This window comes from Amblyomma americanum, chromosome 1 (genome assembly GCF_052857255.1).
Source record: "Amblyomma americanum isolate KBUSLIRL-KWMA chromosome 1, ASM5285725v1, whole genome shotgun sequence".
In the NCBI taxonomy this organism is placed as follows: Eukaryota; Metazoa; Arthropoda; class Arachnida; order Ixodida; family Ixodidae; genus Amblyomma; species Amblyomma americanum.
In genome coordinates, this window is record NC_135497.1 from 379,217,991 (window position 1) to 379,290,079 (window position 72,089).

General features: G+C 47.0%; 1 protein-coding gene and 1 long non-coding RNA gene across 2 annotated transcripts in view; both read left to right on the plus strand.

Moving 5' to 3' along the window:
• The first annotated feature begins 2,787 nt into the window (after positions 1-2,787).
• LOC144101446 (uncharacterized) lies at positions 2,788-60,692 on the plus strand. The gene is made up of 3 exons (XR_013308005.1): positions 2,788-2,888; positions 56,946-57,127; positions 60,443-60,692. It is a non-coding gene; the product is annotated as an uncharacterized LOC144101446 (long non-coding RNA).
• An 8,689-nt stretch (positions 60,693-69,381) lies between these two features.
• Positions 69,382-72,089, plus strand: part of LOC144101452 (uncharacterized) — a 3,161-nt gene continuing 453 nt past the window's right edge. Inside the window, exons 1-2 of the mRNA XM_077634635.1 lie at positions 69,382-71,087; positions 72,012-72,089. The exon at positions 72,012-72,089 is cut by the window's right edge and continues 453 nt beyond it. Coding sequence (XP_077490761.1) covers positions 69,459-71,087; positions 72,012-72,089 — 1,707 coding nt within the window. The 5' untranslated portion in view covers positions 69,382-69,458. The remainder of the gene's footprint in view (positions 71,088-72,011) is intronic.

Sequence of the window (72,089 nt, forward strand, 5' to 3'; positions counted from 1 at the left end):
TTGTCAAAATAAAGCCTTCCTGTTTCTAAGAAAATTTCATTGAATCGAAGGTCTTCTGGCGATGATTCGGGCCACTTAATACGTTCCTCCGAGGCTATGTATATTCCGGAGAGAGCGTTCAATCCGTAAAACGCCCCCCCCCCCCCCCCCCCCCCCCCTAAATTCAACTTTGCCGTCCTAACAATTCTTTTGAGCTTACACTTGATTTTTTTCGATTTCTGGCTGTGCATTGCACCTAATTTTATTGAAAGGAGCAGAGGTGCATTTCCTGATGTGGAACCGTAGATACAGTTTGCTGCGCGCTTATCAGCGGCCGTATACTTAGCAGCTACCTTCTCATGCAATACTACAGTACAATATTGTGCCTTGTCATCTTTTGTTGCAAGATGGACACGATTTCACCCCGACACAAATATTAGTGTCGGCTAATGCCACTGAAGAAGCTTGGAAATGTAGGAATCTGTTTTGAAATAGCCGCGAATAAGGACTACAGAAGTAAAAGGCTGCAAAACTTGCAGTAAAAGAGAACGTTGAATTGATAATGTTTTCAGGCTGAAATAAAATACGCACAGTGATTTATGGCATTCAGAGTATAGCAATTGAAACCGCCCACTCGTCCGCTTTAGGCTGTTGAAGGGCCCTCAGATCGCAAAGAAAAGTGAAGCCTAGAAGTGCAGGCGGAAGTGAAACAAATTGTCGCAAACTACACGGCCTCCTTAATGACGATCAGGGTTTCTCAGGTCGAATGACCACAATGAGTTATAAGTATCGAATGAACATGCGGCACCGTGTGAAGGCGTGGCTGCACGCAAGACGAAAACTTATAGGAAGCAACCTACGTCAAGCAGAAGTTGCGCTGGGAAGAAATTGTTGCAATACGTGCAAAACTTTTTGAATGCATTACTGTTGTCACTGGAGCGTGTACCTGAATGCAGGAACTCCTCAGCATAATAAGCAAGGTGCTTATGTAGACAGATTGCTGGAATTCGAAGTAAATCTATGGTGCTTCATTCAGTTTCTCTCTTCTGAACTCAGTTCCTTACACTTAGGATTGCCACCAATGAGCGTTATAAATGTCATACTGTCCGATAATTTTGGCCGCCTTTATAAAGAAATAATGAGGACAAGTAAACCTTCACCGATAAATCACCTCAGTCTAACGACAAAGAGGCTACTTGCGCTGATAACGAAGCGTTGTCAAGTAAAAAATGCTAAAAAAAAGAAATTAAATTCAGGTATCGCCATCAGAGCTCAATTTCGCAAAACAACCACTTTGCCTCGACATTCGTTGGTCGCGGATTACATGGGCTAGGATACAGCACCATTCACTTCTAAACGGGTACCAAAAGCTACTTGAACTTACCAAGGTGATGACTCATGCGTATCATATAATGGCAATGAAACCCTTTCAAAGCGCATTTTTGGCGGGAAAATCGGAAAAAATAAATACGCCCTCATTGTAGACAGCAGAGCAGGCAACCTATATAGTATTGCATTTTCTTTTTTAAGAGTGTGGTTAAGAAGGCCCTCAAGTTTTTGCTGTAGATGTTACGAGGTTGATCTGAATAGCGCGAAAATTTTTAAACCCAGTTTTGTCAGCAAATAATTCGTTGTTTTGCTTTTAGACAAACGTCAACATAACCAGAATAACTAATAAAATCGAATTTACCACGAACAAAAGTTACACAAGTAGTTGTCTTCATTGTCTCTTTAAACATTATACGGCCTCAATATCTTTTTGTCTGAATTAGTGTTTTTTGAGGAAAGGAAATGGCGCAGCAACTGTCTCACATATCTCGGTGGACACCCGAACCACGCCGTAAGGAACGGATAAAGGAAAGAGGGAAAGAAGAAAGCGGCTTATATTTTTAGGACCTTGTAACGGATGGTTACAAAGCAAACAGACCGCGTTTGAAAACAAAATTTACTGAGGCTAGATCTATTATATTTTATCAGGCATTCCGCAGCTCAGTAGTTCGCTTCCAAATTTTTAGTAAAAATTCCTCTGACCGCTTTTAAATGCCAACACTCGAAAAGTACACCGAACCGTATTGTGTGCACTTCTGACGCCAGTTGTATGCAAGAATTTGTACGGGATATTCGGCCTTGCATTTCAACAGCTTCGTTTCTCTTAAAATTGCATGAGAGCGTCCAGAGCGTTAAGATGACAACGTTTTTCACCATTTTGCCCCAAATTGATTACTCCTTTGTTGCTCTGCTGCTGAGGAGCGACGTAATTCATAAGAAGTCAAGCATGCTTCACTCTCAGCAAGTGTCCAGTCTGGACATGCTCTTCAGGCGGACTTCGCCATGGCAGACTAGGGAGGAGGTCTTCGCTTTCACATTATCGTATTTCCTCTACACATGCCGGTCAGAGAGATTCTTATGTCACTACAAGACAGAAGAAAGAATAGAAGACGGTGCATTCCATGAAGCTGCGAACTCGGGTAACAAAGGGAACCGAGAAAGCTGCCTCATGCTCCGGCGCCGGAAGCGTCCCAGACACATTCCCGCGACAAGAACGCCGGCGGTGCCCTCTTACGATCAGCGTTGCTGCCCCGCACGCCGACTTCCTTTGCACACGCGGCTAGGCTGTCACGTGATCAGTGAAAAAAGAGCGCAGCCTGTACTGGCGTCGGCAGGAAGCGCAATGAACAATGGAATTGTAGGAAAATCTCCAGAAAGCGTTGATTGGCCGGACCTAGAAGACCACATGATCCTGCCTGGAGACACTGGTCGCGCGTGAGAACGAAACGGCTGTCTACGCAGTCGCACTCGACAGTCAGATGCGCCGCTGCGCGCAGTAAGCCACTCCGGTCCGCACCCAAGCTTCTGGACGCAAGTCATCATGCCTCAGGCATCAGTCTAGCCGGCGGTGCGCCCGAAAGGTAAGGTTTGCCACTGTTACATTCAAGCACGGATTTAAGTAACACAAGAGGCTACTGCCTGTGCACAACGTGCTTGCTTCCGCTTACTATTAGACCCGAGCAGCCGTGACCAGTGACGGCAGTCGTTGTCTGTGGAATTTGTGCGCAAGCCGTCGCTTAGGTATGTAAGAAAAGCCTGTTTCAGAGGATAGGATCGCGCTCGGATCAAAGAAATCTAGCAGTAGTTAAAGAATGAATCAGCATAGGGAAATGGAGCTCGTAGGCTATGCAGAGCTTGCGATCTTGTTGCATGGTATAGTTCACAGGAAAGTTCTTGAGGTTTGGTGTAGTTTATGGGGGTATAACGTCCCAAAGCGACTCAGGCTATGAGAGACACCGTAGCGAAGTGCTCAGGAAATTTAGACCACCTGGGGTTCTTTAACGTGCACTGACATCGCACAGTACACGGACCTCCGGAATTTCGCCTCTATCAAAATTCGACCGCCGCGGCCGGGATCGAGCCCGCGTCTTTCGGGCCAGCAGCCGAGCCCCATAACCACTCGGCCACCGCGGCTGGCTGATTCTTGAGGTTTGTACAATCACATAACCACCGCGGAATCAAACTTTGGAAGGAGTGCGTCAAAAGGTGCTGTTATTCCTACCTTCCTGTTGCATGTTTTGTTGAGAAATGCATGAAAAATTCTGTCATTTTGCTTCCCATTGCGGTAACTGTAATTCAATGATGCCGTGACTAGACATCAGCTTTCGTGATGGCACTAACGGCAAGATTCTCAACCAACCACACACACACATACAGTGATGGTGTCAGTGACGCAACGCTCATTGGAAATTGAGAGGACGGAACAGGAGTATACCTAAGCTAGATGCATGACTTGTGAATGCTTGCGTCTTTGGAGAGTGAAACGATTCCAGCCCTCTGCTCATACTTTCACAAAGCGAAGCGAGGCAGGAAGTCTTTCCTTCCTTCCTTGCTTTTACTTCATTTACTCACCTAATTTACGCACTTACTTTACTCACTTACCTTACTTTAGTTACTCAAACAATTTACTTTACTTTCTCACTTACTTTACTTACTTACTTTACTCACTTACTCACTTATTTTACTCACTTTACATTACTTACTTTACTCATTTACATACTTACTTACTTTACTCACTTACATTACTTATTCACTTACTTTACTTACTTACTCACTTTACTTACCTACTTTACATGTTTGCTTGCTTGCTTACTTGCTTGCTTACTGGCTTGCTTGCTTACTTACTTGCTTGATTGCTTCCTTACATCCTTACTTACTTGCTTACCTGCTTGCTTGCTTACTTTCTTGCTTACTTACTCACTTGCTTACTTACTTGCTTGCTTGCTTACTTACTTGCTTACTTACTTGCTTGCTTGCTTACTTGCTTGCTTGCTTGCTTACTTACTTACTTACTTGCTTACTTGCTTGCCTACTTATTTGCTTGCCTTCTTGCTTACTTACTCACTTGCTTACTTTCTTGCTTGCTTTCTTACTTGCTTTCTTGCTTACTTACTTGCTTACTTTCTTCTTGCTTACTTATTTGATTGCTACCTTGCTTACTTGCTGGCTAACTTTTTTACTTACTTGCTTACTTTCTTGCTTGCTTGCTTACTAGCTTTCTTACTTGCTTACTTCCTTGCTTACTTGCTTACTTGCTTGCTTACTTACATACTTACCTGCTTGCTTGCTTGCTTGCTTGCTCGCTCACTCACTCAATCAATCACTAACTCACTCACTCACTTTCTTACTTCCTTCCTCTACGTCTACATTGCTTCTTCTTCTTCTTCTCCTCAAGTAATATTTCGTGAACCTCTTTTTCTTTTTCGTCCTACCTCTGCCTCCCTGCTCCCCTCCAATGGTCTTTTTTCTTTTTTAGTTTCCTTCTATCTCCTCTTTCTTTTCATTCCCTTTAATTTTCCTTCCTCTTCCCTTCCTTTTCCTTCCTTCAGCTTCATTTTTTTTTCCTTTTCTTTGATCTAGCTTTCTGTTCTGTCGTTTTCCTTTTCGTTGCCCTTCCTTTTATTTATAATTTTTGTGCCTTCCTCCTTATCATTCCTCTTCATTTCCTGTCTGTTTCTTTTTCACTCCTTCACCTTCCTCTTCAGCTACCTTCATATTCCTTTGTTTTCCTTTTCCTCCGCTTTCCCATCTTTGCCTCTTTATCTCCCTTCCTCTTCCCTCCCCTGTGTTTTCCTTCGCTCCCTTTTCTGTTGCTTCCCTTTCGCCTTTCTCCATCTTCCTCTTCCTCCTTTTCCTTTTCGTCTCTCATCCTTCCAGGCCCAGGCAATCTGCGCAGGCACTTCTAGTTTTCACTGATGCCGCCATGTATTCATATTCGCTACATTCATATTCAGTGCGGTAACTCCGGGTCTTCGGTACATGCCTTTGATTTTCTGTGGCCGCCAGAAATAGATGATGTAAGGGCTGAAAATATTTTTCTGGTCAGATTTTACAGCGATGGGGGAGACTCGGCCATAAAATCACCGCGCTGATGCGTTTACGCCGGGTTCGCTACTGGCAGCCAACAGATGACGCTTCTTGAAGATGTCAGGGAAGCTGAGCATGATTCCTATTCAACCTTCGTGCTCTCTCTCTTTTAAAGCGAAAGATTCACTACTCCAGCCAGCGAGCCAGTTCGGCTCGTCGCGCAAGTCAGCCATATGCGCGGGCTCATGAACAACCTTGAGCCGCCGTTGCCTAGCAACGTCGCTGCCCCGCTCCAACAGATGGCACCGCCGTCGACGCCACTGCCGTCGCCGCTCGCTCCACCAGATGTGCTCCACTGGGGGGAGGGAGAGGAGGTGCCTCCTCGCGGGATATATATATATATATATATATATATATATATATATATATATATATATATATATATATATATATATATATATATATATATATATATATATATATATATATATAGAGAGAGAGAGAGAGAGAGAGAGAGCTGTGAAAACATGAGGTACTTGACTGCTTAAAATAATATACATCGAAGTATACGCTTCATTTAAGGAAACATTTTTATTTGACTCGACGTTTCGATCGGAGGCCCGATCTTTTTCAAGAGTGACCATACAGTGCATGGGCGCGTGTTCTTATAGCATGGGACTTGACACACAGAAGGCTTAAAAAGAAAAGAAATAAAGAAAAGTAAAGAGAAGAAAAAAGGGGGAGGGGGCGGCCGGGAGAACGGAACACAACTGACATGTGTGTGTGTGTGTGTGTGTGTGTGTGTGTGTGTGTGTGTGTGTGTGTGTGTGTGTGTGTGTGTGTGTGTGTGTGTGTGTGTGTGTGTGTGTGTGTGTGTGTGTGTGTGTGTGTGTGTGTGTGTGTGTGTGTGTGTGTGTGTGTGTGTGTGTGTGTGTGTGTGTGCAGTGAGTTCACCGGTACGCGACGCGCCACCTTTGCTTCCCTAATATGCCATCGGTGTCAGTTGTGTTCCGTTCTCCCGGCCGCCCCCTCCCCCTTTTTTCTTTTCTTTACTTTTCTTTATTTCTTCTCTTTTTGAGCCTTCTGTGTGTCAAGTCCCATGCTATAAGAACACGCGCCCATGCACTGTATGGTCACTCTTGAAAAAGATCGGTCCTCCGATCAAAACGTTGAGTCAAGTAAAAATGTTTCCTTAAATAAAGTTTATACTCCGATATATATATATATATATATATATATATATATATATATATATATATATATATATATATATATATATATATATATATATATATATATATATATATATATATATATATATGCGCGCTTTGATTGCCTCAGTGTATTGTAGTCGTTATGGAGAGCGCGAAAGAGTCGCAACGACGACAGAACGAAGCGAGGAAGAGACAACGCGCTCGAGAGACGCCAGAAGAGCGCGCCGCACGGCTCTAGAAGCGTCGTAACGAAGATGCGGCTAAAAGTTATGCCACGTCCTGGAGTGACTCTTCAACTGCGGAAAAGACCGGTTTGAGTTCTCGAGAGCGTCGGAATTAGACACTGCGTAGACGACGTGCCGAGGAAACGAAGCTTTCGCAATTCAACTAGGGTTAACCAGAGCTTAACCACAGCCAATTATTTCTTCCTTCACCTTCCTTTTCTTTCCCTTTTATCCTCCTTCCCGTCCTAGAGCATACTTTTCTTTCCTCTGTCTTTTTGTTTTTTCAATTTCCTTCCTCTATCTGCTTTCCAATTCTTTTCTTTAATCTTTCTCTTCCTTTTGCTCTCTCTTCCTATTCTTTCTTTTTCCTTGCTTTACCTTCCTGTTGCTCCTCTTTCCCATTAATTCCTCTGTGCTCATCCTCTCCTTTCCTGTCCTTACTTTCTTATTTCATTCCTTTCTTTTTTTTACTTCTTCCGCTTTCGGCGAAAAACTGCGGACTGCGTTTCTCTGTGAAGCCTCCACCCCCCAGCCCCTCTAGCAGACCGGAGCACAACAGAGCTCCTTCCATCAACTCTTCGGGCATCTCCCAGCTACGAGCCTCCACTCGCCAGCATACACCCACCTCCAGTCTCCAGTAGATCCTTCCGACAAAAGCCCCCGCAGCGGCGGAATAAAAAAAAGGACGGCGAACGGGACACCCAGTACAGCTAACGCAGATTTGTCGCATCACATCGTATGATCGTCTGCGAATTTTTTCTGCAATCTTTCGTTCTTTTTCGTTCCCTTTCATTTCATCTTTTCCTTCCCTTTCTTCTCTTTTCTCTTCCTTTTTCACTTTATTCTGCCGTCTACCTTCCTTTTCCTTCCAATTTTGTCTCGGCATATGACGTGGCGAGGGTGACGCCCTCAAAGCCAGTGCCTCCCTTCTTTGTATGTCATTGCTACCGACGTGTACAATAAACTTTCAGCGGCCCACCGCGGTGACTTAGTTGATTTGGTGCTCGGTTGCTCATTGAATGGCGGCGGGTTAGATCCCTTCCGCGGAGGCCGAATTTATGTTAAGACGAAATACAAAAAGCTCAGACGAAATACAAAAAGCTCCCTAGTGCTATGCGATGTTACCGCATATTACAGAACTACAGATAGCGTAAATTGATCCTGAGCCCTCCAGTACGCCGTCCCTCGTAGACCATGGGACGCTTTGGGAGGTTAAACACCACATCACAAAAAAAATTCATGTTTTAGCCGGTGCTTAAACCATTCCTTCATTTACGTGTTCCTATATCTGTGAATTTTGATAGCAAAATAACAATGAATGCAGGCAAAAAATGCGGAGATTTTAGATTTTAGAGTTTTTTTACTTCACGAACACAAGAGCAGCAATAATCAATTTAACGAACAGACAATTATGTTGGGCACGTGATTCATGTCGAGGTTGAATAGCTACAGCGTGCGCCCGCAAGAAACAATCAAGAGAAGAACCCAAAGCGTCGAAGACGTGCGCTAACTCGGAGTGAATTTGTCAGAAGAAATCCGCGCACTTAAATCCACAAATGTTATAAAGGCACCAAGAAAATCCGCCTATCGGATGCTGTTGAATCGCACGCGGCAGCTTCTGTTGATGAAATCGACGCCAAATTTGAAGACGACGATTCTAGTGAAGCACACCGCTTTACCACCTGAAACTATTTTCGAATGCCTTGTTAAGTTCATTCGAATGCCCTGGTAATATGAGTAGAAGTAATGAATAATAATAATAATTGGTTTTTGTGGAAAGGAAAATGGTGCAGTATCTGTCTCATATATCGTTGGACACCTGAACCGCGCCGTAAGGGAAGGGATAAGGGAGGGAGTGAAAGAAGAAAGGAAGAAGGGGGTGCCGTAGTGGAGGGCTCCGGAATAATTTCGACCACCTGGGGATCTTTACCGTGCACTGACATCGCACAGCACACGAGCGCTTTAGCGTTTTTCCTTCATAAAAACGCAGCCGCCGCGGTCGGGTTCGAACCCGGAAACTCCGGATCAGTAGTCGAGCGCCCTGACCACTTAGCCACCTCGGCGGGTGTAGAAGTAATGAGGAAGTTCTTTTCGGAACATGGTATTGCAAGGCGGGTTTCTGTATTTAATTTTTTCATCCTCTGTCAACTTTAATCACTCTAGGCACAAAATAGGTAGCTCTGGTATCCACTGACCTTTTTTTTGTTTTCATGTTGACAAAGCTACCTAGATAAGTTGGGCATCGCTGAAAAGTACTTTTTTTTACAGCGAGAACTGCTAGGTCAAGCTACAGTCAGCGGACTGCGCATCGGTCTGTTCTGCAACCTTTCTTCTCTTCCTTTTAGCCCCTCTCCCTAGTCTTTCTCTTACCAGCTCCCTCTTATGATAACGGTCACGCCAGCGCTGCGAGTACACTGTACAGCCGAGCGGGCATCGAGGGACCGTCCCCTCCCAAATTCCAGCGTGCATTGCACGCGCGAGATGCTGAGATCATCACCTCTCTCTCGCAGCGCCTGACAGCTTGCCCTGTGCCTTCTAGCAGGCCTGCCGCCGGTGAGTAGGCGAAAGCTTGCGCGCAGAACTCACAGCGCTGGCGCGCTCTCAATCATAGCAAATGTCACGAGAAGCCCCAAGAAGCTACACAGCGCGCACATACAGCACAGCTCTCGCTGAGTTTGGCGCAAATGTTGCCAACTGATAAGTTGATCATTATATTGTTTTTGTTTAAATGAATGGCGAAGGATACATCCAGAGGACGTTTTAATTTTTTTCCTCAAAGTGGATCGGCGGTTATTAAGGACGGACCTGTTCTTGCTAGTCATCCACCGTGTACAGATGCGCATAGCCACGAGTGGTTTCGCGCCGCGCCTGTCTGGGTGCGCTGTACGCTACATGGGTTAGCGAAGTTCGCGATGTATGGCGCTGTTTCGCTCGTATAGTAAGCGCATTGATTATGTAATAACGGATCCTTCGTGCCGCGCGCTTGCTTCTCTGACCCCGTGGTCGAAATGGCGCATGTAAGATCGGTGCGGAGCCTCGGAAAAAGAAGGGAGAGATTAGCGATGGGATGTTCACACTGCGCGGTCGTCGCACGCACCACATGATCACATGGCGTGACGTGTGCGGATGGCGATTCTCGGCCAGAAGAAAAGTTTCGAGAGTCATGGTGTAGATGGCGTTGCCCCACGGTATACGAACTTGGTATACCCTCTAGCTATAAAATGGGTGAACTGTTAAGAAGTCGTTTCTCGGGGCTGATTAATGCCGATGCTAGCGTTCTTCTAGCAGACAAATGGGAAGACCATCAAGGTTTGGCGGATATTTGCGGACAGGAGACGGAGGTTCTATGGCTGAGATAGAAGGCATAAATATGTACTATTTTTGCTATAATAATTACATTTTAAAAATTTGGAGCTATCTACAGTAAAGGAGTACCGCTGTCTTAATGTGTGGATAAAGGATAGCGGAGACTACCTACGAGACAAGAGGGGTGAAGAAAGCGAAAGGAAATGCAGTCAATAATCATAAGCCTCTCTGGAGACATAAGAAATATAAAGTGATTTAGGGAGCCTGGAAAGGCGCCATGATACCAGGCTTTAAGGGTGAAAACGCTGTGAGAACGCTTGAAAAAAAGAAGGGGACAGTCGGCAGGCTGCCCTTGGGTACACATGGTACGGTAACTGATAAAGCAGTCCAAGGTAATTTGCAGTTGTCTACGTTCGAAGCGCGTGAGGCAAAAAGTAACGCTCATTTTGAGAAGTGGTGGGTGGCAAAATTTTTCAGGCACTTAAAGCGCCGCAGTATCGATAGTACAAATAAGTGCAAATAATAAAAAAGTACAGAGGTCAAAGGAAAAAAAAACTTAGCTAACCATGCAACCAAAACTAAGAACCTCAGAAAATGCTCACTGCAAAAACAAAATGCTGGATAATGAAAGTTTAGAGCGCTATAGGGCGCCTGAAACTTATATTAAAAGAAAAAAATCTTCGATAATCCGAAATGAAGCACTTAATATATCGATGCTAGGGCTGGGTGATTGAGAACAAAGTGCTACCGGCAAAGACTTGACACGACGGGTGAAATTTTCTGTCGCCGCTTTCGGGACAAAGAGGCGGTCGAGCATATCGTTATCCAGGGTTAGGCCCTCCAGCCCTCAGTTCAGAAAGCCACCATAGAGATTCGAGATGCACTGGGGTTTAGGGACCGCCAGGTCATGCTCAACTTTCGAAACGTAGAAGAAAGTAAGAGGCGATAAGAGGATTGGTGGTAAAGGGCTACAGAGCAGTGTAGATTAGAGAGGAAAATAAGTTGACAGTTTATTCCCCCTCCCCATAAATTTTAATGCTAGGAATTAATAGCTATGTGACAATTATCACCACCGAGCTACAAAAGGGACACTATACGAATCATCTACCTCTCTCTGTCTCCATAGCACCACTGCATAGTCGACCGAAGCATCTTCGCCGGTGTGTGATCTGTCGTATCGAAAACAGGAAACACAATATCCTACCTACATTAGGTTGTACTGGCGACCAGCGCGAGAGTGACAGCGCGAAACGCGTGTGATCGCAGGCCCGCCGCTGCAGCTGCCACCTGAGCCTTCCTCTTTCTGCTGCGGCCGCCTCGCCCTTCTCTGCGTTTCCCAAGCAGAGCGAAAGACAGAACCCCCAAGTACGCTGTGCGCTTTCTCCTCGCCACTGGCAGCGGTGGCGTAGGGTCTGTTTTTATATTCCTTACCGTGCGTAACACGAGCTGCCAGAAACATCACGGCGTATTCAAAATCGACGCTCCGAGAGGGCGCAGTTCTTTGTAAGACACGTTCCGCTTATTTACTGTGACGACCCCCCCATAATGCGCAGGTCCACACGGGACGGAGAGGCAAAGAGACACCGTATGGCTCAGTTTAAACAAACAGATATATTCAATAATTATACATGATTATGATTATACATCAGAGGCTGAGGTGTCCGAGCTTACGTGCCGACGACTTCATGGGGACGATCGAGGGGCTCCGGAGTTGAGCTCGAACGGTTGCTGCCAGAAGCTGCACGCCGTCGGGCTTCGGCGCTGACGGCCCCCTTGGCGAACGATGTCGTCCTGAGAGTCCTTTCTTCTGTACTCCTTGTCGATTTTTATATCCTTCTTATTCCCCACATCCCCTAGGTTGAGGACGCCCACGCCGGAGTGGGAGGGGCCTAGGGCTTTCACTTGGGCGCACAAACACACCACCGCACTTATGGTCTCGCCCCGTCACGTGTTGAGTCCGAGGGAAAGAAGGTTATCGTCGAGGTAGCGTCGGCTGTGGTAGACGGTCTCTGGCCCGCTGACGGTTCCCGCGGGTCACCGACCTCCGTTCTCCATCAAATGACACTCGCCACTCAAGGCCGGAACGCGAGGTCACTAAAAGGCCGGGAAGAGAGAGAGAGAATGAAGGAAACGCAGGGAGGTTAACCAGATGTGAGTCTCCGGTTTGCTACCCTACACTGGGGATGGGGGATAGGGGTTAGAAAGATGACAGAGAGGAAAACGCAAAAAAAGGAACGTGCACACATGGAGACACACACACACAAGGCGTTCCAATTAAAGTCTTTCACACAGGCCGGTAGACTGTAAGAAGCGCAAAAGCGCTTGCAGAGCCTTCTTCTGCGACGGTAGGTCCTTTCGACGTTGGAGAATTCTTTTTTCGGATAGCGGTTGGTCGTCCAGTTGGTCAAGTTCGTGGCTAAGGCATGCCCTCTGTGGACTGTAATGCGGGCAGGAGCACAATATATGGCCAATTGATTCTTCATGGCCGCAGTGGTCACAGGTTGGGGTGTCGATCATCCCTATGCGGAAGGCATAGGCTTTAGTAAAGGCAACACCCAACCAAAGTCGATATAAAAGCGTGGCGTCTCTACGGCGAAGCTGTGATGGCGCTCGAAGACTTAATGTTGGATCAAGTGAGTACAGTCGTGTATTTCTGAAATATGGCTCATTCCATTGCGACTCGGTGCACTAACGAGCAAGTAGGCGGAGCTTTCGTGCCGCGTCAGTTCTAGAAAGAGGAATTGGGACGTGGCGCTCCTCAGTATGGGCTGAGCGGGCAGCGTGATCCGCCCGTTCATTGCCGATAATCCCGCAGTGACTGGGAAGCCACTGGAACGTTATTTCATGGCCGGCATCACTTATATGGTGTAACGTCTCTGTAATATGGAAGATTAGTTGCTCGTGCGGTCCGCGTCGTAGAGGTGACAGTAGAGACTGCAGTGCCGGCTTCGAGTCGCAGTATATTGTCCATTTGTGTGGCGGTTCATCACCAATGTGATGAAGGGCAGTTAAGAGCGCTGCGAGCTCTGCTGCCGTCGATGTTGTCGCGTGGGTCGTCTTAAATTTGATTGTTGTAGCTTTCGCTGGAATGACTATTGCCGCCGCGGAGCTGCTTGGAAGGACAGATCCATCAGTGTAAATATGCGTTGAGTCACGGTAGTTTTCGTACAAATGTAGTAGCGTGAGCTGTCTAAGGGCTGGTGATGACAGATCAGCCTTTTTCGAGATACCAGGTATTGCGAGGTTGATTTTTGGCTGAGCGAGGCACCAAGGAGGGATCGAAGGTCTCGCAGCCGGAGTGAAACAAGCTGGCAATGATTCTTCATATGCAGTTATCGTTTGGCTGAAAGATGTGTGTGGCCTGTCCGCTGGTAGAGAGGCTAAATGGTGACGAGGATTCCTGGCTAGATGCCTTATATGGGTCCTGAGTACTTCAATTTCAATGTGGGTCTTGATAAGGTGGTCTCTAGCGATTGCTATCGTAGCCACTGTTGAAGCACCCTCAGGCAGGCCTAGACAGATCCGGAGCACTTGACCCTGGAGACTTTGTATTGTGCGTAGATTCGTTTTGCCTGTGTTGATTATTGCTGGCAAGCTGTATCGCAGAAATCCTAGAAAAAGCACCCTGTACAGTTGTAACATGGCACTAGGCGACATTCCCCAGGTCTTGCCAGCGAAAAACTTGAACAGGTGGCAGATGCCTGTCAACCGTTTTTTCACGTATGATATGTGTGGGCTCCATGACAAGTCCCTGTCGATTATGACACCTAGAAACTTGTACGATCGGACCCATCGTATTATTTGGCCATTTATCATTACACTGTAGTTTGCCATGGGTTTGCGCGTAAATGGCACTAGTGCGCATTTCTCGGAGGAAATTTCCAGGCCTCGATTACGGAGGTAGATAACAGTTTGTGTGGCGGCTCTCTGAATTCTCGCTCGCAACTGTAGGCGTGTTACTGCAGATGTCCATATGCAGATGTGATCCGCGTACATTGATAGCCTGACTGTGGTTGGCACGTGCTCAAGGAGAGCAATTAGTGTTAGATTAAATAACACGGGGCTAAGTACACCGCCCTGGGGGACGCCGCGGTAGCTACAGTGGAGAGAAGTATGGCCTTCGTCAGTGCTTAGAAAGAAGGATTGCATAGATAGATAGCTCCGTATCCATTGAAACATCCGACCACCCACTCCTACCTCTGCGAGAGCAGAGAGGATGGCTTCATGCATAACGTTGTCATACGCCCCTTTAACGTCGACGAATAAGGATGCGCAGAGACGCTTACGGCTTTTCTCATGTTGAATGTAGGTCACCAGGTCGACGACGTTATCGATGGATGATAGACCGCGTCGGAAGCCCGCCATGGCATCTGGGTAGGTGTTGTGGTACTCCAAGTACCACTCCAGGCGTCCTAGGACCATCCTGTCCATTACTTTGCCCACACAGCTCACCAAAGCGATCGGGCGATATGATGAGAGCTCCAACGGCGACTTGCCAGGCTTCAGCAGAGGAACAAGGCGACTTGTCTTCCAGGTTGTTGGTAGCGTGCCATTTCTCCAAGATTCATTGTACACCTCAAGAAGAACTCCTCTCGCTCGCTCCCCCAGGTGACACAGAGCTCGGTAGGAAATTCCGTCAGGTCCTGGCGCTGATGTGCGGCTACACAAAGCTAATGCTGCCTTAAGTTCGTGGATCGAGAATGGTAGATCCAACCGGAAATCACGTGGTGGCGGGCAGCTGCTCGAAGGCGATGGAATGTTGGTAGCTGTGAGTTGGCCGGATAATCTGGCGCAGAAATCCTCTGCCACGTCAATCTCCGATCTCTTTTGAGAGAGGGCAAGCGCCTTGAATGGGAATCGCTGTACGGGAAGTGTCCGCAGCCCGCGCACCGTTCTTCATAGTTGCGATAAAGGCTTGCGTGGATCTAGCGACTCACAGAAGGCAGCCCAACGTTGCGTTTCGAGCTTGTCTAACCGGCGCTGTATCTTCTTTTGCGTGCGCCTGGCGGTCCGTAGACCGTCCATTGTTTTCGTACGTCGGTACCTTCGTTCAGCACATCGTCGGATTGCTCGTAGTCGTTCTAGTTCCACATCAAAATCATTAAGTTTCGAGGAGCATGTTAGAGTACACATAGTGTCTTGCACCACGCTCTTGATTGCCTCTTCCAAGTCGAAAGATGAATTAGCGTCGCACTTTGCTTCCATAATAGACTGAAATTTAGGCCAGTCCACTCTTTGGATCGTATTCTGTGTTTTGAAAGCGGTCAATCCTCAGATCTTCATGTACGTGGGGATATGGTCGCTTCCGTGCGTCTCTATGTCCGCAAACCACCCTGCACGTCTGACTAGGCTTCTTGAGACGAAAGCCAAGTCAAGACAGCTGCTGTACGTGGAGCCACGTAAGAACGTAGGACTTCCATCATTCAGCAGCCAAAGTTTATTACTGGAGGCGAAAGATACCAGAGCTCTGCCTCTTGCGTTGATGATCCGACTTCCCCAGAGGGTATGATGGGAGTTGAAATCTCCAATAATGACCCAGGGATTGGAAGTTGAGGAAAGTATGTCTTGTAGTCTTTTGTAATCAAATCGACTTGACGGAGATAGGTAGGCGCCTACAAAAATAAAGGCCAGATTCTTTTTCCTTACGTTTAGGCATATATATTGATTACTGTCATTAGGTGGTACAGGCTGATGAGTGTAGGTGAGGTCACGGCGAATAAACACCAAAACCTTACTGTTTTCATAAACAGCTGACGACATAAATGACTCATATCCAGAAAGCCTGATTTTGTTCGATAAGTTCGGCTCGCAAATGACTATAATGGGAAACATACTGGCGTACACGAAGCGACGGAAATCCGAAAGGCGCGCTTTGAGTCCGCGGGCATTCCACTGAAAAATAGCTGCTTGTCGGACCTCTTCCCTAAAAGACCAAGGCTGTGGGGCCATGATCTACTCAAGGGTTGCAAGCACAGGACTCAGAGCGTCCAGTACTTGAAGCGCACTTCTGGCAGACGGTGTGTGCATGTTGCTTAGCACCACGCGAATGGCATTGATTAAAGGCCTAATAAGTGCTATCACTTGCTCATCTGTATTCCGCGACTCCTCGGATACAGCACCTTGCTCTACTGGGGGCGGCTTCTTCTGCGGCTCTTCTGGCGGTCGTGTACGCGGAAGTGGCGGCGATTCCTTTGTGGAAAGAGATCTGGCAGTTTTCACCCTTCCAACATCGGTGTTCGGAGAGCTGGAAACGTCCGCTGATGATGATGCTTGACGAGGTGACTTTTCCTGAAAGCTTGATGTTTTCCGCCGTGAAGACCTTCGTCGGTGACGTCGTCTTCGCCGTACTTTCACAGAGGCCTCTTTGTGGGTAGAGTTGTCTAGATATTTCATTGTCAATGTCATATATGACTCCTGTTATTGTGGCACCATTCGTTGGCACGATGGATCGGACCTTGATGTTTCCCAGCTGCGTTACATGTTGTAGCATGGTCAGTGCGCTCGGGTTCATCACATCGATTGCCAGGATGTTTCGCCTAGTGTTTATCCTAACATCCTTGATCTCATTTGGCACGGTGTTTTCCAGATACACAGAGAGTTCTTGCCTGTTGAGGACGCGCAGGTTGTCGGTAGCGTTCTGTGGCACAAACAGGATGGAGTGAGGCCATCGCTGAGGAACTGTTTTCACAGTGTCCGAGCTGGACGCCGAAGATGAGCTGATAATTCTTCGTTTGGCCTTGCGGTACTGTACAAGTCGAAAGCTGTCTTCCGAGGACTCGTCACCTGATGCGCAGTACAGCTCTGTGTCCTCCCTACCACTCGACGTATTTCCTCGCTTCCCCGAACCTATGTCCGCGGGTGAACGGGAACCGGGAGGATCCTCGGGGTGTTGTACATCCATCACCGCGATGTAGGGGGCGGTAGACCCCACAGGTGCAGTAAGAAGTCCAGAAAAACACAGAGACGGGCGAGATGTGTGCTCGGGAGTGTTGGTGATGATGCCCTCCGTCTTGTCACGGGGCCAGGCCCGCCGAAACGAGGCCCTTTGTCCCCGGCACGGTCACGGCAATTGGGGAAGATAACGCCCGTCTCCCCGCGGCGGCGGCGGCGGCGTTCGACACGTGCCGACACTATGGAAAGGGGGTCCGGTTGTGCTTAAACCCCTTCGTTTTGGTTGTTCACTCTCAACGAGTATAACTCGGTAATTGGACGCAGCTGTCACCTGGGTCTTCTCCGTGCGGTCCATGGCGGCAGGCCCGAAAGCAATCCCACTCAAGTTGCTTGCAGCCATATACAGTAGAAACATGTGTGCTGGCTGCTTCCAAAACGAGACCGGCTGTCGCCGATCTCCTCTCTTCCAGCTGAATTGCTTTCCCTTGAGTGCTTTTGCCGCCACTGGGGGCTCCGTCTACGCCGCGCCGTCGAACGTGGACCCTCGTAGCACACACAAGGAACGTCACATTACTTTCTCTTCAGAACGATGCTATTCGAGAAGCTGACTGCGTGAACCCTTCTGACATAGTACTTCTCGATAAGCATATTCTTTCAACGGAGTGTGGGCTGCAGTCCCACGAAGTGAGAACAATTAGCGTGATTTCTTATTCATCAGCTGTGTACTAACAATCACTGCTCGTAGTTAGCTGTTCTAGTCCCTTTTTAGTGCACCCATATGTTATGGCAGACTCAGGCTTGCTTTTGTTTTCAGGTCAGTGTTTCACATTGCCAGACACTGTTATTTCGCATTGGCATTTTTTTCTTTCGCCTCATCGAACATTACAAAAAAGGATTGAACTACGAGCGACACTTACATACTTTCAGGAATGTTTAATGCAGAAGATATTTAATGCATGCTCGCCGAGATCTTCTGCCTGGAGATATTGAGCAAAATTTGCCTGGATGATTCTTCTTATTAATACGTTTATCCAGCGCAGCTGTTTTATGCTTTTGCTATTTGTATTCTTGCGATCAGTGAATTTACGATTGCTACTTGTCTTCTCCTTTTGGAGGCATATATGCTCGCGGTGACGTCAAGGAGCGGGGTCACGTGGCCTACTGGTTGGGCTCTGCGTCAGGTTTGCAGTGAGGCGCAAAAACACCCGTGTTCTGTGCGATGTCGGTGCATGTTGAAATGCACGAGGCGGTGAGAAATAATTAGGAACCGTCCAGTCACGCATCTCTGATAGCTTTTGTGCAACCTTGGAGCGTTAAACCCTACAGGCCACATACCACCCCATTTGCTGAGTACGCATCGCCTGCTTTTCGAATGGTTATTTTTGGTCATTTGTGAAAAATTAAAGGCTTAAATATGCGCACTAATAAGAGTTTTACTTACAGGACGTATGTCCTATACGTGCTGTGCAGCCCCCACGTTCGTGACCTCGTTATATTTTGGTGCGGGCTGCTGTGGCCGTCGCACTAAAATTTCAGTTGGGACGCTTGCTAGGTCCTAGGTTCTAATGATTTAGAAAAAAAAATGGACATACTCTGAGATGGTCTCATGCGACCAACTGGGTAGGCATAATGCGCGTCCAGGATTATGTTTTTTCCTTTTGCCGCATCACACGGCATGGAAATTGCACCAATGAATTTCGCTTTACTCTGGCTGGCTTTTATGGCTCGCTGATGAGTTTATGCTTTACATTTGGTTCATTTACAGATTGCTTTACTTTCGCAGGCTTAACTGCTCACTAATGGTTTTCTCGTGCTTTTACATTTCTTGCATTATATACACTCGCCCTACATGGCGCGCACCGACGGTCCCCAATTTGAAGAGGTTTGCAATATTAAGCAATAAAAAGCAATAAAAAGGGTTGGCTGCTGTACGGGCCTAAAATGAAAACGTTATCTTCCTAAATGCATTATTTATCCAATGGCCACTAAGTTATAAGTGCATAATACTATTTACCTAAATGCGCTAGTGCTACAGGCAATGTCCACTGCGTTTGTAAAGGAGCAAAATATACAGTCACGTTGTGAGAAGTGTCGAAAGCACTCTTAACAGCGAAAGGCCCGATGCAAGGCAGCCAGAAGATGAATCACTGTTGCAGTTCATTTAATCTCTGGTCACCAGAGCTTCGCACCTTCACCACCGTCCCTATAAAATGATGCAAAGCGAAGAAAGTAAATAAAAATAAAACTGAAATTTTAAAGCTAGCAAGGTGTGTGTAGTAAAAAATTCCACACACTTGCCGCAGCGGTGGCATAGTGGTTGGAGTATCCGCCTCGCATGCGGAAGATGCGGGGTTCGATCCCCAGTGCCTCAGGGTACCCAGCGGTGATACAATTGGTACAAGCTCTAGCTTTCTTCTGCCTCGTTCTCAGCTTCTTTAGGGTGAACTTCTTGGGAATTGGGTCTTTGACCCCACTTTGAGAAGTCGCAAATACCTTGTGCCTTTGCGCCCTTTGGCCATAGATGCCTTTGCGGCGTAAAAGTCGGTAATCATCATCATCACCCCCAATTTCGACACATTAATTTTATCCTGTGCGTGTGTATGCGCGTTAACAAGAAAACGTGAAGTCTCCGAAGGCGATTCCAATTTCAGAATGTTAATTAAAGATCCATTCCGTATACCTAATAGTCTTGAAGGACTTATACGAACACGGCGATTCACTCGCAGGATAAGTTCATTTCATTGTCAAAAGAGGAAGATAGGAGAAAAACTTTGCCAAAGCCAGGGGTTGAAGCTTCTTTTTGGCGCTGGCTTGAGCAGGCATGACTGCCCTGCGCGGTCGGTCGGCGTCTATGGCCCTGCTCGTCGTTCCAGGGATGAGGACGCGACCCTGTCTTTTGTCGCCCACGCAAGTAAAGCATCGATATTTCTGTACTCCTCGTCCTCTCCGCAGGAGGCCGACAAGCCGATGTCGGTTCTGTGACCACACCCGCGGCCACCTTTACTACAAGCGGCTACTATTCTTGCGCGAGAGTGTCGCCTGTCGCTATCAGCGGCGGCAGGATTCGGATCGGCTTGTAGTCTTGGATGGCCAGCCTACTTCCTTGAGCTCCACGCCTGAAAGCACTTCGTGCACGGTAGATAGCGAGGAGCCTACGTGCATCTCTCTAGCTTGATCTCACATTTCCAGCAGTATTAGGCAATGGGGAAAGATATAAAGAGTGAGGTCTTTAATGATAAGAGAGTTGGAGAGGTCAGATACAAGAAGGCGGCTCTGGCCTGCTACTCCATACTGGGCGCAAGGGGAAGGGAAGGTGAGAGTGCCGATAAGAGGTAATCATGTCATGATACAATGACCTGCACGCAATGTCCGACATGGGGCACATATTTACGCACACAAATGTTACCAACCTTGTCTTTCAAGCAGCGTTACAACTTTATACCGGAAGGTCTTTAGGCTCATCCGAAGAGTTATGGTGAAGGTGAGGTCGCAAATCTGATGCTCCTTCGAATTTCATTTTCGGTATCCAGAACTATTAGCAGGTGCATGAGTACCCCCTCCTCTCTGGTGTCAGCCCCTTTTGACGCAGAGCTGATTGGAAAACAGGTCGGAAGATGCCAGTATATTCCGCCATGACATCGAGATCTGCGGCACGCTCTCCAGTCAAAGGAAGCCGTATAGGCTGTTTCACCAAGACTGTTAGAAATTTTTAAGAACAGATTTTTTTTGCTGAATAGTTATTTTCGCTAAATTTTTGTCACCGTTGGTTGCGTCCAGAGAACACTTTATACATTCAATTACCAAGTTCACTCACTAAAATCTAATAATTATTTTCTAGGCCCTAATTTATCTAGAGATCTGTAGCTAGATACCGCTGATCTCTACATAACTTTTTAATTTTTCGAAAACGCCAATCTTGTTGGAGCTACAGAGCAAAAAGTATGGGCCGCTTTCAAGCGCAGAACTGAAACCCAGAAGAAGAGCAGCGCAAACAGCGCACGTCAGTCGGCAGATAACGCGTCATGTGCTCCCTTCGCGCAGACGCTTCAGCGTCCGCCCAAATTTGATACACATTCCGAAAGCTACCAGAGCACTCTGAAGCTTGTTAAAAAAGCCTGGCTTATCAAAGGCAGCGAACAGTGGGAAGAAAAGCTCTCCCCATTATCCAGAAATTTGCAAAACTAAACATGCTATTAGCCGAGCAATAGAGTGCCAAGAACGAAATCGCGCCGGCCTGATATCAAATGATTGATATTGTACAAAGTATACTTGCAGCCGTCGCCGCTACGCAAGTAATGCGTGTGGTGGCTTCTTTTCTGCCCTTCTCCATTCCCTAAAATTTAACTCTCTTCATGTGCAGCACAATATGACCTTTTGATTTGGTGGATTAATACTTTGAAAATTTAAATGCCTTCCAACCATGTATGTATGCCTCGATTAAGTATGCTGTATGTTGGGGTCTAGTACAACAGGCGTATGTAAGATTGCTTTACTAATTCACATGGAGGGCGATGTCAGATTTGAAAAACTAGAAACCGATTAGCTTACTCTGCACCACCTACATTCCATTTTAATGGGTGATTTTTTTCTAAAGCAATTAGAGCAGCACTTCAGTTAAGAAAGGGGACAAGTTTCGTAGGAGGTGCTGCGGCTCTATGTAAGGCAGCGAATACCACTTAACTGGGAATTTGCGCCGTTTATGTAGTATTGAATGCGAAAAATCTTTGAGAATTTTAAATGCTGTCCTCAAGATTTCTTCTCTTCAGCGGTCTGCTAACCACCTCTTCCTTTCATCGTACTGAATTGTGGTACTCTGAAAAGCAATACTGTGTTCCTGATTACATAGATTTCTCTGCGTCATCCTACAACCGACCTGTGTTTTCTTTCGCCCTTAACAATGCAGCGTGTTACTCTAAAAAAGAAAACTGTGATCAGAATTAAATAATGCTCCTCTGCAACGTCCTACTATCGATTTTTTTTCTTCTCTCACGCTGAATCATGATCCTCTGCAAACAAAACTGTAAATGGGGTTAAATCGTTTCATTTATTTTGGTAGGAGTTTTTCTTTTAGTTCACAATGAGTGCACAACAGCGACATAGATTCCTGTGTCTACATACAACACCGAAACAGCAAAATATCCATTCTTTAGAGTTCAACTTATTCTGTGAAATACGCTCCGAGTTTCAAACCAATTTTATCACATAAAAAATTCAGGTTAAATCACAATTGCGTCCTAAAAGTTAAAGTACAAGTAGGAAGTGAGCATGAAATTGACGTATATAACGGAGGAAAAATAAAACAATGCGGACAGGCAATGTCATGCAGAGCAAATATTTCCCAGAGTGCGTAAGAATTGAAATAGGGTAAAAAATCCCACTACGCATACAGCATTGTGCGTTATTATCGTTGAGACTTTCAAAAGTTTCCCCGCCTCAACCGCTGGCTCATCTGCAATGAAACTGCACACAGAGCTTGCGCATTATGACAAACCACTTTTGTATCGTAGCAAGTTTGACAACGGTACTTACTTAGTTGAGGCGTGCATGATGCGAAAACATAATCGTCTACGTAGAGATAGGTGAATAATAATAATAATAATAATAATAATAATAATAATAATAATAATAATAATAATAATAAAAACCCGCAGAAGTCGTTTTTTCGCTGCATGGCGGCAGTGGCGCCATCTGTTTTCGGCAGTCGAAAGCGTCGCGACAATGCCGCCGAGGCGAGCGTTAATAACTGGTTTTTGGGGGAAAGAAAACGGCGCAGTATCTGTCTCATATATCGTTGGACACCTGAACCGCGCCGTAAGGGAGGTGATAAAGGAGGGAGTGAAAGAAGAAAGGAAAAAGAGGTGCCGTAGTGGAGGGCTCCGGAATAATTTCGACCACCTGGGGATCTTTAACGTGCACTGACATCGCACAGCACACGGGCGCCTTAGCGTTTTTCCTCCATAAAAACGCAGCCGCCGCGGTCGGGTTCGAACCCGGGAACTCCGGATCAGTAGTCGAGCGCCCTAACCACTGAGCCACCGCGGCGGGTGGAATAGATATGTTCAAAGATATGTTCAAGAAGCCCTTTGAATATGCCGTTCCAGTCGTTTCGTCTGCTTCAACTGACGCGCTTACAACATTTTGGGCTAAATGAGCGGAAAAAATATCAGAACAACTGATTTAACGAGGCTTTACCTTTCAAAGAATTTTGTTTGAAACGCTCGTCTCGGTGGTCCTGACGCTTTCCACTGCCGAAAACAGATGGCGCCACTCCCGCCCATCAGCAAATAAACGAAGTCTGCGGGTTTTGGTTAGCCGATCTCTACGTAGGCGATTACGTTTTTGCATCATGCACGGCTTAACTAAGTAAGTACTGTTGTCAAACTTGATATGATACAAAAGTTACTATAATACGCAAGCTCCTTGTGCAGGTTCACCGCAAATGAGCCAGCGGTTGAGGCGGGGAAATTCTTGAAAGTCTTCACGATAAAAACGCATAATACTGTATGTACGTGATACTCACGCAAACGCTCAAGAATTAGAGAGGAACGTATAGAGTAGACTACTGTAAGGCCAAAATAAATGTAATCAAGACAATATAATAGAGGGACGATTTAAGTGCAGGCAACGTGCACCCAGCTGTAGTGCACTTCTAGCAATCCTTAATGAATAGAGGACGTAGCAAATGGCGAGCGCGTCACAGGGCTGAGAGAGGGCAGCAAAAAAAAGCCCATCCACCTGAATGCCGGGCCGAGTTTTTTTTTTGAACGACACCGAAAAGAGCAGCGTTTTTTGAAATCTGCAGTGCTGTGCGATGTCGGTGCACGTTAAAGATCCCCAGGTGGTCGAAATTATTCCGGAGCCCTCCACTACAGCACCTCTCACTTCCTTTCTTCTTTCACTCCCTCCTTTCTCCCTTCCCGTACTGCGCGGTTCAGGTGTCCAACGATATACGCGACATATACTGCGCCATTTCCTTTCCCCAAAAACCAATTATTATTATTCAGTTGTGTGAGGACATTACGAACGCCCTGCTGCACATCTTCAGTTACAAAGTGGCATTCAGCTGTAATTTTAGAAAGTAAACTTGGAGGATTCAGTTGCGCAGATTACAAATAACATGTTTAAGTTAGCGTCCACTATCGTTGACTGTGTTATGCAGAAAAAGCACTTCACACGAAAAAGTATATAATACAACGACAGTTTCATAGACATTTTTTTCAATGGGCAATGGGTCACACGCCTCCACTGAGAACTGACGCGTTGGATGGCGGGCAAATGAACTGAGCGAAACAGTCAACCTGACACACAAGGCACATGTGTGTGTGTGGGGGGGGCAAAGTGTGGTTGATTTCGAAAGCGTGGTCATGGGAACCAACTGTAACTGGGAGCAGGCGCACGCAGGGGATCTCATCGATGCAGCTACCGTTGTATTGTTTTGGAGGGTGAGAATTGCTTTTCTTGTAATATGTAGGAATGCCTTTTATATGTGCAACTTCCGAGCAGGTTGAAGCGTCCAGTCTTTGGAGACAACCCGCCGTGTAGAATGCAGATGTTTCATGCGGCACCATGGGTATTCTTTGAAAGGCTCACGAACATAATCCATGCTCACCATGCTCAATCCCCAGGTATTGGAGAAGGCGTTGATGGTAGGTAACCAGAAAATGTTTAAATGCTGTTTTCTTTTCGGAGGTGTCTATGAGAGCTTTGAAGCTATGAGTGACAGATTACTTTACAAAAGGGTTTCGGTGTTAACTAGTTGTCTTGCTTACTACTGCTCGGGCTGCTTGGACGTTAGGGCAAGACGAAAACAAAGCCATGCAATGAGACACTTGCAGTGTGTTCTGTGGGGTTTTCTTCACTTTCACAGTTTGTGCATTTAAGCTGGCCCTAGTAATAATAAGGCGTTTCTGGCTGAGCCGCTGAGCAGAAGGAAAGTTTTTGCCCACGCTCCCGGCAAAGGTAACGAAAGCGAGAAAGAAAATTAACTGCTCAGCGAGAATAAACAATGTTGGACGTTGTGCAGTGAAACTGATTATTCCGGAGTTTGGTGGAAACAGAAGAGAAGCCCTGATGTTAACGTTAAGGACTGGGATTGGGCTGTAGGTCTTTGCCGAAACTTCTGTTGCTTGCGGTCACGCAGTACGCTGATATCACCCGAACATAATTATGTCGTCATGCACACCATTCGCATAAATGGCTTGGCGCGAAAAGGTACCATTTCAATCGAGAAGGGGTTTGAGAATATAAATTTTTATTTAAAGCAGACATTTTTTGCATAAAAAGGGTGCCAGACAGAAAAAGACGACAGGTTTAGGTTGCTAAGAGTAAACCATACTGGTCGCGGCATATGCTGATGCACGCCTCATATATACATAAAACACATGAATGAAGACTCCTGCCAAGCTTTAAAAGTACTTGTGTATGAATAATAGAAGGGGCTAAATGCGAGGAAAGACAACACATGGGAGATGAAGAACTGAGGAATTTGGCGGCACACTGCCTATCTGTTGACTCTGTGATGCAAACTGTGTTTTGAGGTTACACGGCGGCAAAGCCGAGACGCGAGGGTGGTGCGCAGTACATACGGCGAAGAAACAAATGCTGCAAGGGTGTGAGCCGCATCCAGCCGGAGTAAATAAAGAGCAGTGGTGAACAAAAAAAGCTGACCTAGAATGAAGCACCACTACCATATCGTGATCTCTACTGCGTAATCCCTAGAATCTGTTTCCTTTGCTTAAAAACTCAAGAGACGCTTAGCGAACGCATTGAGTGGCCACCTTGCCGAAATGCTCATCTTCTGGTCACTGCCGATTACATTGGCTGCTGTGTATTGTGTCGATAGACTGGTCAGGAAATACCAGATCGCAACAGCATGCTCGATAAGGCCACGCCGCATGCGCGTGCTCAGGCTGCTTAAGCGTACTGAGTTCTGTTAGTCACGTATCAGAGCGCCTGGATGTCTGGCCAGACGATTTTGTAAAACTCTAGATGAAAATGTGTTAAGATGCATGCTCAGAAGCACTTTCTGTCACATTCTTGCATGAACCCAGTGGTTTTACCCCTGGCTATTCGACCACATTTGCACAGTCAGCCATATGCCGCTTATTTTAACTGTAGTTCAAAAAAATAAATGCCAAGAGTGCTTTCACCTCCTCTATGCCTTGTAGAATCATATATGCGGTACGGTAATCTTTTCTCCTATTTTGCAAGCCAGACGAGAGATCATTTCGGCTTGCTGGTAAGACATGATCGTGAAGGAAATAGCGCAGAGACACAGTGTTGGAGGCTAAGAAAGCGTTCGTTTTGTTCCTTTCTTTGCCTCCGTCCCTGTGTCTCTGCGAATCTTCCTTTACGCTCACCAGCCACCTCAACTAACCGCCTGTTAACGTGAGATAAGTTATAGATATATTAGGCAGCACTGAATTGCGAAATAAATAGCGGTTAATAATTATAACACTAATTTAGTACCCGCCGGCTGTTATTACTTACTATTATTAGGGTATCACTAATAAACACTCATCGATTATTATTACTGAGCACTAGAATAACTTACTGTTAAGCAGTTACATCAAATCACGACCGAGTTTAACCTTTTCGGCACTTTGTTTACGATTGTTCACGCGAGTTTTCAAAATATTTTTCGAAGCGCCTAGCGCTGTTTTCCTGAAGTGAATGATTCCTACTGCATTTGAAATTTCAGCTGCACTGAATAGCAGGGCAACTTTGAGTCTAGAAAAAAGAATGACTTTTACAAAGCAAAAATAACAGTAGATGTCGCAAAGTTCTACGGAGCACCCAGGAAGTGTTGCGTGATGCTGTCACTTGTTGCTTCTCTGATGTGGTGGAATGTTTTGCAAAAGGACACGTAGCTGAGTTTTTTTCTGCGTAAACAGACATGAATGATAACCTTATAATTGGATATAAATGTGTTTGATGGACGAATAAAACGCTGCAGTTCTGCGACCATGGAGGTGCGCGGCTTGTGTGCATTCCTAAACCATTTGAGCCACCACCACCCAATGATGCATTCATGCTGTTAGAAAGCCGCAGGCGTATGTATATTCTTTGTTCTGAGAAAATTATTTATTATAGTTTCATTTACTTCGTTCATATTAGCCGAATCAGGGTACCGCCTTTCTGGAGACGCGGTCGTCGAAGCAGTATTTTTTTTTATTCGAGAAGTGTGCCATGAGGCATAAGTTGAAAAAGGAAAGGGGGGGAAGGAATGCACGGGATTGAAAGTTAAAAGAAGGAGTGAAGAACCGATGCGCTAAGGTAGTCGCAGAGGTTGTTAATGAAACGGTTGTCCATTGTCCACTTCGCGAAGTCACTTTCGCGGTTCCACCGCAGGCCCACCTCCCTGAGGAGCCGTTTTCTGATAGCATCCGTCGCTGGGCACGTCCACAACAAGTGCCGCACATCACATATGTCCGGTGCAGCGCTACAGTGAGGGCACCTGTCAGGTAGTGGCAGATCTTTGGCACGCCACCGATGACGGACAGATGGTGTCAGAGCCGCCCCTGCCCGAATCCGGCGCACGGATACCTCCTCCTGCCGAGTAAGACTACGGGGGAGAGGGTGCGAACACGGAGGAATTAGAGCGCGTGTTCGCTGGCGCAGAACTTCGGAATCGGAAACGTGGGACAGGAACGGATCTGGGGGAAGAGGGGAAGGTGGCGGATCGTCTAATGTATGAAGATGAGTCATAGCATCCGCTTGAATGTTATGTGGATCCTGGGCATGGCCGCGAATCCAGTGTATGCGCACAGGACATGGATAATTTGCGCAGAGCACATGAATAGATTGTGAAATCTGGAACGTTCATCGAACAGCCTTAAGCTGTTTAAGGGCGGCGCGGGAGTCGGTGTAAATGTGAACTGTATTGAATGTTGGAACGAGCGGAAGGGAAGCAATGGCATTGTAAATGGCTTGAAGTTCCAATGCAAGGGGAGCGCACGTATCCGCAGTATACGTCGCGCGAGAGTTGAGATGCGGATGAGATGGACTATACACAGCAGTAACTCCCCTCTCTGCAGAATGAGATACATCCGCGTATAATATGCACCCTTCAGGCAGATACGCTGCTGATACCGACGGGGAAACAGTGGGGCGATTGTCAGTGAGCTGGCAATAGGCCCACGGTGGAAGTGTCTTTAAACGATGAAGTTTGAGAGACTGTTTTCGAGCTCTATTTGCCACCCGTTGGTCGATGATTTCACTGAGTGTATTAAGTTGGGCGAACTCCTGTAGCACAGGTATGGGTGTTAAACGAGGCCGATATGTTAAGACGCGCATAGCCTCACGATTGATAGCTTCAAGGGAGTCCCACTGTCTGCGGGTGAGACGTTGAAATTGAGCCTGATATACAATCCGTGGCTGAAGGATAGAGCGCACAAGCTGGCGGGCCGTATGAGCACGTGCGCCACCAGAGCGCATAGCTATGCGACGAATCAGACCTAGAGTAGCGTGAGCCGATTTACGGGTAGCTGTCAGCCACGGGGTGCCAGTCCCAGATGTATGGAGGAGAAGACCAAGAATACGAACAGTTTCTACCTGAGGAATCAGATAATTATGTACCGTAAAATTTAAAGGGGGAGCTTTCCGTAAGGCGGCTTTATTTCCAATTCGAATGAAACATGATTTAGTAGGAGAGAGTGTTAGACCCAGAGTTGGGAGGCGAGATGTCAATACATCCAGCACGTGTTAAAGGACCGACTGATGAATAGACGCATCTGGATGACAGCACCACAAGGCGATATCATCGGCATATGCAAGCACGCGGATAGAAGGGATGGTCTCTAGGGCTCGATCAAGAGGAATGAAAGCCACATTTATTAATGTGGGGGCGAAAGCGGAGCCCTGCGGCACTCCTCTATTGGAAGTGAAATTACCAAAGGGCTTTCCGTGGACACGCACGCTGAGGGTTCGATTTGCTAAAAAGGCGTGAATGGAGAGGAGGAACCGGTGAGGGAGACCAAGAGTTTGAAGGGAGGCAAGAATGGCAGAGTGAAGGATGTTATCATATGCCTTTGTTATGTCTGTAGCGATTACGGTTCGTACAAGGTGACTCTGTAGAGAGTGGTCAAGCACGTCAGCAGCCAAAGTAGCAAGGCCGTCCTCCGTTACAATTTGTGGGCGGAAACCAATTTGGGAATCTGGGTAACAATCATTGGATTCCAGCCACCATGATAAGCGTGCGGCTAGAATGTTTTCATAAAGCTTGCAGATGGTAGGGGTAAAGGAAATTGGACGAAGAGCCGAGAGAGATACTGGAGGCTGACCTGACTTGGGTATTGGAACCACAATAGAATGCTTCCAGTCTCCCGGCATGACACCAGAAAGCCACACTTCGTTAAAAGTATCAAGTAGGTTTCCAAAGCCCTCCCTTCCAAGTTACGGAATAAGGAGTTAGGTATGCCGTCGTGCCCGGGAGTAGTAGTAGTTTTTAAACGGTCAATGGAGGCCAGCAGCTCTGCCATGGTGAGGTCAGAAGTAATCCCATCGGGGGGCTCTGTTACCGATAAGTCAGGTGGAGACGTAGCGGTGCAGTCATGGTTTGGAAAAAAATTGACGGGCCGCTTGTTGTGCAAATGTGTTCTCATCCACATTGAGCGCGAGGCGAATGCTCTCTGTGTAATCTGCAACCTGAGAAGGGCGCTCCATGGCGTGAAACACTCTCCAAAGATGTCGATTGCCCTGCGTAGAGGACAGGCGGGCACACCATTCAGCCCAGCGTTGCCTGCCTAGCCGCTTTGCATAGCGCCGCGCCCGTGCGGTAGCGCGGTGAAGAGTAGGAAGAGCCGAAGGGTCATTGGGGTGACGAGTAGCGTAAAGATCCGCCTGGCGACGAAGAGCCCACAGATTCAAGAGATGTATGTCCGGGTTTGGGTCGTCTTCATTTACAGTAGTGGTAATAGTGTGAGTAGCGAGAACAGCAGATAGAGTAGACAATGCTGAAGAGGGGTTGAATGTAGATAAATGATTGTCTGCGCGTACAGAGTCCCATGATGCTATTCGTACAGTGCGGCGTATTTTCCGTAGACGCGTAGGCGTGAGGGAGATAAAAATAGGGCTGTGATCGCTACCCCAAGTACCAGAATCAACATCCCAACGAGGGTTACCGGGGCCTAACCACCAAGTCAAATCAGGTGAATACGGGCCACCTCGTGGGCGGGTAGAAGTATTCGGGTGGTTTAAAAGTTGAAAGGAATGTTCAGAAAAGCTCCCTTGGATGTGTGAACCCCTAGAGGAATCCGATGGGTAACCCCACGCAGTGTGTGCGCCGTTGAAGTCACTACCAACTAGAATAGGGATACCAGAGTTGGTAGAACGTAGAAAACGAACCCATCCCAGATTGGGAGATGCGGAGCCAGGACGACTATAAAAAGAAACTAGAATAAGGGGTGTGCGTGCAGGTTTTACGAGAAGGGCGACAACCTCTTGACGTGTGTTGCACCACCGTGAAAGGTCGAGCGGTGTGTGCGGAATTGATTTGTGAATATAAATTGCAGATTTACCTGGGCTCAGGGAGGAGGCGGTGCAATGGCGATCAGGGATAGATGGTGAATGGTATGCGCAGAAACCTGAAAGGCGTGGGAGTGCATTATGCTCTTGCAGTAGGAACGCCCATGCCCTCAGCTTTCCGTCGCGAAGGCGGATGTTCACTTCAGAGGCCTTATTAGCGAATCCTCGACAGTTCCACTGCACCACCACCGATGATGATGCGCTATCCATGACGAGGCCGAAGAGCTTCCACGATGAGGGATGTCACCTGCTTCATCAGCGCTAATATCTTATCCACTGTCGGGGTAGTCACGGCTAACAGGTGGTCGGCACCTGATTGTGGGCCAGTGCTTACCCTAGGTGATTCCTCTGATGATTGCTCCCGAGTTATGAGAATTCTTCGAGAGGATTGATAACGACGCTGTTCCCGGCGCTGGGTGAGTTCGTCTAGTCGGCGGCGAGCCTCCGCGATTGCATTGTCTAAAGCTGTGTCTTCATCTGTGGTATCCACATGTGATGGATGCACTGGACGTTTTGGCGTACCATTTGATCCGGGAAGGTGAGCCGCTTGTGCATATGTACGCTGGCGAGGAGACGTATGGTGAGCAGCAGGCTCAGATAAAGGAAGTTCAGGGAAGTCGTTGTCGTCACATGCGAGAGCTGCAAAGCGATTACTTGTAGGAACATCTATTTTTTGCAGGCGACTTGTGAAACTTCTTCGCTTGCTTCTTCTTTGGACAAGCGGGGGAGCGAATGTCATGGTCCGGCGATTTGCACAGGGCACAATGAGCTGTTGGTTCATTCATGTCGACCACAGCTGCTGGATTAGGGCAGGTATTTTGCATATGTCCTTCTTTGTGGCAGTGATAGCGAAAAATACGACGAGGTCGGAAGGGCTGTGTTTTGACGATCGCACCGTAGTAGGTAAGGTACTTCGGGAGAGTCAACGGGCCTTGCAGGATGAGCATTGATGAGCCCCGGCGACCCATAGGCCTTGCTTACAGTACAACATGAGTTGAGCAGCGAATATTTGCGCGCACCTCCTCGGGAGGGCTCGTGTTGTCGACATGATAAACCATGCAGCGGAGTGTGTCAGGACCAGATGCAAAATATATTTGCACCGGGACATGCTTGCTGTCATCTAGGCGGATCCGCGTAACTGCGCAAAGTTTCTGGGCGTCCATCAAGGATGACAAGTTTACCGTGATGGTGATCGATGGACGATGGACGACAAACCCGCAGTAGTTCGAAGAGCCGAGGGCATGGTCAATTGTGGCTTGAACATTCCGGGCAGGGATGGCAGTCATCTCAAAGCGCAATGTAGGCTTGATGGTAACGCGGAACGAGTTCGCAGCAGGCGGAAGAGAGCCTTGACTCACGGGAGGCATCTGTGGAGGAGGCTCAGACGCTGGTGACGGCCCTTGGTGGGAATACTGAACTGGCGCAACGGGCACAGTTTTTTGAGGGAGTGCCACGGGCACGGAGGCGGTAGAGCAGTCCATGTCACAGGCCAAAGTCGTAGCATCGGAAGACGGCGCAGGCTGGAGGCCCAGAGGCGCTGACGATTGCGTGGACGTGGAGGCTGCGTCAGGTGGCAACACAGCGGGTATCCGCGTAGCCGTCGTCGACAACGCAGAATCCATGCAGACGCGTAGCGCGGCCTCGCTCGGCAGCGCCGAGCTAAGCTTAGCTTGCCCCTGAGGGTTCCGGTTGGGTTTTCTCACTTGAGAATGCGCCCGCCGTGCCGGGAATTTCTCTGCAGGGGCGTTGTCAGCATTCGGTCTCACGGAGGGCACGGTCCGACCCATGCCACACGCGAGAAGACAGCGAAGAGCGAAAACACAGACCTAGAAGCATACACGTAGCCACCCACTAGGTCTTCGTCTTCTTCTCTCGAAGCAGTAAACAGGAAAACGCAATGCTCTAGCGAAAGGGATTGCGAAAGGCTTCAGTTCAAAAGGTACTCAGATTCGAAAAGCTGCGGGCGCCTTATTCGCAGTGAAAGCTAAGCCCTGAACCACACCAAAGTTACTGGAAAAGGTCATTAACGAAGAAGGGAACAAAAAAGTGGTCACCAATGGCAACTCGTTATGCAGAGTGTTAGTTTAAATTTACACTCTGGATTCTGAGCTGCCTTCGGAGGCTTCACGCACTCATCGAGCCATCGAACAGGGCATCTTTTAGCAGGAGAATAAGTTGAACGCCTCCGCGAAGTGCAAATTGAGGCTTCTTGTGGTGGGAGGCTATGGTCGGTGTATACTGGTTCATCTGCACCGGTTGACGCCTGTTGGCTGGTCCGACGGCACATCTTGTCAGCTCTTTGCTTCGTTTAATTACGGCTGATAGCATGATCCGAAGCAGCACCTCAATGCATGTCAATACCGGAAACCGCTTTCACAAGGGTGTCGTATATGTCTCATTAGCCGAGTAGTGTACCTGTTGCAGGTGCCAAACTTGGCGTGCGCATGTAGCCTCTAGCGCGATAGTAAAGTATATAAATATAGTGTCGAGGGAAAGAAATGAACTCCTGTTTAGAGGAGGCGAAAATTCTTCGCGCTGGTGAACAGCATAGGTGGGCAGGAAGGTAAAAACATTCAATTCCCGTAGAAAAATTTCTAAAATAAGGCGTTAGCGATGGAGCAGGATCTGGCAATATAAACGGGCTACATTTGGAGCTCGTTACAGGAAAGTCGAAGGACTCGTTATAACTTCGCGATTTCGGCCACACCTTTTACATGCCAAGTGGATTACCTTCTCTCGTCAGCACTGAAGGAAACATAGATGGAGTTTAGTCTACCGCCATTTGTGTGTGACGTCATTGGTGGCCAGTGTAATTGTGCGTTCACAACAGGCGCTCCATCCAAGCCATTCAAAACGGGTACTCGAGAAAAATTCGCTACTATGTGCAGGCTTGACCGTATCAGCCTCAGCTACGTGAAGACGGTGCTTAAAATTGGGAAAATGTGGTTGCCTGTTCACATTGCTCCTGTATGAAAATATTGGATACGCGCACAGAGCGCTTTGGTGTGACTGAATATGGGCACACAAAGTCAATTTATCTGCCTCGTCAAAGCGTATATGTTTCTTCCACAGCCCGCATAGGCTTCAACGCCTCGAAAACGGGCCTTGGAGGGCCAATTTAGAAGACGGGGCACACTACTATGGATATTTCTTGGTGCTAAAGGCGGTACGGATGGTGTTAAAAGCGGGCGTGTGATCGCAATTCCGTCGCGATTACCCGTTTTGGTTAGTTCTCTCGCATGACGCATGAGAGCAGTGGTCAAAACAGGGCCACTGCGCGGTTGCACTGCGTGATAGTATTAGAGAGTATTAGCGCCATTATTCAGCAAATACAGTAATTTAAGCGCATGGTAAATGCGGACATGCAAGCACGACAATGGTAGCAACGACAATCGTAACCGCATTGGCTGTATGACTGTCCGGCTTTGCTAGAACTCGACTGCTTCATGGCGCAGGGTGGATACGTCAAACCAAAGTCTATGAGAGCTTTGATGCCGCCTTTTGGTCAAAGAAAATTGTTTTTCACTTTGATTTTTCCCGCCTTCACTCATCTCGCCACTGTGAAACTAGCTGGACATTGATGTATTTAGGCACACCAAACGCGTTTTTGAACTAAACGTAAACTGCACACGGCACCTAAAACGGCAACGCGGTGTGGTTAGTGAGAAATCTGTCGAACGGAAAAACCCCACTGACATTCACAACTCTGTCGAGATGCAGCGGGCCGCAAGCGTCCATGCTTTGTGACATCGCTCAGCGGGCCGCGTGGTCGACTTTCGACGAAGAGGGGCGCGCCGACGTCGAAGGTTTGCAGTGCTGAGGCTAATGATTAGTCCTGAAAACGCTCCATGCGGGCCTCGCTTCAGGCGGCAAAAAGTTTTGCGCCTGTTCTGAGCGTTGCTCGACAGGGCAAGTTATGCGCGGTAATTTTTTTTACCGAATCGATTGGCTAGGGATTTGTTGCGCATCATGATTACAAACAGGTGCACTCAGCGCAAGATGGCCAGAGAAGTTCACTGAGCGTTCAACATATTGCGCCGTAGGAACATTTTATTTCGTAAAAATAAGACATTATGCACCTTGTATAAGAGTGCTTCCAAGGGCAATAGCTACTCATTTGTTATCGACATTATTTCGTTTCAAACCGGTGCGTTATATGGATGTTTCACTCCATTATGAAAGGACCGTCTGCAGGCCTATATGTCTTTAGTTCCGTGGAAGAAATAATAAAAACTCTGTTAAGCTTTTGTTACGATTTGGATCAAAAACCAGGAAATCGAGAGGAATATTCGTAGGCATATATTTTGCGGGAAATTTGTAATAGGTTTGCTTATAGGTTATAGGTTTGAAGAAGACGACGAAATGCATTCTTTTAGAACACTTTAAGTCAGTCTCCTGCTTTTTTCTGTGTTTTTGTGTGTATACTGCGGGGATGCCGTCCCGATCATACGGCGATGGATCGGAACCCTTCTGGGCTTCCGAATGGCCTTGCAGCCTCGTACTCGAGCTCGTCGAGGAAGCGGTGCAGCCTTCCGAGCTTGCGACCCCGAAAGCGATGACACCATCGAGTACCTCAGCGAGGCCACCAGTGAGGACGGCTTTGAGACTTAGCTCAGGCGGAAGACCAAGAGAAGACATCTAAGAACCGGATTGTCATCCAGTGAGTCCGCTGTAAAAACAAGTGGCAACACACAGGCACACATTATTCTCGTCCTTCCTGTGCAGCCAACCGACAACATGAGGCGGCTTAACAGGCCAGTCGTCTCTGTAGAACTCGAGGCCTTCTTGCTTAACGAAATCAAACACGTTCAAGTGAATGAGCGGAAGAACATTGTAGCCGTTTATCTCCACCATGCGGCTGCGCTGGAACCACTGCGGTTCATTACTCAGCTCGATGGTTTAACAGTACGTACTGTTATCCCGCTCGGCGGGAATGAGTCCTCTTCATGCGTAATCAATCATGTCGACGAGGCTATCACGCGAGATGATTTGCCCATACTTGTGAGGCCGGCAAATGAAGGCACCGTAATTCTACAGCTATCGCGCCAGGGCAATTCCCGTTGTGTGAAGATTTTGTTCGAAGGCGACAGCCTTCCATCACACGTGAAGGTTGGATATTTCCATCATTTCGTGCGGCCATTTATTCCAAAACCCCTGCAATGCCACAACTCTTTGAAACTGAGTCATGTGAGCGTGGTCTGCGACAACACGAGGTCATTGTGTGCCGGAGCTCACAGCGCTGAGTCCTGTAATGCACAAGTGCTTAAGTGTTCCAACTGCAACGGGCCTCATGACGCCTCATCTAAGAATTGTCCGCGCATAAAAAACAAGCGTGCCGTTCTAAAGCAAATGGTTCGGGAGAATTCTACGCACCGTGCAGCTGCCGCGAATGTGTGGAAAAGGCGTTCGCCGCAAGAAGAGCGCAAGAAAGCCTATTGCAAAAAGCAACACTTGACGCGCCCACTGCACCTCCCTCTCAACCTGCTCCCGTGCCGCCACGTACAAGTGTGTCCAGTCCGCGAAATATCGCCAAGGATAATCAGACCTCTTCGTGTGTAGTTGCTTGGCCAGCGCCAGAAATGAGGACTTCCAGGTATTTAAGTTTTCAAAAGGACATAGCGCATGAAGACAGGACAGTGCAAAGACAACACATGACGAGCGCTAATTGACAACTGCAGGTTTATTTGAAATCCACACTCGAGGAAACCAGTGCGCATGTTCAGCCACGCAGCAGCAAACGGGAAGATTAGGACGCCGATACAGTTATCATGAAAACATCACATGTACAAAAATTCAGAGCCCCAGACAAAAGGTCCCAGACACCTGTACGTCAGTTGAGACACTCAGACTAGAGCGTACGAGCTCGAACTCTCAGTGAGAACCCCCGTGTAACCACTGCGAACCACTTTACAAGGGTTCGAAACTGGGTGTGCTCCCCAAGGGGCGCAGTGAAGTTTGCGCAAACTCCTTCAAGCACACACCCCTGCAGAAGCCGCGCGCCGGCCCGGGGGATGCTTGTACCCATTTCTTGGCCGTTGGTGTCCGGCGGTTGGTTGCGAACCAACCCCCACCCGCAGCCTCAGCGGACGACCAGACGGCTAGGCCACGTCTGGGGTTGTCTGTGCTCTCGAGGTTGAGCTTGTGGGCTCCGGAATAAGGCAAGTAATTACGAGACGCTACTACTCAGTAAAAGCAAGAGAAAGCTCCGTTTGTTCGAGTACGCGCTGTTCGTGTCTGGGTCGGGATTGCAGGTTGTGTCTGTTCGCCCTATGAGTCTTCTGATCAGACGTTCGAGACACCTCTTCCGAGTGAAGAGAGCTGCTCCGACGGGACGAGTTGCGTAATAGGCTCAAAAAGGAAGCTGAGGAGTTTAAAGTTTTCATAGTGTTCGAAATAAGTGTACTTGGCAGACTGCTGTACGGCGCTCAACCTTGGTGCCTTTCGAATTACGTATTCGGCGCGTCGTCAGCGTGTGGCTCTTTGCATTTGTATAGCGATGCGTCTATCCTTAGTGTTTTCCGGCTACTTCCCCATTTTCGCAAGATTTAAGTACTACAAATGGGCTGAACTATTATCTTCTTCAGTTTTATGGAATTATTTCGTCACGCTTTTCTACTACTGTACCAGCATAGAACTTTCCTTTGTGTTTAGCATTTGTCCGAATGCAGTGGAAACAAGCAAAGACGACAGTAGCAAAAATGACAAAAAAGGCAGAAGGCCCAAAATAATGCGCCCGTTTGGGAGCTTCCTTTTGTTTGTGGGCCAACACTTTTCGTTCCGGCACCGCCGTATTTGCTGACTGCGATGCAATAGAGATGGCGGAATTTAGTGACAGCCGGCTGTCCTTGAGCACAGCCCTCGATGAGCAAGCAGCTGCTCTTACCCATTTATTCCTAATTATAACGCTGCCGGTAATTTCACTGTTTTATCCTCATCCCGAAACAGATTTATTTTAGGCGTTTAAAATAAAATAGTCTTCGCATGTTGTTTCAGTCTGTAGCTTGCCTTGAGGAGAAATTTCTTACCGACAAATCTTTTGGGTGTTTGAGGCACGTTTCGCAGATATTTCCATTCAACAGTAACTGCCATAAACGATGTTCTCGAAGCATTATGCAGCAATTTCACGCCCAGCGTGTGCTTACATTTGGTAGCGCAAACATCTAAATATTCATGTTCTCTCCGTGGAAATGTGTGTGAAGCGACGTAGTTGTGGTGAGAAATATAGAAAACTGTACGGATAGAAACGATTATACATTTAGGAAATGGTAGTAAACGATGAAACGTGCAACGGAATTGAGGTTTTAAAAATCTACAAGCGTGATCATGCGTGGAAAAGATGGTCTCCCGCAGCTTGGCGGAGCCATGGATGGAAAACACCAACGTACAGACAACGTGCCGCCACCAAGTGCTACTCGTTACGCAGGATGTTCATTTAATATGCATTATTAGTATCCAGTAGCCTGACGGTTTCGTCACAGATGCATCAAAAATTAGCTTTCAGGGAAAGAAAGACGGCTGCGGTTGGATCACATCTGTTCAGAAACAAACGACACTACTCCGACGCAGAAAGGCTGCCTACGCGCGCGCTATCTACTGGGCCAGCGTCGTGCATTGCGAAGGCGGGTTTCAGTGGATACCACACGATGGCGCTACAACTGAACGCAAAGCACGGAGGAAATTAACCAGAAAGACATAGAACTCGCTGAATTCTGACTTCTGTAATTTACATGCTCATAATCCTCATGTACGCCTCAGTACACACATCGAAGATACGTTTCTAAGGAGCCCGTACATCGCTAGACGCGCCTTTATTCATGTTCAAACGGTTAGCCGTCGTGGCGGAGTGGCAGCGTCCCCATCTCGAACGCTAGCGCCCTGGTTCGATTCCTGGCCTAGACAGCGAGCCACGAGTTTTAATCATTTACTCTGCGTGAATTTTCACGCAAGTTCGTGAATATTTCCCACATGCGGCGCGCACAACTACAACTACTACGACGCAAACGGCTTTTTGACTGAACGAGCTGTATGCGCAGCCGCGGAAAAAGTGGAATTGACCGCCAGGGTGTCTTTGCCCTGCCCTGATACCGCAGAGCACACCGGCGTTTCTGCGTGTCGAGGCCGGTGTTCACTCGGTAGCCTTAATAATTAATTTCAGCGGAGAAGCCCGCGTGGCAGTTGTTGGCACTGTGTAGAGAAAATCCAGATTGGTCTAGAAGGCCGTGACGTCAGAACCGCATTACTTCGGATGTGTGATACAAACACCCCACAATCATCACAAAGTACAAAAGTGATGACGCCAATACACGGTTATTTTTAGTCTACACTGCCGTAACGTCATTCCCCTCCACAGGAATTCCGTAGTGCCCCTGAAGAAAGAAAAGCAATGCCCTGAAAATGAAAATTGAGCAACCGGGACTCGAACCTCTGTCTCTGGTTGTGAGCCGTGCGGGCCACCCCTCGACCACTGAGGAAAGTCGGTTCGGCTGTCTTAAAGAGAGGCATTGTGCACCTTGCGGTAAAAACAGTGATCAAAATGAAGATACGAAAGAACAGTGCTAGTTTCTGCGAAGTAATATGCGAAGAGGTACTCCGACCGCGGAAAAGACCCATTAACCTTATCGCGTCATACCTTTATGTTGGAGCTTATGTGTCCCACGCATTTTGAATTCCGTGTTCTTGGGCTCTGCATCCGAACGCCGGAGCCACTGAGCCACCCTGGCCGGTATTTTAATTCTTCCTTTGCAAGCGGAATGACAATGCTGAATCGAATGCAAACATTGAATCGCTCGCTCTTTCTGGCTAGGTTGACGCTTGTCCGACCGCAGAAGAACGTTTCCTGGCCGGAAAGATAGATTTGAAAATATAAACGCTAGTCGATTCAAATTCGCGACGTCCTTAACCGAAAGGAATGGTTGCTACCGTTTTGAAGTAAATGACGGTTCAGCGTATCCTCCGGGATCCGGGTCGAAATATGGGCGTCTTGCATTTCCCAGACGCATCGAGTCCTGCCCCGCAGAGGTGACCTTCGTGAGGGAAATACTGGGGATGGTTGTTAGTGTGGTCGGAGACACTCAGCAATTTGACACACTCTCGTCTACGTCAAGAGTCTTTTGCATAAATAAATGTCGTCGGATTTGGATCGCATTTTTCTAAATGATATGGAAAGCATACCATTTCATGATCAGAATTGCGCCTGCGACTGAGGCTGCAAAATTTTAAGAGTTTACTCCCAATACAAAGCATCGATAATGATGAGCTCCGTACGCGCGTGGGTAGTTTGGCTACTTGCTGCGAATTGTTGCAAAGCCTTATATCAATCATGTGAGCGTCGTGTGGAATTAGTTTATTGCAAGTACCACAAAAAAGTTGACACCTGGAAGAATGACGTCGCTAATTAAAAATTCTGCTGTGGAAAAATGACGCTAATATGTAGCCCCATATCTTGCGAAAGGCGCTCGATGAACAATAAACGCCAAGTAGATTTTTGTCTAACAGGAGACCTTGAGGATAATACTCGGTATAACGCGGAAGACAGACTAAATTATTTTGCTTCACCAGAACAGTTAACTTACCCCTTCTCGTTGTTGCATAACTAAGAAAAAAAACACGATAAAGAGGCAAAAAAATGCTTCGTCTTTTATGTTGTTCTGCAGCCAAGTTTCGTTTCTAATAGCGATATGTCACATACATTAACAGCTTAGCAGAATTTATATTTGTAATGCCCATTTCTTATAACAAAGGCAATTAAGTCACTGTGCTCCGTAGGATTGTTTATATGTTTTCCAAGCTTTATTCTACAACTGTTCATGTTATTATAAAAGTAAAGATTGCTGTCTACGCAAAGTTTTCCGCAATGTTATTGGATTTATTTTTGCTTGCCGTCTTTTGTTTGAGGTGCTGTCCCACAAAAAATTTTGTTTCGTAAGCGTCTTTACTTAGTAAGAGTTTCATTCATAAATTATTATTTGTTGAAGTTTGTAAACATTCTCCATAATTTTCCGCCTCTCCTTGTAATGTAGTAAGCACGAGCTGAGTGCGTGTATTTCACCAGTCTTGTCGAGTAGATTTATTCTACTGAGTGACTTGCGCGTGGCTTCAAGACAAACAAAAAAAAATCTTGTACGCCAGAAGACACTGAACTCGCGCGTCTACTCATGCCCTCGGAATCGGTAATTTTTGCTCGCAAAATTTTGACTGTGCTTTCAACGTCATCTGCGCGCATCGCTTGTTTTTTTTCTAAAGACTTTGCGTTCGAAACAGCTTGAAATATGTTCGGGTAGGTTACTGTGCACGAAAAGTTCCACATCTACAGCCGGTTAACTTTGCCCCAAACTCTATTAACGGCATCGAATCAGAAGTGCTGACAGGAAGGGCACTCAACTCAACGCCCCGCACAAGAGAAGCAAAGACGAGCCGTAAGCATCGCTCGCTATAGCGGCCCACATATGTGATTACTGCAGGCCAAGAAAACAACGAGAGGTGCTCTTGGTCATGCTACAGTACGGAAAAGCCTGCACGAAACAGAAGAAGGGCTAATCAGGCGGGTATTCTCGATTTGGTCCACCATTGTCGTTGAAAATGAAAGCTTGAAAATCTTTATACTGTAGTATGACGACGTCCATTACGGGGTTGGTGGTGTCAGAGAGGACCTAATGGACAATGAGTATGACTGCGGATTTCTTGAGTTGCTTTATTGCCTTGGTCAGACCAAAAACAAGCATCTTCGCAAGGCAGAAGAATGGTTTATTATGCTGCGTGCTCGCTTTTGGTTCTGAGTGCCCGCTGATCCTAAGGATAGATATGGCTAAAGCGTAATAAGACACGTGCGCTGTATGCTTGCGCTTGGACACTGCAAATGTGAAGTCGTCGAATGTGGCTCGTGACGCAGTATGTTACTTACAAAATTCATTCTGCATCTCGGACTACTTTCAAGGTGTTCACTCACTCACCGAACAGAGGAAACGTCAGCGTGCCTCATTACAACGAAAAGGAAAAGAAAGCTCACCGGGAGGGCTCAATGAATGTTCCAAGTGGCTGTGCCCTTGGTTTTAAAGAGCTGGTGAAGCACCAGTCTGCTTCTGCGTATGACGTGAGAAGTCCAGACAAGACAACGGGTGACAGCTCCGCAGCCCTCAAGCTCAACTAGTTGTGAGAGCACAGTATTGACGCGACTGAGCAACACACTCAACTGTCAACTTTTCAAAGTAGTTTTTTTTCTGATGCACGAGATCCTTTTTCTTCTTGTATGTATAAAATAGCATTTGCCTTTTTATTTTGCGTGTTTCATCGCTTCATTCTGCAAGTGAGAAGGTGCGCTTTTATTGGTACCAATATATCGCGCTAACCTTTACGACTGGTTTTCTGTCCTGATACTCATATCAGAAACGTGAACCATGTTCACACAATCAGAGACTGAAAACAACGGCTTTCTCTCCTTGATTGGGAAAACAGAAAACGCCTTTACTTTGCTAAAACACTAAGTGCTGCGTTACCAACCCAAGGCAGTACAGAAGCGCACAACTACAGTTTTCTTGTATTTGCAAGAAGCTAGGGAGGCGGAGTGAGCCGGTTCGCTCACGAAATATGTTGATTCAGAGCAGGCGCCTTTAACGCCTGTTCAGCCGGAGTTGTCTGTGCAACTCTTCTACTAATACTCTGTAAGGTTTGCTTCAAATGGGTAGACTGCGAGAATTGGTTTCAAGTTCAGAATAACGCAGTTTTTCGCTCTATCTAAATTACCGTCGCAAGTAAATCCTTGAAGGTCGCTTTGACAACGCAACTTATAGTCGACGAGATAGAGGTGTTGTGTTGTATTCTGTTCGGTTGTATGACGCACAACCGACTAGGACTAACATACGCCAAACGGCGAAGAGGAATACTGGAACTGGATTTGTAACGGTGAGTGCTGACCTTAAATTACAACACGAATATCAGCCGCGGCTGAAATCCGCAATGTATATGTACGCAAGAGATTCCCGATTGCTCATTCTTTATCGGATGGTAGCAGTAATTTCCTATCGAACGATATCGCTTCTTTACGGTTCAAAATCGCCAAGTGAAAGAATTCGTAGAACCGCGCCGTGCGTATCGAACTGAACATAGGCGCTCGCCACTAAGCAATCATGTTTTTAGCCCGTGCTGAGTCATCATCATCATTACCAGGGCAACTGCGCCCACTGCAGGGCAAATCCCTCTCTCATTTGCTTGCAACTAACCCTGTCCTACGCCAGCTGCAGCCACCATATCCCCACTAACTTCCTAATCTCCATCACTAGTTTGATTTCTTTGGCAACATGCTTTCTTTGACAGTAATCTCTGACAGCACGCCTATCATAATAAACACAGGTAGTTTCTACGGTAAGACTGGTATGGTATGGTATGCGGCGTAAAATGCTATAAAGCTGCACATGAGTTATGAGAGACGCCGTAGGGGAGGTCTTCGAATAAATTTTGACCCTCTGGGGTTCTTTAAAGGGGCTATTACACACTGTTTGATGGGATGTCGGCTATACTTCAGGTGAATTATTTATGTCACACAGATGGCGACTCAAAACGAAGGAGAGGATTCAGCGCGTAGGAACGGGAGTTATTGAATGAACGAATTTCAAAACACAAGCAAGAAACTGCTGCCCTAATCTCGATATTCACGGTGCTTCCCATTTCAATTTCACTTTCCAAATGACGACATAGGGTGGTACCAATCAAAACAGCCTTTTTGAGCACGTCTCGGACGTTTGCACTCCATGGTTGCCTGTTCGCTGAAATTTGTTCTTGTCAAGGCTGGCAGCGTCGATTCGATAGTTGTAATAGTTATAACAACCATGTGCATGCCCAGCGATGCTTCACTGCACTTCACCGTCACTTCGGCGGCGCAGGAGGGAGCATTGATCAATGACCTTCCCTCAGTAATCCGCACTCGAGCGCGAGATATTGAGACGGAGTGACCACCTGCGTAAGATACTTTTTAGCCTAGCGCGCAGAGCAACCGCCACCCCTTACAGAGTACCGTGCCTTGCCACTGATCGCTGTTGACGGGAATGTGGCGCCATCTAGAGCCGCCGCCCGGTGATCTTTCATAAGTTGACGATGTGGACTGGTAAATGTGAAACGAATGGCTTTTTCTTGCTTTTTTTCCTTCCTTGGAACCGAAACGAACGCTCGCAGAATGCAATGGCTGGATGACGTCGATTCCGCCAAGCCATTTTCAGATACATAGAGAGCAGTCTCAAGTGCTGTGTGCTAAGTCATGGATGCATATGAACACAGAGGTGCAAAGTTCTTCGATGCAAAACAATAACCAGAACCTCTGGTGGTGCTTTTTTGTTTTTCTTTCTTTGCAGTGCTTTTACGTACGACTAACGTGTTGGTTTTGTCGATCTAATATAAAACTCAAAAACGTGATGAAACGTATCTTAATTTATTTCCACAGTTTGCAGTATATTTACTGTTTGTCCAATCACCAAGCTCTCACCCGATGATGTCATATCCACTGCTAAAAACCGCCACTGTGTGGTGACACCGTCACCGCCAAGAATTTGTTCTTGCGAGCAAACTTAAATATTAAAAAAAACGAAATATACGCCGTCCGACCGATATTATACCATCACTATAACTCATTCTATGCAGCCAACAGGCAAAACAATGCACTGAAAATGTATTTCGGGGCCCCTTTAACGTGCGTCGTTATCGCACAGCACACGGGCATTTCTGTATTTCACCTGCGTCAACACGAAATCGCCGGGGCCAGAATTTGAGCCAGGGTCGTTGGGATGAGGAACCAAATTCCAAAGTCAATTAGACGCCACGGAGGACTCATGCGTGCTGCCCTTGTGTGTGTTTGTTCATCCTTTTTTCTTCTTCCCTTAGTGTTTCTCTTGCGATGGTCATCGAGTGCAGGTGCCTAGCGCTCTTCCCGGACAGCTTCATTAGGCTCTATTTCGCCACCATAAAAGTACTATAAATAAGCTCACAGAGTGAACCTTCACAACTGTTGCGAGAGCTTCCGTTTCTCATTGTAGCCATGAATACCGCAGGTAGGTGAGCATAGACTCCCGCCCCTTTGTGATGGCAAGCAAGTCAAGCCACACTAGGAAAATTGGGGCCCGTGTGCGAAATGGTGTTTTATAGATGTCTAATTCTGCGTATTAGGAATACAAAGAAGCAGGTAAATAAATGATATTCGGACACAAATGACAGACGCCGAAGTGGCAAATGTTCCTTATTGCCAGCCATTAGCCCTACACCATCTGCATACATTATTCGCGATAATCAGCGTTTAATCCATTCGCTTTGCTTGAAAACAGGAAGATTGAAGCCTGGTCCGCTCCTCTCTATTTTATACTCTAACCCCTGTAGATACAACATGAACAAGGAAAGAGATAGAGGACATCCTTGCCTAAGCTCGCCTGCATCTCTGTAGGCCCTCATACATTTTATCCATTTTATAAACACTCCACTACAATTATAGACGTATTTTAAACATTATTTTACTACATCTTCTACATCCAATGTGCCCAGTATGTCCCACAAATCTTCGAATTACGTTGTCGCAGGCTCCACTGATATTCAGAAAAGATAGCCATATGAGCCTGTGTTTCTTTTCAGCGACCCGTATTATCATCATCATTATAATCATCAGCCTGACAACGCCCACTGCAAAGGCCTCCCACATGTCTCTCCAATTAGCCCTGTCCTTTGCCAGGTGCGCCCACGGTATGCCCGCAAACTTCTTAATCTCACTCCGCTACCCAGCTTTCTTCTCGTACCCTGCTGCACTTGCCTTCTCTCGGAATAAACTCCGTTAGTCTTAAGGAGCAGCGGTTATTTTGCGTCCGCATTACATGCCCTACCCAAGCCCATTTCTTCCTCTTGATTTCCATTAGGATGTAATTAACAGGCGTTTGTTCCCTCACCCACTCTACCCGCTGCCGGTCTCTTAACGTTGCACCTATCAATTTTCTTTCCATAGCCCGCTGCGTTGTCCTCAACTTGAGCGGAACTCTTTTCGTTAGCCTCCAAGTTTCTGCCCCGTGGGTGAGTGCCGGTAAGTTACAGCTGTTGTATACTTTTCTGTTGAGGGGTACAGGCAAACTGCCATTCATGATATGAGTAACCTGCCATATGCGCTCCACCCCGTTCTTTACGTTCTCTTCCGTGATCCGGATCAGCGGTCACTACCTTCCCTAAGCAGGCATAATACTCTACCACTTCCAGCAGCTCGCTACCAAATCTGAAGTGCTGTTTCCTTGCTAGACTATTGAACAGTACTTTCGTTTTCTACATGGTAATTTTTACACCCACCGTTCTGCTCTGCCTGTCTAATTCATTGATCATGTTTAGCAGTGCATCTCCTGAGTGACTCAGCAAGTCAATGTTATCAGCAAACCGGTGATTAGTTAGGTACCCTCCATTAACTATCATCCCAAACTATTCCCAATTCAGCCCTCGGAATACCCCCTGGAAAAAAAAAAAGCGGTGAATAGCATTGGCGAGATCATGTCTCCCTGCCTGACACCCTTCCTTATTGAAATTTCATTGCTGGCTTTATGGAGGACTATGGTAGCTGTGCAGTTCTTAGAGACATTTTAAGTATTTTCACATAAGGCTCTTCTACTCCTGCAAGACTGCTGAAGTTTCCTTTAAGTGAAATGCTTTATCGTAATTCATAAAGGCTATATATAGGAGTTGTTTATATTCTGCCCATTTCTCTATCACTTGATTGATGGTGTGAATATGATCTATTCTGCAATAACCTTTGTGAAATTCTGCCTGATTATTTGGTTGATTGAAGTCTATGGTTGCCGTGACTCTATCAGCTATTACCTCAGTAAATACCTTGCAGGCATCATACAGTAAGCTGATTGGCCTGTAATTTTTCATGTCGTCGGCGTATCCTTCCTTATGAATTAAGATAATATTAGCATTCCTCCAAGCTTCTGGAACGGTCGAGGTCATGAGGGATTGCGAATACAGGTTGGCTAGTTTTTCTAGCACAAGCTCCTCTTTGTCCTTTAACAGATGTACTGTTGCCTGACCCTCACCAGCTGCTTTTCCCCTTTGTAATGCTCCTAAGACTTTCTTTATTTCCTCTTTCGTTATTGACGGGATGACGCATTGCTGTTTGCTACTGCCTCTCTCATTAACGTTCTGATTACATTGCCTACTGTATAGTTTTGTGTAGAACTCTTCGACTACTTTAACCATGTTACTAATGACATTGCCCTCCTTGTGTCTTAAAACATAAATCTTGTTTTTACCTATGGATAGTTTCCTCTGCGCCGCTTTCAGGCTACCTCCGTTCTTTAGAGCATGCTCGATTCTCTCCATATTAAACTTTCTACATGTCGGCTATCTTGCGCTTATTCTTCAATAGCTCTACTAGTTCTATTTTGTCTCGAGGACTATACACTTTCATGCATTGGCGCCTCTTAACGAGATCTCTTGTCCCCTAAGACAGCTTGCAGGTATCATGTTGAACCATCCTACGAGCTACTTGTATGGCGCACTCCGTAATGATAGCAATGAGGTTATTAAGTGATATTCACTGCTTGAATGACAACAGATTGTCTTCTAACTTCCTTTGCTTCTAGAAACCGTTTTGTAGCTCCCCCTCGTTCTCCACTCAAGGTGGCAGTCTGTACCTTATGATCTGCATCACCACTCTGTAAACCACAGACGTCACTGTTATTGGACGGTAGTTGTTAATGTCAGCTTTCTCTTCTTATCCCTTATATATCATGTTCGTTCTGCTTAATGGCAATCTGTCGGGGGCTTTGCCATCCACTATCATTTTGCTCACTGCCTCTTTTGATGTTTTCTTGGATTTTGGTTGGTCCTTGCTTCTATATGAACATAATCGGAACACCAACCGGTCCTGTCGACGTGCCATTAGGAACATTCTTCTCTCCATTTCCCACTCTCTTTGTCCAAGCGAAACAACTGCGGTAACCGGTCTATCCTCCGAGAAATTATGTGCAACATTTCTTGGTTTTTTAAATTTTTCTGTCATCCTGATTTCTACAACCTTTGTCCGTAAAGTTTCGAGACTGATTTATTTTCTTCCCCAGAAATGATTGTCCAAAACAAATTTTGGTGCGATGTGTAGCGCGATCTTTTCGGGCTAACCTGAGATATTTATGTTAAATGCTGTGGCAGCCGCTACGTAGCACTGCATGTAGAAAAATACGATGCCAAAAGTGGTCTGCGCATACCGCTGTGGGTGAATGTGGAGAGATGGACGTCCACCTCGACAAGCGTGCAAACATAAAATTCTGTGTGAAGCTTGGCAAGACAGCCACACAGACGTATGAGCTCCTTCGTGACGCTTACGGCAAAGACACATTATCGCGGGCGCGAGTTTTCGAGCGGCACAACAGGTTCGTATCGGTGAGAACGTCGGTGGAAGAGGACACAAGGCTGGTGTGCCTTTCAACCTCACGGAATGAAAACAACGAGGCTCGGATCAGGCAAATCTCGTACAACAAGACCGCACCATTACAGTCCACATGCTATCAGATGCTGTCGACATTAGTAAGACATGTCACCAAATTTTGCGTGAGGACTTTGGGAAACGAAAGCTGAATGCCAGACTTGTGCCGCACTCCCGCACAGAGAACCAGAAAGACACGCAAGCATCAGTAAGCGCTGATCTGCTCTCCGAGGCAGAGACAGCCTCATTGCTGAAGACGAAACATGGTGTTTCCAATACGATCCTCAAGCAAAGAGGCAGAGCGCCGAATGGCGGTCCACAAGCTCTCCGGCGTCGAGAAAGGTACGGCGACAAAAGACGAAAACAAAGACGATGCTCATAGGTTTTTTAAAGGGCAAGATTTACTACTCCAGCCAGCGAGCCATTTCGGCTCATCGCGCCATATACCGTATGTCATATGCATGGCCCACGAATGACCTTGAGCCGCCGTTGCCTAGAAACACCGCAGCTGCGCTTCAACAGATGGCGCCACCGTCGACGCCGCAGCCGCCGCCGCTCGCTCCACCTGATGTGCTCCGCTGAGGTAGAGGCGGAGGAGGTGTCGCCTCTCGGGCGCTTCCCCTCAGTGTATTGTAGTCGTTATGAAGAGCGTGAAATAGAGACAGCAACAACAGAATGAAGCGAGGAGGAGAAAACGCGCTCAAGAGACGCCAGAATAGTGCGCCGCACGACTCGAGAAGCATCGTAACGTAGATGCGGCTAAAAGAAGTCGTGCCACGTCCCGGAGTGACTCTTCAACTGCGGAAGAGACCGGTTTGAGTTCTTGAGAGCATCGGAATGAGACTCTGCGTAGACGATGTGCCGAGGAAACGAAGCTTTCGCAATTCAACAACTATGGTTAATCAGAGCTAAACCACAGCCAACTTTTTCGATTCCAGGGGCGTCATAAACCACGAGTTTGTCACACAAGGGCGGAAGTTGAATCAGGAGTTTTAAATCCGCGTGCTCCAACACATGCGTGATGCGCTGGGACGCCGTCGCCCTGACTTATGGGCATCTGGACAATGGAGCCTTCTCCATTGTAAAGCAACACCGCACACTGCTTTCAGCATGACAAAATTTCTCGCCAAGCGCAGCACTGTTATTCCCCATGCGCCATACACGCGTGACCTCTCCCCATGCGATTTTTTCCTGTTTCCTAGCGTGAAGAGGGCCCTAAAGGTCACTGGATGGTAAGCGTACATGCCATTCAAGACGCCACGACAAAGAAGCTGAGAGCCCTGCCGAAAGAAGCGTTTTCTAACTGTTTCCAAGACCTCAAGAAGCATTGGAAGCTGTGTATAGACTTCAAGGGAGACTATTTCGAAGGAGTGCTGCGCAAATGATTTCAGTGTTAAACGCATTCTTTTTAATAGACACAGTCCCGGAACTTCACGGAAAAAGGTTGTATATGCTTCATTGCTTCCTCCCGTTCTAGCCGAATGCCCTGATGTGTAACTATAAAGCTTCGCTCTAGCTTAGGCTTATTACTCACGGAGTTGCTGCTCATTTCTATAATGTTTTTCTATCCATTTTCTTTACTTTTGACATCCATTGGGCGTCCTTTTTCTAATTTTCTCATTGGTGAAACAGGATGCTTCCCTCCTTCACTATATGAAGGTATTCTAGCTTGTCTGCTTCAACTTCTGATTCCCCCCTCTCTCTGAATTTATGTCCTTCTTGGACGATTCCTGAAGTTTCTCTGTGGCTTTCTTGACCTCCTCATTCCACCAACTCTTGGGTTTGTGTATTCTTTTTTCTTTTCGCCTGACTGGCACCTTAGCGAGCTCTAGCTTAAATAATCGAGTGAATTTGGCATAAGTCTATTCTGTTTCCTTAACCTAAATTTTATTTTCTTTGTTTGCTTGGCTGTTGCTTAGAATTGCTTTTCTGAGTAAAAACTTCCATATAATTTATCATCTGGCTTCAGTCCTGCACTGGTTTCTCTTCTGAAACTGAACTCGGTACGTTTGTGGTCACTACCCATACTTCTTGAGCCATGTTAATCTATGCTCATTGCCCCTAACATATTATACATCTCATGTGACGTAAGTGCATATTCTACCGTCGAGTGCAGAATCCCTGCCTCCCATGTGATGAGCCATTTACGCTTCTCGGTACTGTTGCATATAAATAAATCATGCCTGTCACACATATCCAGCAGCATGCTTCCTTTTGAATCTGTGTAATCATCCAGGTATTCGATGTGTGCATTCATGTAGCGTAATATAATTATCTCGCCCTTTCCTTCTAGCTCATCAATGTCGCTTGCAATACATTCGACCATTTTTCTGTTTCCTCTTTGGCATTACCTCCTGTACACAGGTATAGAAAGCCAAGGAGTGTTTGCTCCCCTGCCACTTTTCTTTTAGCCATAAACGTTCCTTGCATTCCTGATTAACCCTTTGCCAATTCATACTTTTATGAATGAATTCCCCAATTCCACCCCCTTTCTCCTGCCCGTGTTCTACTGCAATATTCTCATGCGTAGTGTGTATTACAGGGTGGTTGCTCATGTCGTTAAGATCTGATTCCGCTAATCTAAATACCATTAATTCCTCCTACCTTAACTGTTCTTCTATTTACTTCCATTTCAGCCTATTCTTTGCCTACACTGGTGCCCTCAAGGCTCTGGGTACCCAAAAAAAACTGTTTTTTGGTGACCTATCATATACCCTACCCTTTAACCAGTGGCACCAGCGTAGTGAATGCAATCCTGTGCAAAAGGGTGGAAGCTTATTAATCGTAAAGCATGCGCCACCTGGTGGTAGGCATTTGAGCTAAGACTGCTTGTCTTGAATACCTTGTAGTGATGTTAGGGCAGACTATTTCGTTAGTGACTTGGGACGCCATAGCGACGTCGTTTACACTAAAGAAATTTCATATGCAACAATCACGGTTGAATGCTTAAAGCATGCCGATTCACTTCGTTTAATGTCGGGGTTAACTTCTCTGGGAATTCGCTCTTTCATCTGCGATCTCATGGCAGCTCTTGTATATAAGAGCGGACATTATGAAAGCTTGACATGTGGCTGCCGCATCTGCAGCACTCGATAGAGCTGCAGATAGAGCCGTTTGCTAGGCGGAGGATTGAAAACAAATAAACACAGCAAAAAGCCGAGGAGGATAAAGGAAATCCCGGAAATATGTTGACATTTACAGAGGGGCGAGACCCGTTGCCGTAATAATTTCCAACTCGAAAAGAAATAAAAATGCGCGCAAACATCCACACGGAGTGTGCAGGATAAACAAACACACTACACAAGCCTTTTATGTTTTTAACTTGTCGTCCAGAGCTCGCGGATTTTCAGTGGAGTACTTCACTAGTTTATGATCACTCTGAGGCGTAAACCCTCCGCCACATGCGCGGTTGTGAACGCTGTGGCTTTAGCAAGCGAGCTTTTACATTCCAATTGTGCGTTTTCATGCAATCATTCTAGAAGTGCGTGCTGTTTATCTTCTCCCGTATGCAGCCTTTCACTTCTTCAGTCGCAACCTACATTGATAAATTTGAGTGCTAGCTTTCTCGGGCAAAAATTTTGAAAATGGGAAAATTGTAAGGCACTGCACTGTTGTGGAAATATTGAACGTACTGAGTAAAGAGAGTGCCATAGAGGACAGCTTAATGGTTCACTATTCTGATATGTAGCAAAATCTTTCTTTTACAGTGCTTCCATCGATCGCATCGAACAGTCAAAAATGCCACATAAAAATGAATAGAGAACGCATTTGAGGATAGCAAAAACGTAAATAGAAAAAAAATACAAGACTGCCGTCGGGTGATCTACGAATATATTGATCACTATCAATATATTCGTATATATAGTGAAGTTTTACATTATATAGTTTTAAAATATATAGTGAAGTTTTACATTATATAAAAAGATTTCGTTCATAAATGATTTCCCGCTCAAAAATGCATGTGTCCAGAATTGCTGGGTATGGACTGTCATATGTTATCCCACTGTTTGCGATGTTTTTTGACCACGTGTGAAAGATTCTGCGCAGTTGAAGACTCTTCACGGGACGTGCTGTCGTCAACTGGAATGTCCTAAGGAATGTTTTGATACAGCACCACCCAAGTGACTCAGCAACTCCTAATTCGTGCAAAAGCAGAGAGAGAGATAAACCATTTACTGAAAAAGCAGAGAATATAGCGGACGTTTGAAAATCTGTGGCATGCTACTCTGCGTGGGGAAGGGAATTTGGGCACTAATGGCGGAAGGAAAGTGGTGCGGGAAAGGTTAAGTTAAAGAAAAAAAGGGGACGAGCATAAAATGCGACCATTAAAGGCCTACTAAAGTGCGTCGACGAGAAAGGATATAACATATGAAATGATGAAGTGCATAGTTTGATAAACGGTCTAACAAAGTTCATCGCAAGAAGAATGCATGAGAGCAACATGCAAGATGAAATTAGAGCTTGTCAAGATGTCCAAAATGCTTTAACTACACAAACAAAAAGTTTATTGCATGTCTCTGTTGTCTAGGGCACGCTAAGGGACCTAAAACGCCGTCCATTGTTAGAGGGACTGGGGACAGCTTTTCAATGCACTGTTCACAGTACGCACGTTCGTCAGCATATGAAGGGCACTCAACCAGAATATGTTCCACAGATTCGATCGAGTCGCAGTTGCCACGAAGCGCACTGTTCACTTGACTGAGACGGTATCGCAAGCCGTTTGTAATTGCAGCGTTCAGGCGAGTCGGTGGTAATGTGTTTCCAGGTGGCGAGAAATTCTGGGTGGGATCTTGATCTGATATTTGGGTCTACTGAGTAAAGAAACTGATAGTGATGTGTCAGCAAGCTCCAGAGCCACCGCCGGGATTCTTTCGTTCAAAGGTTTAAGACCGTCCGAGTAATCATCTAGTTCCCAGTTTCCCTCAAGACTCCCTGTTTTCCTTCAGAGCATCCGATACTGAGCACGGGATACTCAAGACTGAGGAATCCCTCCGCAACAGTCGCCGTCTTTTAAAGCCTCCAGGGCAGCAGACCTTCCGCCAGTGAGGAATCAACGACAGTACTACTTTTCCACGGAGGAGAAATTGAAGCTGGTTTGTATGGATAGAATATCAACTCCTAACCACCAAAACAGCACTTTTATTGAAAGCAAAGGTCTTGTAATGTAGAAAGAGAAAAAAATGAAAATACAGGTATAGCCGCCACAGGCGAGTCTCGCAAGTACAAGCATGGTGATGAAATAGGAGAAAACAAACCACAGATCTCTGACGCTGACAAACGTGCATGAAGGTTATGTCTTTGTTCGATATTGTAGTGTATAAGTTTTGTTTTGAAATCTCCAGAGCACTTTTATCACACGAGAAAGACGTAAAAGGAAACCTGAATGTTTGAAGATAGAGAAAACCTGTAATTGGCAGCGCAATAAGCTGGCAGTTGAGTTTCGGTATGTTTTGGGGCCTCTCGAGGCTATGCGTTTCACGCGCCCGCGTGGTTTCGTCTCTTGACGCGCCACTATTTACAAGCGCGGAGTAGAAAAGGACCTACAAGTGCCCCTCTAAGTGCTCCTCAGAGGGCGTTCGTACAGCGGCACGCGTCTGCAGCAAGGAAAAGGCGCGGTGCAGAGCTAATGTTCCATGTAACTTCACGTTAGCACATGCACCACTCGGCGGTTCGCTTCGTCAACGTACCAAGACGCATCGATAGATAGCCATACCTACGAGGGCTGTTATTAAAGAATTTAAATATGTCCGCACGCAGCAATCTCTATACATCAGTTGTGACGGTGGCTCAGTGGTAAAAGCGACGCTGCCGACTCCTCAACGCTAGGATTTTCTTGCCAGACCCGCCGCCTAAACCATAAAAAGCATCACACGTTGTGTAAGAATGAGGCCGCTGAATGCAGGCCGCAGCTCTTTGCGAGAACTTCGCTGTCGGAATTGGAATCGGGATCCGCCGTAACATTCATGCAAATATAAACGGAGCGACAACGGCTGATAGAGGCCATAAACGTCCGGTCGGCCGTAGTTTTCATTTCGGCTGCTGCTAGGAGGTGGCGCAGCGCTCGCAGCCAGCAATCACGGAGTGTCCGCTTGCGCCATTTCGCGTCACTTTTCTCCCACTTCGTCTCCACAGAGTCGCGAGTTTCAATTGGAGCGGTGGAAAAAGGCTTTCAAGTTCGAATGCAAAATCTCTTAGCAATAAGTGCACCTTTCGTTGCCAGACATGCGGTAACAAAGCCATAGAATGCGGAATTATCAGATGTTACTAACAAAAAAAAGATAGCGTTGTCCTCAGTGTTCCTATAACAAGCTTAAAAGCGCAGCTCAATTGTCGCTACTGCTTGGGAGTTGTTTTGCTCTACAGGTCCCGCATAGGTTTGCGTAAAACATCCAGAATTACGAGAAGACTGCACATGCAGATATAACGAGTGCTTCAAATTATTTGGTGGTGATTTTTTTTTCAAAAGCGGTCAAAGCTGTCGGTGTGGTATATGCAGGTAGGTTGCGCGGCAGTGCGAACATTGACTTCTAGAGAGAGCGCAATCAAAAAATGGCTAACAATTTTTGTTTATCTTAGGGAACAGGATCTGGCATTACGTAAAATTTAAGGCCATGGGTTTCAGAAGGGAGCACCTTGTTTGAAATTTTCTAATTGAACTCTTGGAATGAAGGGGTCCATCATTTTGCCCGAGGGATAACCAACAGGGCAGCCAGCCCCCCGGACATGAATGCTCTCGCCAAGGCCCCCCAATCCTATGCGGAAATCACGAACTTCTAGAAGGAGATAAGACGCGTGTACCCGCCTCCCCGCCTCGACCAAGCGCAAGCCACCACGCTTCGCAGACTACACACCAGTTTGATTCTCAGTGATTCTAGACTACACCTCATCACTGACGGGGGATGTGACCCCGTCTGTCCTAACTGCGACCACGGAGTGTTTGCCACTCAGGCACACATCCTCTGGGGATGCGAGGGTAACCCGCACACACAAACATTACTGCCAGCTCCCTACTTGGAGGGTTGGACCCAACTTCTTGCGAGACGAGACAAGAAGACACAACTCGCACTCGTCTCTTGGGCTCAAGACGTCGCCCCCACCTGAGGGCCACACTCGGCCTACCTGCCCTAACTTCCAACCCTCAAGTGGCTAATAAAGCTGTTCTCTCTCTCTCTCTCCGATTGGTTTTCTATGACTGTCTTAACCGTTCGATACGATCGCAGGAAACACTTCAAAAGAAAGATTTTCCTGCATGTCAGAATAATGCAGCATTACCTCCAATATTTATGTGAGAGTGTCTTAAAATATTTGAAATTTGAAAATTTTTTCCCGAGAAAGGCGTATTTGTACAAGTACAAAAACTTCTGAAGACGAGAAGACAGACTGCCTAACTCGGCAGTCATTAATGAACGAAACGCTTCCAGTTTTCACTGGATGGTTCGTGTGTCCAACATCATTACAAATATTCGGCTTTGCGGTATGGCGACTATATTTTAGTTCCTGTTACGGTTGCAATCTCTGGCGCCAAAATCTTCCGCTTTTCAGGTTGGTGAGTTGTCTTTATTCGCATCCAGACATATTGGCAGTATCTATGCAAATTGCATGAGCAAGAAGGTAGCGAAGAGAAGGTTGAAGTCTGTGTGGGTCTTCCTCTGATCTTGCGTCTTTTCTCGCTGGATTTTTTTTTCACGTCAAGGTTGAAGGGAGACACGGAGCTCTGAGAAGGTCCACACAGCGCTTCTAACAGCTCCGCATAAATATTTCATCAAATCTCGCCTGCAAAGAGGCTGGCTTGAGCTCGACACCTGCATTTCAAACAAGACCCAACACTATTGGGAGTTTAAATACTTGGCGTCACCCATTAAACTCTATACTTAGAAACATTTACTGCATCAAAATGGAGAAAAAATGTGCTAAATGACCTATCTTACTCCCTTCACTCAATAATAGAGCATAAAAAAGGATTCTCCTCCTTAAAGGTCCCATTTTTAAATGGAGTTTCTGGGGCTCAATGCACCCCAAGTCTCCAGTGGAGTAAAAAAAAACACAATTTTGCTCTATCCGCCCCGCCACTTAGCGTCTCGTCGGCTTCTGGTCAGTCGTCTGATTGTGGCGGTGAGTGACGACCTTGGTTACCACCGTCGCTGGATCTTTTCTCACTTCTGCTCCTTCACGGGCGCCTGCAGAGGTACAAGATATCGGCTTGTCGCAGTTTTCCGCTACAGTAAGCTACATAACTGAACTGCTTTTGCGAACCCTCCATTGCTCTAACCATACCCGACCTTCGTTTGTTAGTGTCGCCCCCCCTTTACAGCCGCTGCTTAGGTCTACTTCTCACAGCTTTTTTAGTGTGGTTCTCGCGTTGTGTGACAGAATATAGTTTCAACGCAGTGCTCTTCATTGAGCTGATGAGGCTATATTTTTTTCTCCGTCTTATTTAAAAGCCAAACCTTAAAGAATTGAATATGAAAGCAAACACTGCCATACCAAAATACCTTCAGAGGCGCTTTATTTTCACTTGTTCTGCTCTGGTTTTAGCAAAATATAGCGCGGTGCATGACCGTGAAAACTGCTCCGTGATGCCTTATCATTTTCGAACTATTGATTTGATGTTACTTCGCTTTATCTACGATCATAGCCAACCAAACGAGCTTGGACAGCAAAAGCAGATGACAGGCAGACTACTCTTGCCGCCTCCGCTTACGCCGTCGCTGGGCTTGCAGACAGCGAAAAGAACGCGCGACGCGGGGTCACATTAGGGCAGCGCAGTTTCCCAGGCTGGGTTGCCGACGGTCCCGGCAGCTGCTGCCCGTTTCCGCCGCTGGAACATCTGCAAAAATGAGTCTGGATGAGGATAAACATGACGCCATTCTGTGGGTAGTAAAAAACTTACTCCCTTGCACTCCTAAATGCCTCCCTTGTAAAAGAGAGTAAACAAAATGCTCCATTCATATGAAATAAATAAATCCTCGTTTTGGTTGAGTGGTAGTGGAAAAGCCACTTACTCTCATTTTTTTTTGTTAACAGAGTGAAGCGTCGCCATCACCTGGAGATCTGCGCCTCAGACATCGCAATTGAGAGCGTCCCGAGCCACCTGAAACCCGTCTAGTTGCTCTCAAGGGCCGATGTGTAGGGCCCACGGTTGCAGTATTTCAGTCTACTGCTCCTGCACCAAACAACTGTTGTCATCACCGTTCTGCTGTGGGCAGGTGAGGAACAGCTTTCATTTGAACGTCCAGCAGCCTCAGCAGCTGAGTGCTTGACGACCTCCTAAAATTGCCGCTTTAAACTTGTCATTATTTCCACTAAGATAAGCATAAATCGCTAGAAAAATCACAGTATTCATCACCATCATCATATCAGCCTAACTACGCTCACCGCACGAACGCTGAAATAAAGGTTTTCTTTCACTCTCTCTCACCATAACTTCCATAAATGCAGAGTCAAAAGGTGTTACAGTGGATCTGTCATTTTGCTTTGTGCGTTTCACACGCAATATACAGCGTTTTTCACCTAATGTTCTGCGCAATTTCAAAAATAGGCTTTTTAAGTTAGAAGAATGCTTTTTGGGCATAGCATTCTCAGCGCTGTAGTACATCATAATACAACTAAGACATGCTAACTAGCAGGTTAATTAACTAATGATAATAGTTGAAATTTTTAACTATTACTGTTAGTCTCCTTCGAAAACGCGGTCACCCTCTGCGCTGTGGCCCAAAACATTTTTGGCTACATCGCGCCAAAATACATGGACTTTCGTGAGGCTTGTAGGCAAAGCAACCATTCCAGTGCACGTAACTCGAAGAAATAGCCAAAATTTCTTGGTGCACATAGCCGAGAGTAGCCGGTTTTTGAAAGTTTTAATAGCTGATACAAATATTACTCAGGGTAGGCTACACGCCTCAAAATAACTAAAGAGCCTAACCGTAATGAATAATGCTAGAAAAATAAACAGTGCTAACACATTCAACCACACAACGAGCGACGAAACACAAGACACAAGCGCTGACTATCAACTGAAGTTTATTAATGGACGGGGAAAAGCTTATAAAGGTGAGGAACAGGTGGCAAGAAGATGGGAGATACACAGTCCGGGTTGATAAAAAAAGCAACAACCAATTCACCCGCAAAGAAGTTTTAATGAAGAAATAGTTAAAAAGTTAACTATTCAATATTAGCCAATCAGCCTGCTAGTTGGCACATCTAAGCTGTATTCTGACAAATTAAACAGCCGACAGATCTATGCGGAAAAAGCGCTCTTCTAACTTAGAACGCCTATTTTTTTTTTAATTTTGTAAAAACTTAGTTGAAACTCCCTGTATATTATGCTCTTATTTATTTTTATTTTATTTATTTATTTAACACTGCGGAGTCGCTTGACTCCAAGCAGTGGTGAGCTGATAAGATGGGTCTCTAGAAAATCCAACATTCCTACATCAACAGCTCTATTAAAAATTTTCTCGCAACTGGACGATTTTTGCTATCAACATGAGCCGATAGGGAAGAAACACAGGAAACAAGATTATGATCAGATACACCCTTCAAAACATCCACAGAAATACACTTAAGGGCAGAGCTAATGAACACTAGGTCAAGGATGTGGGACACAGAGGCACAGATCCTGGTTGGTCTGTCAACAATCTGGGTCAGATTACACGTGAAGGTAGTGTACAAAAGGAGCTCACAATGACCAGAATTGGCACTCATAGTACTCATGTGAATGCAGTCTATATCAGGCAGGTTGAAATCGTGGCCTAAAATCAACATCACACGGTCACCCCGGAAGCGTTGAGCATAATCGCACAGCTTATCAAGAAAAGCGACGCCCGCGTTGGGAGGTCGATATACTACGCTAATACAATAGTGTTGTCACAGAAATCATTCTTACAAAACGACTGTCATGGTTAAGAATACCCAGCAGCATCACAGCAGATATACTTTCCTTAACCACTATAGCGACTCCACCTCCACGTGTCGCTCTATCGCATTGCAGTACACTGTAGTTGGGGGAACAATTAATCCATCAGGGATTTCAGAATGAAGCCAGCTTTCTGTCAGAACCGTATGATGCGGGTCCAGGTCGTAATGAAGTGCTTCGAATTCGGCTGTCTTATTTAAGATGCTCTGAGCGTTGAAGGACGCGAGTCGTAATGGTCTGTTATTATCAGCTCGTCATTTACGTCTTTCGTTTCTGATTCCTTGTGACAATACGTGTCGATGTTGAGGCAACACTGACACTACCAGAATCTTCGCCTTCGAAATCTTCTTTGCGTTCATTTGAAATGGTAAGTTTCCGTCTTTCGTTCGTTCCTTCATCCCAGACGCATGTTGTCAAAAAACTAGGTTGTCAAATTTTAGGTATGCTATATCCTCAGGTTTCCAATTATGTATAAAGGTAGACCACAGCAGTTTCCGTACTTTCTCATTTCTAAGCGGGTATTCCTCAGTGACATTCCTGAGCATTCAACTTCTTCGCATTCCTAAGAAGGTTCATTTTTTCATTAAAATCGAAGAAGCACATTATCACGAAGGGGTGTAGGCGATCAACGCTCCCGACAATAATACCTAGTTTTTTTCAATCACTTCTGTTAACAAAGCATCCCGCAGGCTCCTCGGAGTTTCTGCGCTTTCTTCCTTGACCCCAAATATAATCAAGTTATTACGCCGAGAGCGATACTCTAGGTGATCAACCTTGCTGCACAGTGATCCAGTATGTTCACGTAGCATCAGAACAGAACTCTCACATTCCTCTACCCCCTTTGTGGCTCTGTGAAAGATTCTATTTTTTGTTATATAGAAGCCATGGCTTTCAGTTTGAGTCTGATATATGACCATCCAACTTCTCCCTGATAGATTTCAGCTCAGTTGCAGACACTTTCTGATTTTCAATAGCACGTTCCACCTGATCAGACGCTGAAAAAGTGGGGCCTGGATTGGTTTCAACGTCCCCACTCAGCAAGAGCACCAGTAGGCAAAATGAGTCAAAGCAACCCGCTACACACTCACATAGCACCTCTGAGCAAGAGAACAGAACCAAACACAAAGAATCACTTTTAAATTCAAGGCGTTGCGTGTTAATGGCCTGTGCAAAAAACACGAGGCAGTTTAGCTGCGTCTGCATCCTTGCTCACTTCTGTGCAGATGAGAATAAAGTACGCATTTCAGAACCTAAATACTTGAACAGGAACGATTAAACTACAAATTATATTACTACGAACGACCTTTAGTTTTTCTCATGTTCAATACACAGCGCGATTGTGTGTTGCAGTTTAACACGAGGCGTGATGGGCTGGGCGACAGTGTAGTGCTCTCGGGCAGTGGCCAGCGAAACTGATTTGTTAGCTCTGCCGATGGTTTGAAACCCAGTCGCGGTAATATTTTTTTTTCTGCACGTAGTACGCATCTTACACGCTTCAGAGAGGCGTTGCCTTTTATCAGAATTGCTAGTGAAGTAGTGCTCTCACATTAAAAAGCGCCAAGTGCGTAAATCAGTTAACGCAGCAAGCTTATCGACTGTATCGCAGGCCGTACTTGAAGGCGCCATTATTTACTCTGCCGGTCCCTGCGCTGGGGGAAGTGCTTTCGGGAGCTGCTGGCTTTCGGCTCGATGATGGAGCGCTTCAAGTCGACTGTGACCGGGCCTCCCAACTGCGACTATGATGAAGGCTTGCATAAGGATACAATGGGCGAGTTTCTACCCGGTGCCTACTTCCACCCACCCCCGAAGGCTGAACCCGACATCTCTGATGTCCAGCAGCTGCCGCAGGAGTCCATCCCCGGGTAACTATCGTCATCGATTGTTAGGTAGTTGCGGGTGAAATGGCTGCATTGAGTAGCTCAGGACATTTTTGAACGGCCGCTCCTCATATAAATCATTTAGCGGTCATTAGCTGGATCTCTGTGATCTGCCACAAGCGACCAGTCATAACATTGACATCGACTCATCATGAGCTATTGCGAAAATACGCACTCCATTGGGGCGAGAACCAACAGTAGCGGTATATAACATCACCTACCTTGTCTTGCGCATAATTAAGCCATAGACAATCGCCAAGAAAAGATGTTCGCTGGACTTTCGTAGACGCCCGCAATCGTCAGCTGGTGACTGCAAAACTAATGCCACCCACGGAAATCTTCCGTTCGGAACCGAGTGAGAATTTCACTTCTAAGGGAAAAGCAGCAGCAGCTGCTGACTTTCGAGGCTTCGTGCCCTAACAAAGAACAGAACTGAAACTTTTTGCCGTCATAACAGATTTTCTTGCAGTATTTTTGTCTAGGAATTTGCAATACCAGACGAAATTATTCTAGTGACAACAGTATTTTCTGTTGTATTGTGCTATGCCATGTCGAAGATACACAACTAAAAAAAAATTCTACACCACTGAAGGAAGCCCTCGCGGTGGCTCAGTGGTTATGGCGCTCGGCTGCTGACCCGAAAGACGCTGGTTCAATCCCGGCCACGGCGGTCGGATTTTGATGGAGGCCAAATTCTAGATGCCCATGTACTGTTAGATGTCAGTGCACATTGAAAAAGCCCAGGTGGTCGAAATTTCCAGAGCCCTTGATTACGCCATCCCTCATAGCCTGAGTCACTTTGGTGCGTTAAACCCCCGTAGACCATAAACCATAAACACACGGAAAATAAATTGCTCTGTTGGAAGGTATCATTGACAGCACTGTTAAACTTGCCTGACCATTGACTCATCATTGTTAGAATTTTTTTAGCCTGATTACAAGCGCAAGATCCTACGAAGGGAGTACTTCGGGAAATTATAGTCTGCCAATAAAACTGTACTGCATGCATCAGCAAGCCTAGTTCGTAATTCGTGTTGAAGAGTAGCTATTTCTGCGACAACCCCCAGTCAAAACACACTACAGGATTCTAAGACAGCAAATTTCTGTAGTCTGTAGTCTTGTCGTATTTTGGACATATCTTGTGTAGTCTGTCTTGTCTTTTGTAGTCTATCTTCTGTAGACTGTCCTGTCTTTTATAGTCTGTGTTGTTTTTGTAGTCTATATTGTGTAGTCTGTTCTGTCTTGTGTAGTCTGTCTTGACTTGTGTAGTCAGTCTTGCCTTCTGTAGTTTGTCTTCTGTAGTGTATCTTGTGTAGTGCTTGTACGCTGTTTTTTGGTTTTAAGGGTGTTTAACGCTTCTAGTTTGGTTATTTATGTGTTGCAAAAAAAATCTTCAACGTCGAAATCACTAGTTATAATCTCTCCAAAGCGCACGTCTACCGTCTGGACGCTACGCGTACACACGGGGCTAAGGCGCCCGTGTGTACACATAGCGCTAAGGCGCCCGTGTGCTGTGCGATGTCAGTGCACGTTAGAGATCCTCAGGTGGTCGAAATTATTCTGGAGCCCTCCACTACGCCACATCTTTCTTCCTTTCTTCTTTCACTCCCTCCTTTATCCCTTCCCTTACGGCGAGGTTCAGGTGTCCAACGATATACGAGACAGATACTGCGCCATTTCCTTTCCCCAAAAACCAATTATTATTATTACGCACAAGCTGCTTGAACACCCAGGGGAACCATGAGGAATGCCAAGGCGAATGGAACACCGGAGGAACGCAGCCGTCACTTCTCCTGTCACTGTTTTCCTGGTTCTTCACATTTAGAGCCATGTTTAAAGGTGCAGTGGTTAATACACATAGCCAAAGTGGCAGCAAACCGACCAGCCATAAGTGCAGCCAAGAATTGTGAGACAAGTCATAAGCACACTATCGTTAATGACAGCGCATTGAGACGTGATCTCACAAAGCATGTTGTCCTGCTTGTTTTTGTTGCTGCTGTTCCTATATTTTTAAATACTCGTTCATTCCATTATTTCCTTTTATTATTTCGTCCAAGCTCGGCTCAGTTTACATTATGATTACCCCAAGCTTGCGAGGAAAACGAAGGGCAGCATTGAATAACAAAAATACCATGCCTTCAGAGGACGAAGAGGAAGAATAACAAAAAATAAGCCGATGAAACGAGCCATGCAGGTGAAGAAGAAGAAGAGCTATGCAACGCGACAGCTGCTAGATGCCATATTCTATCGGGCCAAGAAGCTGCTCTCACCTTGAGCCTGTCGTTTCGATCTCAAGCAAAGTGGCACTGGACATAACTATGTCACGTGAGTTATCACTCCATGCCCCACCGCCCAGTGACCTGGCTCCCACCATAGCAGAGAGAAGAGAGCGGTCGTCCGAAGAGTGGCTGCGGAGTGACAGCGCGATGCCTGAAGGCGGGCACGTCGTCCTTCCATGCCGAAGACAAACAACTGGCCGCTTTGGTAAGCGGGCTTTTTTGATAGCATTGTTCATTGCCTCAGGGCATAAGGGGAGTTAGGAGGAAAGGAGAAAAGAAAGAAAAGAGTGGGTGGGTGTTAAATAAAGCGGGAAACTTGTGCCGATCTATTGAAGGTGAGGAGGGAGCAGTGATGTGGCCTTGCGTCCAATCAATATATGAGGACGGATTGTCTGGGTGGAGACCCGCTGCTGCCAGGTAGCGAATTCTAGTTGACTTCAGTGCCGGGAAATCCCACAACAAGTGGTGAATGTCAGCCTCAGTGTCTTGTGAGTTGCAGACTGGACATACTAGGCGGGTATATAAGTGACGAAATTGAAGCCACGTCCGGGTTACGGCAGGAGTGAAGGCAACTTCGATCCGGATCCTCCGCAGCACAACCTCCTCTGCACGGTTAAGATTGCCGGGGAGGGTTACCGCACACGGAGGGACGAGAGCACGTGTGCAGCACCGGAGGTGTTGCTTTCTTGTGAGAAGGAGGGTAGCATCATTCATACTGAGGAATTGAGGCATTGACTTGGGTCGGGTTGGCAAGCGGGTCGCAGAATCTGCAGATCTTTGTGAATTGAGTAGGTCACGTGGGACCCACTCAATTCACATGACTTGCGGGTGCGAGCCGCCAGGCGATGTATATTCTGGCACATTTCTGAGCTCCGGCTGACGCGCGGAGTAGACGAGTTGCTTGAAGGGCGTCGATTCGGATGATAATGCGGGCTGTAAGGAGCAAGGTAACTGCGACTACAGAGCGAAGCGCATCTTGTATAGCAAGCAGCTCAGCACAGAAGGAAGTAGCGGGTTCCGCGAATCAAAACCTGGCCGTCTTGTTAAGTGCAGGCTGGCAGGGACAGTAAAGCGCAGTTGTCGTTACACAGCCCAGGAACTGGCATCAACATGTATAATAATTGAGCCGCGGGGTCGGTGACTATCTTGTTCCGCGATTCGCTCGCGAAGGGACGATTCCCCATAAGGTGAGGTAGGGCGACGTAGAGCGGTAGGTTTGTTGTCGCTCAGCTGCAAAACGTCCCATGTAGGAAGAACTGACGGTGGCGGCGACAGTATGATGTGTGAGAAAGCAAAGGTCCGGAGTGCCCGCGGTGAATGCGAAAGGTTAGCCTTAAGGCTACGAGGATCACGGCGCTGCTGCACAAGCTCGTCAAGGGTATTCAATTAAACATTTTCCTGAAGTGCCACGATCGGCATGATGCTTAGAAGGCAAGTGATAGCTCTCATTGCGTCGCGATTGACGGCTTCCAGACGATTCCACTGAGTGTTGGAACTGTGTTGGAACTGTGCTTGGTAAATGAGGCGTGGTTGCAAAACTGCTTTCACCAAATGTCGTTCGACATGGGAGCGAGCGCCGCCGCTTTTGGGAGCAATACGTCTGATTAGGCCCAAAGTCAGCAATGCCTGCTTTTTAGCCTGAGAAAGCCAGGCAGTACCCGTTCCAGACTGATGTATCGACAAACCCAGAATTTTCAATGTCGAAGATTCTTGCACTGGGGGTCCAGATAGTTCGAGACGGATTGTCATGGCAGCGAGTTTACGGCGTCCGCAGCGGTTGGCCACTGACATGAACGTAGTTTTGCTCACTGAAAGCTGTAGGCCGACATACATAGCGTAATTGGCGGTAAAATCTAAGGCTGACTAGGGGCGCCGCTTGAGTTAGCAGGTCATGGTGAGTGCTCCATACCGTGATACCATTGGCGTACAGTAAGAACTTAACGTCAGGGACATCATGTAAACGCCATGCAACAGGAATGACGGCAATATTGAACAGTGTCGGTGACAGCACCGAACCTTGGGGTACACCGTGAAACAGATTCAAATGATCATATGGAGTCACTACTGAGGCGTATGGCAAATCGTCTGCCTTCAAGGAAGGACTTTATAAAATTGCATACTCGAAGAGGGAAATTCAGCATGTCAATAGAATGCAAAATGGCAGCATGACTTATATTATCGTAAGCCTTTTCGATATCCATGGCGAGGACGGTACGTACACTGTGGCTGCGAGTTGATGACCGAACTTGCGACGTCAAGACTGCCAAACCATCTTCAGTGCCGATGAATGGACGGAAGCCAATTTGGGCGTGGTGGTAGAGACCGTGGTGCTCCAGCCACCACGGCAGTCGTGTGGCTAGCATTTTCTCCGTCAGCTTGCACAATGTTGATGTTAGAGAAATAGGCCTGAAGTTTCCACGATCCGTCGATGGCTTCCCTGCTTTTAGAATTGGGATCACCGTGGGAAATTTTCAGTTCTCAGGCACAGAGCCGTTTAGCCATACTTTGCTAATATGTCGAGAAGTTGAGCGAGGACAGCACAACTCATGTTCTTGTACACCTCATATGGAATGGCATCCGAACCAGGCGATGTCTTTCCTTTAGCCTCATCTATTGCTGCAAGCAACTCAGGCATGGTAAAAGGAGGTGCAATAACCTCAGCATCTGCTGCTGATGGCGGTTTATCTACATGAGCTGGAATCCCTGCCAAGCTAGACTGGGTAGCTGAGGGTGGCAACACATCATATTTTAGAAAGAATTTTCGTGCCGCTTCTCTGGCGAAATCATCCGGAGACAAGTTAGCTGCGAATCATGCGGTGCTAGCTGCGTCGGGCGACGGTGAACGTGTTTCTTTGCACGGTTAGTTCGCCAGAGAGATGGATTCGACGACTTCGCAGAAAACTGCTTGCCACTGCCCTCGTGATCGATCGCGTTCGTATTTGCGAGCCTTAGAAGTAATATAGTTGTCTTATACGTGTCTGTACAGATGTGGGATCACGTGAGGCTGCCAGCTCGGCCTGTCGGTGAGCAGCCCACAAGTTAGCAGGCCGATATCTGGAACCGGTCGATTGATGTCTGCCCAGGTGCAGGAGGTAGACAAGTTTAACGCGCACTGTATGCGGTCAACAAACGATGGTGACGACTCTGCAGGGAGATCCTGGAGAATAGCCTGAAAACAATCTCAGTTGACCACCATGCACTTGCAGCGTAACAGGCGAGCACGTGATGGATGGACACCGATGATTATAGGGTGGTGATCACTGCCCCAACAGTCAGGCTCAAGGTGCCACGAGTGAGTGCCGGGGCCAGGCCACCACGTCAGATCAGAAGCATAGGTGGTACTGTGACTGTAACGCATAGCCCGCGTTGTTGAACTGGGGTGATTTAGAAGAATAAACAACGCATCCGCGAAGGCATCCCCCACATGCCTGCCGCGGGGGCTCGAAGTAGGGTACCCTCAGTCTCGGTGTTGGGCGTTGATATCACCACCGACTAAAATCAGACACCAGGGGTATTTTCTATGCACAGTTAATAACCAGCACAGATTAATATGGGAGGGAGTTCCACCCGCTGGTCTTACGTAGTAGGATACAACCACAACAGTTGCCTTCGGTAATTTTACAGCAACTGAAACTACCTCCTGATACGAGGTGCACCAAGTTTCCAGAGAGAGGCATACGTGAGGGAAACGCGTGTTAGCCTACACCGCTCCTTTTCCCGGAGGGGAAGCAGTGAGCAAAGGATGGTCGTTCATCGAAGGCGACGCATAACCACTGAAGCCCGGAATGGCTGGCAAGGCATTAGTCTCCTGCAGTAACATGGCCCACACCTGGAGCTTGCGCAACCGAAGACGGGTTTTGAGCTCTCTAACTTTATTGGAGAGGCTTCTACAGTTCCACTGGAGCACACCAGAAAAGTCGGAACGCGCCATCTTCGGTTAGTAGTCCAAGCGTTGCAAGAAAACAGATGTCAGGTTGGATAACTGGGTAACTATGAAGCGGAGCAGGGACGCCATAGAGTTATCTGGCAATGTAGCAGGTACTCTGGGAGAAGCGGTGAAAGAAGCAGGTTGGCGGGACATGCTCGGTGCTGATTTATCATTTCTAGTGGCGGTGCCAGATCCCGCTGCATGTCCACAGCGGGCAAGCAGTTCACAGTGTTGTCGGAGCCTTGAAACCTTTGCCAAAAGGCGTGCAATTTGGCATCAACTGCCACCATGTCATCATTGAGAGGTTCCGGGGTGCTACGCTGTTTGGTAGCCTGCTTATATCGTCACTCCTTACGCACTTAATCGCTATAAGTTTGCTGGGTAGCAGTTTCTTGCGTGTGCGGCATGGGAAGTTCGTGCCACTCGTCATCGTCCGACTAGAGAGGTGCAAACCGGTTGGAAGTCTGCACAAGGGGCGTATGCACATTCTCAGTCATTCGCTTAGAATACAGACAACGAATTTTTTCTGTTGCCTTCTGCTTTGTGGGGCAAGTGGGTGATGTGTTGTCATGGTCGTCAGTTTTTCAGAGGCCACATCTGTAAGCCGCTGCGCCTTCTGACGCAGGTTCCACTTGAGTTGTGAAAAGGCAGGATCTACTCATATGGCCAGGTCTGAGGCAACTGTAGCAGTCGACGGCGGTTGATTTGCATGGTCGAGGCCGTAAAATGCAGCCATAATATTACAAGCAGGCCGGCAGTGTTGGTGGGCCTTGCAGGGTGACGATGCATGAGCGCCTTTTTCCTATGTAACATGCTTGGATCACTCAGTGAGTGGGACAATAAAGCTCACGCTGAAGGACGGCCTGGTCCTCATTAGCATCGACGATGTAGACAACACAACGTTGCAAGTCGGATCCATCAACCAGGTACACCTGTACCGGTTTCGAGACCTCGCTGCTAACTGTAATGCACTGCAGTGTTTGCAGACGTTCCATAGCTGCTAAGGTCGGGAGCCACACAGCAATAATATTGGACTTCTTTCTGGCCGTAAACGCCCGAAAACCTTTCGTTCCGAGACATGCATCCGGGTTTGTCTGCAGAATTCTGGTCGGTATATCTGTAAGGCGTTTTGTTGCCAGAGATTTGATAGTGGCTTTGTAACTCACTGAGCCGTGGGTAGACACAACTGGGCGGTCTGTGGTTAGGCAGGAACGTTTGCCTTGTGAGCCGCCGCTGGCCAAAAAGGAACCCGTTGCAGCGTCTCCCGAAGGGCGCTTTTGAGGAGAGCGAAAGGCCGGCGGCACGATTGGCGGGGCTGATGGCATGTTCATTGGAGGGCTCAACGTGGCATGTGGTATTGGTAGAGGTCGATCCAGAAGTGCAGGCTGAGCAGCGGTATCTGTGTTCCGTCCTGAGGGTAAAGCACTCACGAGTTGTACATCTGGAGAATGCAAGGCAGGCGCCGTATCTGATGAAACAAAGCCACGATTTTGGAGGTCCGGCCCATGCTCAGTGGGCTGTTTCACTGTCGAGAATGCCACCGAGGCAAGCGGCGCAGGCGGAGCTACCCCCGCCAGTACGTCACCGGAGGCTCTAGGCCTAGCGGTGGTGCGCAGTTCAGGTCCAGGAATAACTGCGTGACATTCGCTGTATGAGACGGAACCAGGCGGCGACTGGGCATCCGAAGCCTCCTCGGATGGCGTGAATCCTGTTCGTTTGCTATAGGGAACGTGGTTACACGGCAAGCGTGATTTTCACAAGAGCGATGTGAAGGCACCTTAACAAGGTCACTTCGTCTTCCTTTTCCCTTTCTTCTCCCTGCTACTACTGTAGCCATCCTTATGATGGGCAAGTAAGAAAAGAACCCCAAGAGTTTATTACGTCGCCTTCTGGCGCAGAAGTGGTTCGTGACCGGTCTCTACTCGCTCCACGGTCAACTGACAGGTCTAGCATGCTTACCCATACAAAAACGTCCCATGGGCGTCGGTGGAAAAAGCTATGTCGCTTACCCATACAAAAACGTCCCGTGGGCGTCGGTGGAAAAAGCTATGTCCGTCTGTGGCCTTTTATGAACGTCTATAAGCACCCACAAAGGTGCTTATTGCCAGCTATTGAAAAATCTATGCCACTGAAGCTATAGCTTTGGAACCATACAACTGTCTTAAGCTCTCTATAGAAAAATATATCAGCCTCTATATACAGCTATAGACAGAAAAAGAAAAGGTCTATAGCTTTTTGGGCCAAAATTTTATAGCCGGCCATAGGACATTTTTGTATGGGTAGAGCAATTCTATCAGACGTGATTTGCAACCAATTTAAGGCCTGCACTGAACCATCACCAGCATTAAGTCAGCTAAAGCCACAACCCGCGAAACATAGCGCAGATCTGAAGAAACGTCCTTGTTCTCTGCGGTCACTGAGAAAACTGCCATTTCAACATTTTATGCTTGCAGACTTGCTTCCGTTCCCGAAGAGTCCAGAGTAGAGGATGCTTCTAGTGATGGACTTCTCGCAAAGATCAGCTACAGCAGCGAAAGCATGGCTGACCAAGCGCAGGCTGACAGCTGGTCGTACTCCATGAAAACTACGAAAAGCGAAGTGCCTGCCTCACTTGGCGGGAGTGCACAAAGCTCCGTGTGGCCTCGCGCTGCTTGCGGGTCCACTTGGCAACAAAACCAGGCTGAATGCGAAGTGCAAGGCTCTGGATTCTATGGCGACAGCAGTGCTATCAGCAAGCTGATTAGAAAACTCAGAGGTGCAACAACTACGTGCAGCCGACGTAATGAAAAGTCCCGGCGACGAGACTACTCTGCACTGCCGGATCTTCCCGGTGGACCAATCAAACGCTCGCTGCGTGTGTCTGCAAAACGAGCAGCTCGACCTAAATTCGCCGTCTTAACACCCAACGAGGCAAACATGGTATTGAACATGATATCAACTTTGAGAAACACGGATGTGGCTGACAGTGTTCTACCGCATTACCGCACCATCAGCCACCCGTTCAAGGACACCGCCAACATGACTATGCCTTTGTCACCAGAAAATCAGCTGCAACATGTTTCCTTAAAAGAGGTTGATCCACTCCTGATACTTAGTCAAGTTCAAGAGTTTAAAAAATCTGCTCTGGAAACCGCAAGACGAGACTCTTATGGTTACACTCCAATACCTCGTTACACTACAACGCCATCTTCAATTCACAGCGCGAGTGAGATTCGTGATGAACTGCAAAGTCTCTGGGAAGCTTACCAGCAAACATACAACTCTGCGGAGGCTACACAAAACCTGCCAATGGTTTATGAAGAAGCCAACAGTCTCCAGCAAAATCCTGATGTCAGTCCACAGTGGCTGCAGTCGTCACAAAGGTCTTTCCCGCTTTGCAGTAGTCATGTGACTGAAAATTTAATGGATATTCTGCCACCGAACTTTCCACAGAGCGAGTGCATTGCAAGTCGCGAAGAAAGCTTCTTGGACGTACCGAGTGATTCGACTTGTTATGTGGACCACACCATGAAATACGAAACACAAAGCCCCTCTGAAGAACAAAGGAGCATGGACAAAATGGAATCGCCCTCTCAGATCAACTGGAGCTTCGGATACACTTACCCCGGCATCTACCACAGCAATCCAATTTATGCCTATGCCAGTAATTGCGCTCAAGAGAGCAGCAGGCAAGACCCACATGACATACAGTGGAACATTGGTAGATTGGATGTGTTGCCTCTGACAACCGATAACGTCACATCGTGTGAGGCACTGAGACCTGGGCCAGTAGCACAAGAGAGAAATACTGAAGATTCCTTTGGTGGCAACTTCCTCGAATGCAGTGGCTCAGTCCGCGACAAGCAGCGCCAGAATGAGCTCCTCAGTCGTGAGAAGGGAATACCCTTTGACGATGAATGCACGGAGATACTGTCGGAGGAATGGGTGCGCCGACGGGAGTCGTTGCTGATCGGGCGGAGCCTGCTGGAAGATGAGCGCCAGCTCAAGGACTTCGAAACGAAACAGATGAACCGAATAACCCACGCGGGGCACGAGAGCAAGGCGATGCGGTTCAGCTCCGAGCCATCCGAGCTGCAGGTCGAAGAGGAGGCCGTGGCCAACGCAATACGTGTCACGCAATGGCTTGACAAGGAGCGGGCTCCGGACGACTTCGAACCAGAAACAGAGGTGAGTATGGACTGAGTCCTGCCAGCACCACAGAAGCCATAGAGCTGTATGCTCAATTGACTTTTTTTCGAACAAGCGCTCTGTTCTTTTTTTAGGGTCACATCTTGGGAGAGCTTCACTTATAAAATATGGCCAATTTATGTGAACCCATTGTATAGTTGATAATCACCCAACTTTGTTGCGCTCGTAGAAGCGGACAGATTTTCGACATTCAGTGTTGCTGAACGGTCTTTTGTACACCGAATGTCTTCGACTCCTTTGGGTCAATAGGTTACATTTCAGAAAAACGCAGATTCAGGAAAACGTAGAATCCGGAAACTGTTCTAGAATACAGGCTGGCGGTCGCCCTCACAAACGCAGACGTCCAGATAGTCTAGAACGGGGGTTCACAAACTGAATTCCGCGGGCTGCTTCTGTGGGTCTGCGAGCCACCACAGACTGGCATTTCCTTTTTATGGAACACTTCTTGGGGGCGCATGCAGTGGGTGTTAAAACTTTATTCAACCCTAAGGTCCCTGGGTCTTCGCACCACCCCACTAAAGGTCAAAACAATCAGTTGTTGTTGATCCATGGCGTATGCGGCCTGGGTGACTGCGATCTTAAGCCTGTCCAGGTCCGCTGACCGCAGTGAGGTCTCCCAGTCCTCCCATGTTCAGAGAGGCGCCGGCCCGGCGGGGGGAGGGGATGCAGAATATGAGAATGCGGGTGGACCAGACACAGGAAAACTGGTTTGTTAAAATTACTTCCAATGCGTTAGGTCTCAGATGATTCCTCACTTTCACACCGCCGGCATCGGCGCCGTCCGCAGCATAGGCTTTGCCAACATGCCGAGATGCTAGTAAAGGATTCCAGTAACATGACGCTTTTTTTGCACTGGTGCAGGTGTCAGCCGGTTGGCATCCTGTAATTGACTTTTCGTTCCAGGCCCAGCATGGCGAAGACTTCCCCGGAACTTCAGCAGCAAATCCTTGTCATTCCAGACATGCGTCACACAAGCGCAGT